The sequence below is a fragment of the Indicator indicator genome, chromosome 20, assembly GCF_027791375.1.
Source record: "Indicator indicator isolate 239-I01 chromosome 20, UM_Iind_1.1, whole genome shotgun sequence".
NCBI classification, from domain to species: domain Eukaryota; kingdom Metazoa; phylum Chordata; class Aves; order Piciformes; family Indicatoridae; genus Indicator; species Indicator indicator.
In genome coordinates this window covers 11,468,841-11,536,671 of record NC_072029.1, presented here as the reverse complement: position 1 = coordinate 11,536,671, position 67,831 = coordinate 11,468,841, and the positions used below count along the sequence as shown (strand labels likewise).

The window sequence follows — 67,831 nt, the reverse complement described above, 5'->3', positions numbered from 1 at the left end:
TTAGTGCTTCTTCCTGGGCAGGAATCCCTTCTGCAGCTCTCAGGGGCCTGATCCTGCTCTTCTGTAGCCTCCTGCAGAGGCAGAAGGAGCTGTCTCAAGAGCAGCTGGAGCATCAAGTCCCCAGGCTGCAGATCCGAGTCATGGGTTGGGACATGGAAGAGGTGGGGGCAGCTGCTTGCACACAAGTGGGCTGGAGCTGAGCAGGAGGTGGGCAGATCCAGCTGGAGCTGTGGTGGTAGGTTCCTGTATCACTTGGCTGCTGCTGTCAGTGGTTGGGTGCTCCCTGCCCACGTCCAGGGGCTGGCAGTGCTCACAGAGGGTGGTGCTAGCTGGCCATGGGGCAGCAGCTGTCAACCTGGCTGTTGTCTGGTCATTTCTTCTCCTAGTATTCCAAAGTTAGTAGCTGGATATTTTCCAGGAATTTTGTTTCTGAGCTGGGATTTGGTGTCCTTGGAGCTTCAAGAGCAAATATCCTTAGGGTGGGAGGCACATGGGGTCTCTTCTGCAGCTGAGAGCTGCAGGAAAGGACAAAGTGCTGGGCAAGCCTGATGTCTTGGTTAGGTGAGTGCACCACAGAGAGGGGAAGAGTCCAACAGTGTGTCTGACTGTTGTCCTCCTTCTGTGTCCCAGAGTGTCTCATTCTCAGCAGGATAAAGACAGTTGTGGGCATCTTTCCCCAGGGGAAGAGTCCCAGGTTGATTTCAGGGTGCAGTGAGTGCAGCAGTCTCCCTGTTCTGTCTGGAAAAGGCAAGTCAGTTGGCACTTCACGTGGAGAGCCCTTTGTCCTGGAGTCATTTGATCCTCCCAAGGATCTCCTGCTGTAGAGACCAAGCCTTCCTACCCCAGTCTGTTTCTCATGATCTCCAAGCCCTGTGGCTGCTGCTGGGATCTGGGCAGAACACTCTGTAAGATGCTCTCAGCAGCAGCAAAGGGCAGGCATCTTTCCAGTCAGATGTCACTTAATTTTAACCCCCGTGAGATGCAAGATCCTGAGCCTGCTGTGCAAGCAGCAGGACACTCCCCACCACGGCACAGGAGCAGGAGCAGGTTTTACCCTGGGGTTGCTCTGGGGTAAGCAGCCACACGTGAGGGAAGGAGCTGTGGAGAGCTGGGTGCTGTTGCTGGCACTTTTCAGTGCAGGTGCTGGTGCCTGCAGAGGAAGTGAGCTCTGGGAAGAGCACTTGCAGGAGAGGAAGGGCTCTGCCCTCCCACCACCCCCACCGGAGCTCTCTGTCTCCTCAAGGAGACTTCCCGTGGCTGCTCCCATTTTCTGAGAGTGTTTATGGACACAGCCCTGCTCTGCCTATGCTAGGAGGCCATGCAGTACCTGAGGCTGACCATGTCCTTGCTGGGACCTGGCAGGTGGCTTTTGCACCCATTTGTGAGCTCTGCTGGGGTGCTGCAGGGTGCAGGAGGTCCCTTAGGCACTGCCCTTTGGCTGTTCCCCTCCACAGCAAGCGGCTCCTCTGGCTGCAGCTTTTGGGGAGAGTCAGGCAGAGCAGAGGACCCCCTCCAGATGCCTACAGACTCCCCCTGAACCTTCCTAAATCCCATCCAGACCCCTCTAAACCCCTCCAGATCCCTCCACTCTCCTCCCCATGCCCACCTCTGCCAGCACAGACCCTGCCAAGCCCGAGGTCAGCATAGCTCTGCTTCACTGCTGGCCAGACAGGACCCCCTTGGCCTCCTGGCTGTCTCTGGAGCTGTGCAGTTGACTCCCTGCTTTTAATAGAGAGCTGGGAAGGCACATTATGGAGATGAGGGTGTTATTTGCATAACGCTAATTAGGTAATTACAAATCATTTTGCTATGAGCTGAAGCGTGTGCTGTGACATAACGTTTATTAGTCATTCCATTCAGGCCCTGCTCCCTTCAGTCATTTACTGCACTAACTACTGAAGTTGGCAATAAAAGGTGGCTCCTGGTGCTTGGGTATGAGGTTGAGGCAGGCCTTTACCCCACCTATACCTGAGGCCCCTGTGCCCACTTGCTGCAGCCCGTGGCGGGGGCTGGCAGAGCCCAGTCCTGCACTGCGTTTTAAGCCTTGGTTTTCAGCAGGATCTTGGGTGTTTTCGGGGCCATTTTGTTGGGCACAGGGTTCTGAGGTGCTTTCACATGTTTTCTCACTCTGCCCTGTGTCTCTGGTGCTGGCAGTGCCACCCAGCACAGAGGTGCCTGGGCTCTGACACCCTCCCTGGGTGCCCACCAAGCAGACTGTGTTGGTAGGGATGCCAACACTGTTGTTCGTACCCAGCCTCTAAGTGTCTGGCAGCCCGAGCAGCCCTTGGGGCTCACCAGAAATGCCCTGCCTGAAGAGGGGAAGCCTGGAACATGTGCCCATGTTTCACAGCCAGAGAGGTGCTTCACTACCAAGGCTGGGTCTTCTGGGCTTGCTGGTGGGGTGCAGATGGGGTGTGTTGCTGTGCAGAGGGATGGGTCGCTGGCCTTGCCTTCCTGGGCACTCTGTCCCACATGTGTCCCTACTGCCATCCCTGCCACTATTCCTGCTGCAGTCCACGTGCCTATGGAAACAGCTCTACTTCACTGGCTCCCAGGGACCCCTCCTGGCCACCAGCTTCCAAGGTTTGGGAGCCAGAGGCTGCCTGCCCAGTAGCAGACCACAGAGACGTGACAGTGATGAGATGGCATCACTCCTGCTGCTCCATGGCTCCTGCTGATCCATGGCTTGTGCCTCTCTGTGGGTCTTCATGGCTTAATGCTTCTCTGTGGGTGAACAGCAGCTGTGCCCTGTGACAGTGGCCCTGTGAAGTACCCAGGCACTGAGGGCTCCCTAAGCAGGGTCTCTGCCCTGCTGTGCTCCTCAGCTGGTGATGATGCCCCTTCTTGATGCCCGGGACTGAAGAGTTGCCTTTGAGCCCACCTCAAGGGTCCTCCTTGCACCTCCTGATCTGGTGTGCAGGTCCCTGTCCCTCTAAGGCCATTCAACAGCAAGCACCAAGCCCTTGGGGTGTGATGGGGTTGTTCTGGGGCACCAGCTCTGTGGAGGAGCTGATTTCACTGCTCAGGAGTTGCTGCTCTCTCCAAGGGTGGGACTCATGAAGAGCAGAGTGCAAACAGCTGCCAGGAGCCCAGTGCTGCAGCCTGGGATGGTACCAAGGCTGCAGCTCTGTTTGTGTACGGAAAGAAAGCCTGTGGCTCCCCATGGACACTGCACCTCCATTCCATCCACCTGGCACCACTGCTGCAGGGATCCTGCCTGTCTGTGGGTATGGCAGTGGCCCACAGGGATCTGCCTGTGGTTCAACCCCTGCAAGTCCAACAGGCTCTCTCCTTCCATCACCTGTGTCATGGCAGTCATGTCTCTTCCAGAGCCAGATGAGCCATTTGAGTTCATTATTGTGTCCCTGACGGGCCAGACATGGCTCTTCGAGGCCTCAACGTCAGAGGAGCGAGAGCTCTGGGTCCAGGCCATCGAGAGCCAGATCCTGGCCAGCCTGCAGGGCTGTGAGAGCAGCAAAAACAAGGTAAGAGGCCTCAGCTGAGTTCTGCTTTGCTCCCTTGTCTCTGACATCTGCTTTCTGTGTCCTTCCCTGTCCCAGGCTCCCCTCTCCATACAGGCTGGATCTGCTTCTGGTTGGGATTGAAGTCTATCTCTGGGACTGTGCTGCTCTCCACAGTCTCTGTCACCTCTCTGAGCTCCCTGTCCTCTCCATAACCTAGGTCCAGCCCCATGGAGCTCTCTGTAACTCAGTATGGCTTTATCCTGAGCTCTGCATCCCACCAGCGCTTGATCCTGAGCTCTCTGCATCCCACCAGGGCTGGATCCTGAGTTCTGCTCCCTCCTTGGGCAGCTCTACCCTTTCACTCCCTTTCCTGGCCCACCACCCCCTGCTCCTACAAATGAATGTCCCCTCTGGACCCTGTTCTCCGAGTGCTACATTGGGCACCTCTCCCTGCAGCAGAGCCTGTGGGGCGCCTACCGCAGGGAGTTGCCCGCCGCAGCAAGGTGCCAGCCGCTCCCTGCTGGGCCGTCGGTGGGCAGAGGGGAGGGCGGGGGGCAGGCAGCTGTCCCCAGTAACTGAGGCTCCTGTGTGCTGTGTTGCAGGCGCGGCTGGGCAGCCAGAGCGACGCGCAGGCCATGCAGGCCGTCCGCACCGCCCGTGGCAACAGCTTCTGCGTGGACTGCGACGCGCCAAGTGAGTGGGGCTGCATGGGCGGGGGGCTGCTCACCCGGGGAGGGGGACTCCACCTCAGCCACATCCTTCCTTACCCCAGAGCACCGTGGGGCTGTCTCATCCTGTCCTGCGGCGGGCTCGTCGTTCAGGGATGGGTTACTGACCCACCTTCCACTGACACCATCCTGACCGGCCTGGGGCCCTCTCTGTGCTGCTGGGACGCTGGGCTTGGAAGGGATCCGGTGGGCGGGGGTCTGCAGTTCTGGGTTTCCTTGGTCATAGGAGACAGGCTGGTGAGTCCATGCTGGTATTAACTCTCTTCCACTGATCTTGTTACCATCAGATCCTGACTGGGCAAGCCTGAACCTGGGCTCCCTCATGTGCATTGAGTGCTCGGGGATCCATCGCAACCTGGGCACCCACCTGTCTCGTGTGCGCTCCTTAGACCTGGATGACTGGCCCAGCGAGCTCCTCATGGTCATGACTGCCATAGGCAACGCCCTGGCCAACACTGTCTGGGAAGGAGCTGTGGAAGGCTACCCCAAGCCCACCCCTGAGAGCAGTCGGTAAGAGAGATGGGGAAATGCAGAGATGCTTCTCAGACACAGCCACATCAGGAGGCTTGAGGACGCCACAGGAGATTGGGAGCAGCCATCCAGTCAGCGAGGTGGACAGGAATCCTCAGGGTACTCCAGGGCTTGAGGTCCTGCCTGCTCTCTGGCACCAGAGGCCCTCTCCCAAACAGAGAATTGGGCAGGAATCCTTGAGGTACTCCAGCATTCGAGGTCCTGCCTGCCCCCTGGCACTAGAGTTCCTCTCTGATGGTCCTGGTGGGCCAGCAGAGCTTCCCGACTGTCCTCGGCCACACACTGACTGCCAGAGCCACGGCTGGTTGCAAAACAGAAGGGGTTAACAGAGATGGCTTGGCAGCATGGTGCGGGTCTCCAGGGTGAGTCCCTTTCAGGCCCTTGTCTGTCCCGATCGGAGCGCCTGTGCTGTCACTCATCCCAACAAGAGCCCATTCTGCAGCTTATCAGTGGAGCTGGGGGGTCAGGGGGCAGCGAGCATGCTCGGCACGGGGCATTGATGGCCGCCTGCCAGCTGCAGATGGACAGAAAGGCAGCAGATAGCGGCGGCTCGGCACACATCGATCCGCGGCCCCCAGCGGGACGGGCGCTGCCGCAGCCTTTGTTCACAACGGGCGAGACGGCAATGCCGATAAGAGGCCTCCCGTGGCACCGGGATGGCGCAGGCAGCCGCCAGCCTCCCGCCGCTGCCGGCCCTGGCCCCCGCACAGCGTGAGGCAGGCTTGGGCCCTGCAGTGCTGCAGGACAGGCAGCAGGAGGGTAGGGGCCCTGGCGTGGGTGGCAGTGCAGGGTCTGGGTGCAGCATGCTGATGTCCATGCATGGATAGAAGCACCCAGAGTCAATAGCGAGCTGCAGAGAGAAAGTGCAGCGAGAGAAGGGAAGGGTGAAGGACCAGGACAGGGATTTTCCCTTGAATGCTGGGGTCAGTTGTGGGTCCCTTACTCCAAGAAGAAAATTGAGGGGCTGGAGCAATTCTAGAGAAGGGCAGTAAAGATGGCAAAGGGTCTGATGAGGAGCAGCTGAGGGACCTGGGGTTGTGCAGCCTGGAGAAAAGGAAGCTGAGGAGAGACCTTCTGGTCCTCTCCAGCTCCGTGAAAGGAGGTTGGAGCCAGGTGGGCTCAGTAATAGGACAATAGAAAATGGCCTCAAGTTGTGCCAGGGGAGGCTCAGGTTGGACATGAAGAACAATTTCTTCCCCTTGAGGGTTGTAAAAGGCAAGGCCCAGACTGCCCAGGGCAGTGGTGGAGTTCCCATCCCTGGAGGGGTTTCACAGCCATGAAGATGTGGTGCTGAGGGACATGGTTTGGAGGTGATCTAGAAATGCTGGGGTAACGGTTGGACTTGCTGATCTTCCAACCAAAACAATTCTGCAATTCCATGAATCTTTAAGTGTGTGGGAGAGTGTGTGTCCAGAGCAGTGTGACACCGCTGGTGACAGCCATGTGCACATGGGGGGCATTCAGGGTGGCAGTGCTCTTGGCATGAATGGCCCAGGCAGGTTGGCCCACCTGTGACAGTGAGTGCCCCATCTCCCCTCCTGGAGGTGTTCAAGAAACATGTGGCTGTGGCACTTAGGGGTATGGTTTGATGGTGTCGGGTTGATGGTTGGAACTTGGATGGTCTAAGAGGGCTTCTCCCACCCAAACAGTTCTATGATTCCATGATTCTGTGATCTGGCAGGGAGGAGAAGGAACGCTGGATCCGGGCCAAGTATGAGCAGAAGCTCTTCCTGGCTCCGCTGCCCCAGTCGGACATCCCCCTGGGGCAACAGTTGCTGCGGGCAGTGGTGGAGGATGACCTGCGGCTTGTGGTGACGCTTCTGGCCCATGGCACCAAGGAGGAAGTGAATGAGACCTATGGGGATGGAGATGGGCGCACAGCACTGCATCTGTCCTGCGCTATGGCCAACGTAGTCTTCACGCAGCTGCTCATCTGGGTAAGACAGGACCCAGCAGCCTCCACTGCAGCACCTCAGGCCCTGTCCCAGAGCTTCCCTACTGCAGCATTTCCTTGCTCCCAGGTCTCGGGACACCCCTTGTCCATCCTGGTCCCACAGGTTCCCTCTCATGCCCACTGGCACTGCCCTATCCATGCTTACATCTGCCCCTTCCTGCCCACCCTAGTGCCACAGAACCCCTCTGCCAGTGCCCTTGCTGTGCCACCCCCATGCCCACTGACCACTGACCTGCTGCTTTCTCTCCTGCACAGTACGGGGTGGATGTGAAGAGCCGGGACGCTCGGGGCCTGACCCCGCTGGCCTACGCCCGGCGAGCCGGCAGCCAGGAGTGCATCGACATCCTGCTGCAGCACGGCTGCCCCAGTGACGCTGCTGTCACCACGCTGACCCCCAGCCTGCCTCGCCGCAACGCCAACGCCAACGCCAACAACAACGTCTGCTCCGGGGGGCTGCCTGACCTCCGCTCCAGCCCCAGCCCTGTCTAGCTTCTCGTGGGCCTCCACTCACCACGCAGGCCACCTTCCAGCCCTGCCAGGGAACCAGGGCCTCAGGAGCGGCTCAGAGCCAGGCCACCTGCACTGCTCGGCCACCACCAGGACTCCTGGTCCAACTGGGAGAATACTGGGAGCCAGGAGCCTGCTCCTCTGCGCTGGTTCCTGCGGACTCTCCCCATGCAGCTGGAGTGGGGCTGAGCAGACCCAGCCTGTAGAGAGGCTCCCCCATGGTCACCAGGGTGGGGTCCTGCAGGACACTCTGTTCTCCTGATCGGTACAGGGGGAGGAGAAGCAGATTCTCTGTGCCCCCACCACATAGATAATGCAGGGGGCAGAGGCAGTTCCAGCGTGTGGCCTTCCCTGCACAGCTGGTACTGGGGAGGGCAATGGCTGCACCTACTCTTCCGAACTGGGGCAGTGTTGGCACAGTGCTCCTGCCCCCACTCCCCTATTGGCCTGCCCAGTGCAGTGGAATGGCAGGGGCAGCAGTGTCCGTGTTTCTCCCCTGTGCCCCTCACTACTTCTGGCTGGTGCAGGGAGGGCCCTGCTTGCTGGCGCTGCTGCCCATGTGCTGATGCCAAGGGAGCATCTCCCCTAGGCAGCCCCTGGACAAAGGCCACTCCCACCTCCCTGGTGACCTAGAGGAGGAAGAGGATAGTCACCCCGGGCCCCCCAGCTGTGTCTGTATGTCTGTAGAGTCACTGTCCTTCCAGGTTCAAGCCCCAAAGCCATACACAGTGTCTCCATCAGTGCCTCCCTGCTGGCTGCCGCTGCTGCCCAGGCGGGGCTGGTCTCCGGCTGCGCAGGAGGAGGAGGAGGCAAGCAGCCTCCTCCCCTTGGTGTGGGGCCAGGCCTGCAGCTGATCGCTGGACCCCCGAGGCTTTGGATGCTGCTGTGGAACGTCTTTGTCACTTGTGTATAAAATGTACATTGGAAATATTTATATGGACACTCTGTATATACTGTTTCTCTGCCATGAGTTGCCCTGTGTGTGTTATCTGCAGCCAAGGAGATAAAGGCAAATAAAGCAACCCCCCTCCTGCCAGGCCAGCTTCCTGTATGCTGCCTTTTGAGCCCCTGGTGCAGCCACAGGGCTGCTGCTTGCCCACTATGTGCTGGTTTCCATCCCACGCTGGCACATGTTCCACCCTTTCTCCTCCAGCTTGAGAGCCAGTACCTGCAGTCCTGTGCTGAACTGGGCAGTTGATGGGCATGGCAGAGTGCTGGAATGGGGAGGGGAGATGTGGGATAATGCAGGGACTCAGAGGTATCCCACAGAGGTGCCCAGCTCTGGTGGCATCAGAGCTGGGCACAGCAGAGGTGTGCACTGGGCAGGGTACATACTGGATCAGAAGTGCTGGAGCCAGCTGTGCCCTGTGTGCAGTGCAGGGAGCTCAAAGCTGGAATGGGAGGCAGGGAATGGTCATTGTCCCATCAGGCAAGGAGCCTGGGTGGTTTGCTGTGACAGGAGTGATGCTGAAAGTGGAGACAGCCAGTTGCAAGGCTCAGACAGCCCCCTGGGCAAGGAGGGCAGCTATGGGGCTCTACCATCCCTGACCCCACCTTCTCCCAGCTTTTGGCAGAGCAAGGCCCCAGTGGTTCACTGCCTGCAACCAAGGCCACACAAAGTGACAGTTTGGGGTTCCAGCATCCCCTCCTGCCACACCTGGGTCCAGGCTCTGTTCTGCACTGGCCCTGGGCACAAGTTTGGGTCCCCAGGCCTGTTATGGCAGTGCTGTAAGGAAGGGATGTGCCAAGAGACTCTGCTGCCTGCCCTAGCATCCCACCTGCCACAGGTACCCCTCAGCAGCCCACTCCTGTCTCTGACCTTCCCATGGTCACAGTGGTGGCTGTAAATGGTGGCCCCACCCCTCCACCCATCCCTTATCTCGTGTACCAGTTGTATGTGCCAGCATAGTGGTCCTGGTCCCGGTGCTGGTCCTGGTCCCGGTGCTGGTCCTGGTGCCAGTCTCCCCGCCCATGCTTGTTCCTGCCCCTCGTTCCCTGGGAAGGCAGCCGGTGCCCGGCTCGGCCCCAGCCCAGCGCTGGGTTTGGTTAATTTCCTGGCGACTGCATTAGCGGGAATGGAAGCCGAGGGACGGCAGCTCCTCTGGGGCCCATTAATCATCCCCCTCAGACAAGCTGCCTTGATTACAAGTGGCAAGAAATTCATTAGGGCTGCGGCTCTGACAACTTTTATCTGCGCGGCTGGATCTGACTCATTAGGCAGCCAAATTAAAGCCATGATGGGCCCTGATGAAATTCACTGCTTGTTTATCTTGTGCGATCTGATACATCTGCCCATACATCATCCCCTTCACGGGATCCCGCCCGGCCCGGCCCTGGCACCTCCCTTCCCATCCAAGCCCAGCCCAGACCCCAGCAGTGGGATGGGGTCCGCAGTCAAGCCCCTCGCTTGTCCCCACACTCTGCCTCCAGGGCCGGGCTGGGAGCAGCAGCCATGCCTATGGGAGCTGCTTGGGGACATCCTGAGCAGCTCCTCCTGGGGTGTGCAGCCCCCTCACTCAGGGCACTTACAGCCCCGGCCAGGTTCTGCTGGAGCTGGCACTGCTGCCAGTGCACAGCCCAGTGGGACAGCGCCAGTGCCCTGCTGTTGCCCACACCTTGCAGACAGGTGCTGGGCACAAGCCCTTTCCTCCAGCTCATGAGTGGACAGGCAAGGCTGTCGTGGGCTCCTGGCACCACAGTGGCCCTGGTTTCTTTAAGGGAGGTCAGCCTGTACCAGGGTGATGCTCAGGGTAAGGGCCAGTGCTGGGCACAGGCAGCCTCAGTGCTGCAGCACCTCTCCCATCCCTGTCAGGAGGGTCTGTACTGAACAGCAGCATCCCTGCTAGGAAAGCCACATGTTCCTGGCTGGCAGCGGGGACAGGCCTCAGCAGCAGCACTCAGATCCTGCCCTGCCCAGCCTTACCCTACTGTTCCAGTGCATCTCAGCACCCTGGTGCACATCTGGCACCACCCAGCCAGTCCTGGGACAGGACAGGCTAAGGCAGGAGCTGCTGTGTCCATGTTTAGGCTGGGGCCAGGCTCACCATGAGCATGGGCCAGAGCAGCAGCCCCAGCAACAGTGATGACCACACCAGCTCTTTGGCAGCACCATGAAGCCCCTGCTATGGCTAGCCAGCCCCAGTGCCCCCCTGTGCTGCGGCAGTGGCTGCAGCAGGATGCGGGTGCTGCAGCAGGGTGCGGGTGCTGCAGCAGGGTGCGGGTGCTGCAGCAGGGTACGGGTGCTTCAGGGCACATGAACACATCCAGAGTGTGCAGCTCCAGGATGAAACCCAGCCATGCCACAGGTCTGCACCACTTCTCAGAAAGTCTGGGTACAACAATATGCTCCATGCCAGGGCAAGCCCCATGAGGCACAGCTGGCAAAGAAAGCCCTGTGGGCCCTCTCTCAGCCCTGGCTGAGCTGGCACAGCCTCTGGAGAGTTTGTGGCTGGGCAGCAGCTATGGCACAGGGCAGTGTTACCCCAGCTGGGACCATAGAGGTGCCTTTACAAGAGCAGTGACCATGCTCTTGGTCTGCACTTCGGTGTTTCCAACCAATCCTGCCTCTTTGAAAGAGCAGGCAGAGGTGTGGCACCATGTCCCAGCTCCCTTGGCTGTGCTGACCAACATATGGCACCAACACGCTCCACCACAGCCCTTGTACCCTGTGCCCAGTCATGTCTCAGTACTTGCAGTGTCTGTAGGTGCAGAAGTCCACAGCAAGGTCCTGGCAAAGTCCTCCAAAGGAGACCTCAGCTGCCAGGACACTGGCACGAGCTGGCAGGCTGTGAAAGGCCTAGCATGGGCAGGAGAGTGGGAGCCCTGTGTGGGAGCCCCTGTGTGGGAGCCCCTGCATGGGAGCAGTTTCAGCAGCCCTGCCTGGCTGGGGATCACTGAGCACTGCCAGCTGGTGAAGTGCTTCATAAACACCCAGCACCTGAGTGAGAAGCTGCATGGTGGGGCTCCAGTTGCTCTCTCCTCCCAAGCCCCAGTCCCAGTATGCCCTTGATAATTTCTTTCAGGCTTTGGGTCAATTTCCTTTAACACTGGAGATGCACCCACCAGGGGTTTGCACTCTGCTCATCATGACCACACTAGCTACCAAATCTGAACACTGTGTGCTGCTGTAGAGGATCTGAAGGTTATTAGGTCACCACCTTTCCAGGTGCCAGGCCAGTGGTACAGGAGATCATTTCTCTCATGCCCAGTCAGAGCACATTTCTCCCCAGTAGTCAGAGGTTCATCACTTTGCAGGATTCCTGCAGTGATGACACCCACATGGTACTTCTGACCAAGGCCAGGAGAACAAAGAGCTGCTCTCTTAGAGGCAACCCCACCAACATGGATTCTAACCCCCAGAGCAGCATTCCTCTGCCCTGTCTGCTCATATAAGGGCTGGAGGGCCCATCACAGCCACCAGTTCTGGAAAAAAAACCCTAGTGTGACCTCCTGGGGAACTGCACTGTGAACCTCTAGCAGGTCAGCTAAGCCTCCAAGCAAGTCCTGGAGAGGTTGCCTAAGAAATACCAGCAGCACCAGCACCACGTGGTGGCCCATCAGAATTTCATGCAAGCTCATTGTCAGAGCACTGTCAACGTTAGAGAAAAGCAGGCTGAGCTTCTGGATGTATGCAACTCCCTGAAAGGAGATTGGAGCCAAGAGGTGGTTGGTCTCTTCTCCTGAGGAACAAGTGATAGGACAAGAGGAAATGGCCTCAAGTTGTCCCAGGGGAGGTTTTGTCAGATATTAGAAGAAAATTCTAGACTGAAAGGTTCTCAAAGACTGGCACAGGCTCCCCAGGGAGGTGTTTGAATCCCCCCGTCACTGGAGGTTGTTTCAAAGTGGTAGAAATGTGGTGCTAGGAGACATGGTTTAGCACCAGCCTTGGTGGTTAGACAGTGGTTGGACTCAATGATCTTAAAGGTAATTTCTAGCCAAAATGCTTCTATGATTCTGATTCTAACCAGCCTTTTTCCACTGGAAACCTTTTCCCAAGTGGGGATTACTGAGTGAATAACATCCCACCACCCCCAGAGATGCCATCACTTCTCCATTCCTGGTTCTGTAAGAGGCATTGTCCAGGTAAATGAGCGCTCGGATCTGGGTAGGGAGAAAAAGATGAAGCTGTCTTTGTGAGGGTGAAGTTAAGTGGTGTTGGCATGTATCTGTGTACAGATGTATCAATAGCTGCATGGCCACGTATGTCTGTCTCTCTGTGTGTCCTACAGCCAAGTCTGCCCTTCACTCAGGGAGGCACGATGGGGGGCACAGGGCTGCACGCACACGTGTATGCATTTGTAAGAGTTCCTTCCTCCCCCCCAGTTCCTACTCCAGGACACAAGGCAGCAGACAAAAGGGGGTCCATGAGAAATCCCAAATAGATACAAGGAGATACCTGAAGTCAGTTGGACACATTCCTCAACCTCCTGGTCTAATGGGATCAGCTTTGAGCAGGTGTTGGACCAGAGACCTCCCAAGGTCCCTGCCCATCTGTACAGCTCTGTCATGTCAGTGTTTTTCTTTACTGCCCAATTTTTCATTGCTGCTCTCCTCCTCCCACCACAGTGTAAACGCTGCAGCACCCATAGCTCCAGCTCAGGGGACACCCTCTGCCCCAGCAGCTCTCATTTGGGGAGTGCTGCAGTCACTCTGGCACCATGGGCAGTACCATCACTCCATGCTGTGTGGGAGGCACCAAGCCTCGCTGCGCTGCGCAGGGCTCACAGGGGAGCTCTGCTCTGCTCTTCTCTGCATAGCACAGCTTGCTCGCTGCTGCTCCTCTGCAGCTCTCCCCAGCCTGCTGGTGACAGCAGCCAGTCTGCCACTTCCAGCAACTCCAGCTCGAGCTGCACCAAGCTGCAGCACTCGCAGCTGTAGTGACACGGCTGGATGTATGTTGTTTTGTGCACTGGCTCTGGGACTGAGCTAACCCAACAGCAGAGAGAGCCAAACCCAAATGGCTGCTGGGCAGCTGAACCAGGGTGCAGCCAGAGCAGGGGTGCTGACACCCAGAGATCGGGGTGAGGGGTGGGGGGCAGGCAGTGGCATGAGAAGTGAGGCCTGAAGGACACAATAACTGCTGCTGTCACTCAGGCAGGATACAACAATCCAGTGTCAGCTAGAGATGCCAAGGGAGAATAAGAGGGCATCTTGGACCTTGAATTGAATTTAACTCCTTCCAGGGTCACTGCCCCAGCTCTGAGTGCTCTGTTTAATCTCCTACAGCTGGCCCATGCTGGGCTGCAGTGGCATAGACCCCTCATGTGGACACATTTATAGTGACAGAGCACCGCTTACAGCTGCACAATGGCTTTATCCTGCTTCCTCCCACCTCCCCGAGATGTGCCTGCACCAGTCCACGTGCAGGAGTTAGTGCTGCAGGTGACACATTGTCCCCGTTCACAGCCATGTCATATAGGCAAGTTTCCATCTCTGCTCAGACCAACCCAGACCGAAGAAGGCAGAAGCAGGGAATACCTCAGCTGCAGGTCCTCAGGTTCTAACATGTCCTGAGGGGGCAGCAGCCAGAGGACGTTTACCTCCCCTGATCCAGAGTGAATGCCAGCAGACGTTGCTACCTGAGCAGGCCAAGCCCACAATGGGGATGCTGTGAGGAGATTCAGGCCAGGTAGTTCCTGAAGATGCTTTTCCCTTTCCAGATGGGTAGCACAGGAGACAGAGGTGACAGCTGTCCTACCATGGATGCAGGAAGCTGGCCATGCTCAGAAATCCTGGTGATGAAATGATCCTGCAGAATTGTCTCAGGACCTGCAGGAAAGAAGCACCCACCTGGAACATCCAGGAGCACAGCTTTTTCCTAACGGTTGCTCTGCTCTCAGCTGTGGCTGTCCCGGCACAGGATGACAAGAGGCAGCAGCCAATGGGCAGGGAGAGCACATCAGCCCTGCCAGTGCCCTGAGGCTACAGGGTTCTGCCGGTGGACTCAGCTGCATAGGCTGAGCATGGGCTTCACTCTCCAGATCAGCAGAATGCACCTGCCAAAGAGGGAAGGGTCATGGAGAGGTAGCATGGAGATGGGCCAGCCCTTGCTGTGGCATCAGGCAGGGCTATCAGTGATGTGCCCACTCTTAGAAGCTGTGTCTTCCAGGAAAAGGTGTCAACGGCTAAGGGGGCCCTGTGCGACTCCCTATCAAACCTTGAAGCAACTAGTGTTCCAGCAGCACCACATCCCACACTCTTGGAGAGAGCTTTCTCCATGCCCAGGAATCTCTGGTGGAATTGCAATGGGTATTGCTACTGCAGCACAGCTCTGTAAGCCCCCTTGCCACAAGGGCTTGGGTTGCTGACATTCTTTAAACCAGCCACAGGAGCTTTCATGGCTGGACACCCAGTTAGCAGTGGGATCTCATGGCCCTCTGTATGTATGACTCAGGATTGTGCAAGCAGCTGTGCCCTGTGTGAAACTGTATTTTCATCAGGTTTTGGGGCTCGGCTCAGTCATCTGAGCTACCCGCTAGCTTCAGAAACAGCATCTCTTGCACTCCAGAGCAGATTGTTTCATTCTGGATGGCCTAGATGTGTGAGCCTCTGCTGAGGGTGCCCGAACACCCCTCACCACCCCCCTTTCCCTGCATTAACAAGACTGGGCAGCTGTTGCAGGATGGGGCAAAGAGGACAGTGTCAGTGCCAGCAGCACCTGGCCCACCCTGGCTGTGCTTGCTGCTGTGGAGCTCAGCGGCATGGTCAGAGAGCAGCAGCTGGTACTGGTGAGACAGACTGAGGTTTCCAAAGGAGGACAAGACCCTTACCATACCCTCAGCCCAGCTGTGGGGCTGGCAGCTCTGGCAGCAGCACTGCCCCAGTGTTTAGTGGCAGTGAGGCCCCTGAGCTGTAGAAGGCTTTCTCTGCCTATTCCCTATGGGCAAATGGGGTCTTCTCGGGGCTGAAGAGGGTGAAAGGCTTCCAGGCAGGATTCTTCCAGCAGGCTCTGCATCACTGGGTCTCAGAGATGTTGGTGGCATGCAGGGCTGACTACTCATAGAATTGATACGGGGCAGCGCTGGGGACAGCAGGCAGGGGCCAGGGGGCCTGCGGGCCCAGATAGCTCCTCAGCACAAGACTAGCAGCGGCCGGGTCCTGGCATGGGTGCCATGGTATGGGCAAGGATTTGCTTTCAGGGAAGGTGCCAAGTGCATCGGGCAGAGCAAATCCCGGTGAGGATCGCACATACCCCGTGGATGCAGTACCAGCTGTCCTGGGCAGGGCAGGGGACGCAGCCGCACCGGGAGGCCGGGGGCAGCGCACCGGTCCCTCCCCTCTCGTGGAGAGGGGCAAGCACTGGGCAGGCTGTGGCGGCAGGGCCGCGGGCAGTCCTGCCCAGGTCCCGCCCCAGCTCCGGCTCCGGTCGGCGCACCAGCCGGCCGGAGGGAGGGCAGACTCGGAGGTTGCTCCCAGGCGCTTTTCACCGCCTCCCTTTCTCCGCTCCACACCGTGTCCCGACACGACACAGGACCGGCTTCGATGGAGCCCTCAAGGCTACCGCTGCTCCGTGCGCAGCCGGGGTCCCGGTACCGGCAGCAGGGCGGGCAAGCCCCAGAGCCTCCTGCTCTTGGGGTCGGTGCCGCAACCCGCGGCCCCGTCTCCGCCCCTGTCCTTGTCCCTCGCACGGCCGGGGGCCGCTGTGGCTGATGCCGCTTTCTCCATAGAAAATAATTTATTGAAATCACAGCGATGTACGCGCGGCCGCCCCCGGGCAGCGCGGCTCCAGCCCCGGCCCCGCTCCCACCCCGGCCCGGCCCGGCGCGGCTGGCGACCGGGGCCCGCGGGGGCCAGGCGGCCCGCGCTCCCCGCGGCACGGACAGACGGACACGCTGCCGTATGTACAGAGTTTACACGGAATAAATAAGGGACATGTACAGAGGAGTGCGAGCGGGCGGCCACCGCCACCCCGGGTCCCCCGCCCCTGGGTCCGAGAGCCCCGATGGCGCTCAGGGCCGGGCGCCCTGCTCGATCTGCTGGTGCTGGCTGCGCACGGCGAAGCGGTTGACGTGCACCGGGATGGGCACCACGATCTTGGGGTTGCGGACGGGCTCTCCCGAGCGGTTGCTGACGTTGCCCGCCTTGATGCGTTTCCACTTGGCGCGGCGGTTCTGGAACCAGATCTTGACCTGCACCTCGCTCAGCTTCAGGGCGTGCGCGATCTGCGAGCGCTCGGTCAGGCTCAGGTACTTCTTGCAGTGGAACTCCTTCTCTAGCTCCAGCAGCTGCTCGCTGGTGAAGGCCGTGCGGCGGCGGCGACTCTTGCCAGCTCCGGAGCCCGGCGGGGCCTGCTCAGCCGCGGGCCCGCCCTTGCCCTTCGCCTTGGAACCTGCAGCGGCGGCCGCCCCGTCCAAGAAAGGCTCCTCCTCGCTGTCGCCTGCCGAGCTCTCCTCCTCCCGCTCGCTGCACGGCGTGGCCGACGACTTCACCTCCAGCTTCTCCTCGTCCGAGCTGTACGCCTTGCCGTCTGCGGGGCACATAGCGTCAGCGCCCGCCGGCACGGCCCTCCGCCCCTTCCCTCCCTCCGAGCCCTCCCGCCGGGCCCTCCCGGAGCCCCCCCGGCGGCTCCTCCCACGCTGCCGCCCGCGGAAGAAGCCGCTTCTCCAGCCCCCCACTGCAGCCCTCGACCCCGCAACAGTTCTGCTCCGCACTGCCCGCAGCCTGGCCGGCTCCCTAGGGCAACAGCCGCGGGCACCTCGGAGTTGGGGCACTCCAGCAGCCGCCACTGCCCCCATCCCACCCCCCGGCCGTAGCAGCACCACTGCCTCATCCCAGCAGGGCACCCCGCAGTCCTGCCAGGGCTTGTCCAGACCTCCACATCCAGAAAGAAAGTCTGGGCCTTGCACCCCACTCAGCCCTCCCTGGCCCATCCCACTGCATCAGACCAGCGATGCTGTTCACCAGAAAGAAGGAGGTGAAGGACCATCCTGGAAGCAGCAACCAGGGCTGGTTCCAGACCAGCAAACTTCCAGTAACAAGGAGTGTGCTGCTGCCAACAGACCCTCCCCAACCCCAGGATACACTACAGCAGAGCTGGGAACAAAGTGCTCCAGCAGCTGATGTTCAAAGCTTTGCTCCCCTCAACAGCCTGTGCAGAGGGGCAAGCTAGAGCCTGCCAACATCACCGAACAGGAGCTGATCCCAAGCCACCCAGAGAGGAAGCAGAGCTTGTTACTGCAGACATCTCTGTAACTTTACCTGCAAGAATATCGATGAGTATAGGAATACAAATCTCCTTCTTCCAGCCTCTTGGGTCCCAAACTGCTGCCTGAACACTCAAACAGCCAGGGAGCAAGAGAGGACATGGGTGGGAGACAGCAGGGAAGAAAAATCCAGTCACTTCCTTGGCAGAAGGCCTCAAACAAAAGTCTTATAGGAAATCAAGTAAGAAGATGCTCCTTGCCATAACCAGGAATCATAGAGGGAGAGGACCCACAGCTATGCACAGACAGGTGAAAAAGTTATGCTGAGACTAGAAGAGAGCAGCAAGCTCTCCAGGCCTGACCCTGCTGGAAGGACCTGATCCTCAAGTACTGCCCCTATCAGTATAATCCCATGTGCAGAAGGAGAAGCAGTAACTGTCTAAGCTTCTAAGCAGTGTCCAGGTACTGGCAAATGAACCCTGAGACTTTGGACACCTCACCTCCGTGGGAAAGGAAGAGCCCTCAGATGCCTGAATGTGCAGGGCTGCAAATACACAAGCAGCAACTGCAAGAGACTGTTATGAGCCCAGGAGACGTTGTTAGGAGTCTGATTGCTATGGAGCTCCTACATCCCTTGCTAGTTCTGCAGCAAGTCTGTGGCTTACTGAAAGTGGGTGGATAGCTTTGGAGATCTGGACTCATGTCCCTGCTCCTCCCGCTTTGTATAGTGGGGGGGAAAACCCAACACCTTTATTTCTATTCTGATGTAGAAGAATAGACAGCAACCTCCTTCTTCAGGGACAGAGGGAGAAGTCTACCATATGCATAGGGGCTATAGGAAAGACCCTGAAAATTAATTTGTGCTTGAGAGGCTGAGGATTAGCAGCAGGTGGCATGGAGCACTTCAGCTCCAATATACAGCCTCATGCAGGCACTCGCTGAAGAAAAGGAGAGCTTTCATTTCTATGTTCCATCTCTGCCTGCTTGAGTTCAAGGCTGGACAAGGTAAGAGAGCTCTTATGAGGATGCCGGTGTCTTTACCAAGAGCACTCCTAGGTCCAGCTCCAACCTTCCCTGGTGACAGAGGACAGCATCCCAGCAACCACGCAATCAAACCATCATCATCAGGCAGTTTGCTCTTGTAGGCCCAGGCTGTGCCCAAAGAGACTGGAGAAAAGCTGAGCTACCAACCACAACATGTTATGCTGTAAAGTAGCTACTAGCTCTGGTGCACTTGTCTTAACCAGACCGTGGGTTTTAAAGGTCTCTAGCAGACTAATGTTTCTTATGAAATGAGCTTGCAGTAAGGAACTCAGAGCTATCTGATCAGAGAGCCAAAGCCAGGAGTTTTCACAGAGAAAAATCAGTCTGTTAGTCATCTACTAGGTTCCCATCAAGGAAGTGATGGAGCAGAGGAACCCGTCCCTGTGGTGGGAGGGTATATTGAGGCTATCAAGGCCTTGGAGCAGGAAGTGAAGCTATCATGAAACAAAGCATTGTGACCTGAAAAATCAACAAGGCAGTATTGGAAGGATTGACCCATTGCTTCCTTTTCACAAAGTCCCAGTTGTTCGTTGATCTTAGGAAAGACATGGACCTATCAGAAGAGGTCCAGAGGAAGCCACAAAAATGGCGAGAGGGCTGGAACACCTCTCCTATGGGGACAGGCTGAGAGAGTTGGAGTTGTTCAGTCTGGGGAAGAGAAGGTTCTGAGGAGACCTTATTGTGGCCTTTCAGTGATTAGAAGGACCAATAAGAAAGCTGGGGACAGACTTTTTAGCAGGGCCTGTTGTGACAGAACAAGGGGTGATGGTTTGGACAAAAAGAGAGAGATTCAGACTTAAGAGAAGGAAGGAATTTTTTATGCTGAGGGTGGTGAGACCCTGTCCCAGGTTGCCCAGAGAGGTGGGAGATGCCCCATGCCTGGAACCATCCCATGTTTGGGACTCTGAGCAACCTGCTCTAGTTGCAGATATCCCTGGTGACTGTAGGGCCATAGGACTGGATGACCTTTAAAAGTCCCTTCCAGCCCAAGACATTCTAGGATTATAGACATGGTAAGCATGGTGAGGAATGTTTGTTGCCACAAGTGACAAAGTTATACAAGACCAGGGGGACCTGAATCAAGAATGTGTGTTGTGACAGCCAGAAGAGCCCCGTCTTGATAGGCTCACAAGCTCTTTGTCATGTTCATAGGGAACAACACAAAACGTCACCCTGTCCCTGACCGAAAGTGCAGTTACTACCTCAAACCAAGAGAGGATCTCAGACCACTGCCTGGATATTATGGAGCCCTCCACAGCTCGGGAACAAACACACTCTCAGTAGAGGTGTGGAGAGCTGGTGGCAGTTGAGTAACTTTATCCTGAGGCCTATACTCTTTGTTGCAGTGGTAATAACAAACCAGACCCCAAGCTTTGCTGCTTACCACCAATCTCCCAACGTGCCTCTCACCTCACACCTCTCAAGAGGTGTGACCACAGGTGGAGAAATTTGGAGACAGAGTAGATGCAGAGAGAGGCCTTAAACCAGAGAATTGACTCACTTGGCTGATCCAAGAAGCAGCTGATCTTGTCTCCATAGACAACTGCAGAGTGGAGAGACTAATGAAGCCCAGGGACAGAAACAGTCACTTTAGTGTGTAAGTCACTTGATGTCAGCAGAACAGACAAAAGGAGGCATTTGTTCTTCACATGGTTCTTCTGCAGGTACGAGATCTGTGGAACACCTTGCCTCTGGATGTGGCTGATGCCACATTTCTCCCTCCTTTTTGGTGGACTCCAAGGGAGATGAAAGAAGGTCACAGAAAAGCAATAAAGCAATTGGACAAATGTTACTATACACACAGAAACAGCATCTGGCACAGGAAGCCCCTGAAGTGCAGGTGGGTGGAAGCTAGGGATGTGTCTTTAAGAAGTACTGCACAGGTTGTGTTCTTTTACTCTTCCCTGAACAATTGCTTTGGCCAGGGCCACAGACATGATGCTAGCATGAGCTGCATTATAGCTAGTTTTTGATGCCTCCTCTCTTTCTCTTCTGTATCTGTAGAAAAAGCCCATGGGAACCATCCTGGCTTTCATGTGAGATGGTTGGTAAAACAAACCTTATTGTCCATTTCTAGGGCCTTGGCTGGTACAGTCAGGAGAAATATTAGGCAAAGAAGAAGGTAGGCACATTCCCAAATCCTTTTGGATATGGACAGAGCAGCCCATGGAGTCAGCTCCACAGGGGAACACACTTGTGCAGAAGGACAGGCATCTTTCACGGCTCCGGAGCAGACACAGTGGTAAGAGAGTGTGGTGAGTGAACAGCTGTGGCAGGACCTATCTCCTGCCAGCATATGAGCGTGTTACAGCAGGGCAAGCCTTGGAGACACGGCTTCTTAGTATCAGAAATGGCCACTGTCTGGGACAGGTCATCTGAGTCCCTTGGGAGGACAGAACATGTTTGGCTTAGCTATGGAGGAGCTGTGGAGGGAGATCTGGCTTTGATCAGGGCAGTTCTGTCCCTGAGGAGACTGTCACCCCAGAGGTGAGGTTCTACTGGGCTTTTGACTCAGCAGAGCTACCTGACAACACCAAAGCCCCAGTAACCTATAAAGGCAATGGGGGAGGCAAAACACCCTGTTTGTCCTGCTGAGGTACGAGGTTCAAGAGGTACCTGAGAGAGGAAAACAGTGTTCTGAAGGAAGGACGAGGCAGGGCAAGGAAAAGCCCCGGGCTCACCTAGGAGAGACTAAAGGGAAGATGGAGAATGTGCCGTCAAGCACTGCAAGAAGCAGCCGAGACTTCTCAGCACACATCCGTGCCTGGAAACCTGCGAGACAAAGGTGGATCTCAAGGGTGACCGGGAGAGACAGCTCTCAGGACAGGCCACGCCGGAGCAAGCCAGCAGCGGGGCTGTCTCAGTCTCGCCACAGAGGGGACACCTGGAGCTGCAGGACCCGAGGTGGCCGAGAGTGAGAGCTGGATCCAGCCGAGCAACAAGTCCTGAGGCGGCACACGCGTGGAGGGGCCGCGGCTCACAAAGGCGGGAACACCACCACAGCAGCGGGAGCCGCCCCGGCCAGCACCGAGCGGGCTCTCAGGATCGGGGCTGCCGCCTGCCCGCGCCGTCGGACTCAGCCGGTGCCGAGACCACGAGCACAGCGGCGGACTCAGACCAAGAGGTGCGAGGCTCCGAGCGGGCAGCGTGGCAGCCGCCGGGGCACGGGACCTGCCGCCGCTGCGCGGGCTCGGAGAGCCAGTAGCCGCAGCAGGGCGACACCGGGAGGGCGGCGAAGTCCGGCCCGGGGTGGTCTGCAGGAAAGCGAGGGAACCCCGAGCCCCCAGCCCCGCGGTACGCCCGGGAAGCGGTATCGTGCCGGGGAAGGGGCGCAGTCCTGCGCCGCGTCTGCATCGAACGGGAGTGGGACCGGGAAAGGGACCGGGAGGGCTGAGCGCCGTGCTGCGGCCCGGGCCGCTCAGCCCTCTGCTGCTCTCAGACTCGCTCACCCCGGGCTGGATGCCAGGACCTCGGAGAGCTCCGCGCCGCCGAGCCCTCCTCGGCTCCGGGAGCCCCCGTGCCCCACCGAGGGGCCGCCCCGACCGCGGTCACACCGCGGCCTGAGCCCCGGCGAGCGGAGTTTGTCTCTGCGAAAGTTGCGGGCACTGCGGAACCGGCCCGGAACAGAGGACAGCCGGCCCGGTCCTCCCAGCTCGGCCCGACGGGACGGACCGGGAGCGACAGCCGCGAGCAGGTCTCACCGCCACAGCGCATCGTGCCTCGGTCCCCGGATCCTGTCCTGGCGAGCCCGCGACCCGTGGTGCAGCCCGCCAGCCCGCAGCCGCCGGTAAGAACCCAGACTGGGGCTGCGGGAGTCCCGGGCGAGACGAACAAACGCTCGCCGTAGGTGCTATACTGTGTACCGGGCGGGCTGGCCGGCGCCGCTCTTACCTGCCAGGCCGGGGAAGGGGTCCGGGAAGTGCAGCGGCGGCTCAGGCGGCCCCTTGTCGCGCCCCGGAGGAAGCTCCTCAGGCTCCAGCCCCTCGGTGCCCCGCCGGCAGCCGGCGTCGGGGTTCGTGCGCGGCGGGGGCAGCTCCTGCGGCGGGTAGAAGCCGTCGGGGGGCTCGGAGAAGCTGGGCAGGGCGGTGGTAAGAGCCACCATGGAGGGCACGGCCTGGCCCAGGCTGGCGCAGAAGGTGTTGGTGAGGCGGCCGGCGAAGGAGGCGAGCGGGGCCAGCGGCGGCAGCCCCGACTGCAGCGGCGCGTGGGACAGCGCCTGCGGCAGCACCAGCGGACGGTACGGCATGAACATGGGGTACCCGGTGTAAAGCAGGTGCCCGGAGCGCGGTGGCGGCGTCCCAATGAGCGAGTCGATGGAGAAGGCGGTCCCCTGGCCGCTGGGTCTCTGCATGGCGAGCGGGCGCCGCCGGCTCAGCCGGCACCAACTTTCCGGCGAGCTCGGGCCGCCGCCAACTCCCCGGGCCCCGCCGTGGCCCCGGCCCACGCCCGCCGCCTCCCGTGGGCTTCGGCGCCCAGCGAGAGCTGCCGCCCGCCCGCTCGCTGGCTCGGCGCGGCGGAGTGGAGCCGCGCTCGGAGCCGCCCGCTCGCCCGCCCCGCCGCGGGGGGGCCGGGCCGGGCCGGGCGGGGAGGGGAGGGCCGGGCGGGGAGGCGGGCGGGGGTGTCGCCCTCTGCTCTCATCCATCTTCCGCACATCACGGTCGAGTTCCTCCTTCAGCGCCCGCTCCGCCGGGGCTCGGCGCCCCGCTCCCCCCGGCGCTGCCGGCCCCTGGGAAGGCGCCTCCCCCTCCCGCCTCATCAGCTGTTATTAATGGTGATTGATGATTAGCAATTATGGGGCCAGCACAAGGGTTCTTTTGTGGGGACGGGACGGGGCCGCGCTGCTCGGCACATCCTTTCTCGGGCCATCCCTGAGCCCGGGACAACAGACGGGGCGAGCCGGGATCGTTCCGCCCCAGTCCCGCCGCCTCCCGGAGTCCGCCCGCGCTGACGCCCCTGAAGGCCGAGCCGGCCTTACCGTGCTGTCCCAGCAGACCGCCGGGCTCCGTCCCTGGAGCGGGGGTGGTGGTCCGGGAAGGGTCCGGCCTGCCCCTTTTCAGGTCCTGGAGCTTTGCGGCGGGCAGGGAGTGGGGTCGGGCTCGGACGCGGGGCAGTTCGGACGCGGGGCTGCTCGGAGACGTTCTCGGGACGGAGTGGGAATGGCGGGTTGGAGCCTGAGCGGGGAATGAGTCTCCCCCGGCCCTGCCTCTCTGCTCCCGTCGGGCAGGACCCGGCCCGCCGGTCGCAGTCCCGGCTGAGCGGGGCCGCAGCCCGGAGCCCGCCTGTTCGGGGACTGCCCACGGCGGCGGGGAGCGCCTGCTCGATAGGCTGAGCCCACCCGGACCCGTCCGCCGAGAGGTCCCCCGGCCACAGCCGGCGTCTTGCTGACCACGGCCCGGATTCACCGCCCGCCCGCCATGCGCTGCAGCCGCACAAAGCCCCGGGCTTGTCGCTCCACACCCGCCGTGTGCCAGACTCGTTCCCTGACCCGAGCCGGGCCCTGCTGCACCTCACTCGATCAACGGAGCGAGCGGGCCCGGCGCAGGCTGTGTTCCCTTCCCGCTTCGTGTCCCGGGGAGCACACTGGGGAGTCCCCATGCTAGCGCACAGCATTTCCTGCCCCAGCTCGGCACTGGCCGTGCCGCCTGTCTGCAGGGACAGGGGAGCTCCCCGGGCCTGCCATGTGCCAAACGGCGAGCAAAGGAGAGCCCTGCCTCAGGAGGGCAGCGGGATAGCCACAGAAAGCACTCAGGGGCTGAGAAATGCCAGAGATGCAGTCGTGTCTAGCTGACTGACGGTGTTTGCAGTGGTGCAGGCACACACCAGGCTTCCAGCTCTCTCCTGGAGATAGTCCTCACGACCCCCACACTTTCCTGCCAGCACTCATCCCTGGACTAGGGAAGAAGTACCTCTGGCTGCCAGCTACCCAGGCTCCCGCTGGCGTCAATGTTAATGTGAATGCACAGATTTCTCCACCCCCCTTCCTATCCTATCCCCAAAGAGGTCTGGGGCAACACTTTGCTGTAGCCTTGAACTGTGTTTTGTGTGGGACATGCTAGTCCAGCCATAGAGATGGACACGAATCCTGCATGGAGCAAGGAAATGAGGCCAAATGGGCCCAGCAGGCCAATGTTGTGTGGTACTCAGCCTTCCTCCACCAGACAGGCTCAGTCTGAATCCCCAGGGTCCAGCTGTGACACCAGCACAAGGGCCTGCACAGAGCCTCCTCTTTCTTTCTCGCCTTTTGTGCCTGTCCCTGTGGCACATCCTTGCAGTCTCAAGGAAACTTCTCCCCATGGTGAGAGCTGCCCTGCCTTACCCCTAGCCAGGAAAACAGAGGTGTGGAGACCTCATGTTAAAATAATCATCTGAACTCAAATATTGAATCATAAAATTGACTCTCAGAAAGAGAGATCCCTCCCACCACTCTGATGCAGACACCTCCTGCTAACTGATCACTAAGAAGAGATGTACACATTTGCTGGGCATGGGCCATATAGACCCTGGTCTGGGGTGAGGGCCCAGATGCCAGGCTGGGTTAGGAGGCTGGCAGTGACTAGCATCTGGATGAATCCCACCTTAGGAATCAGTTGTGACATGGTGAGGGGCAGGCTCAGGTTCTGCAGGTCAGCATCCCTGCTCTATCTCTCCTTGCCTTAGCTCTCCTGTCTCTTTTCTGTGTGGGAAAGGAGCCTTCAGGTTGGAGTAATTTTCACACACACAGCTTGGGCTTGTTCCACTGCTACCAAAGCACACCAGACTATGCAGGAAATGAAAGCATAGCCATGTGTAAGGCACTGGACCTCAAGACCTGTTCTCAGAAGGGTTCCAGTCAAGGCTACACAAGCAGCTTCCTAACTCCTGAGCAACTTGACCACCTGTTCAATGAACTTTTTCTATGTAACATTCAACCTCACACCCTCTTACAAGTTAGCAAGATATTTGAGAGCAAGGGGAAACTGTGATCTTCAGGGACCTTGCCAGGGAAACTGAGAAAGCTGGGGATGAACTACAGCTCCTGCAAGGAAGGACTGCCTGTGTCCAAAGCAGCAGGTCTTTCCCGAGGCTTCTGTTCTGACGTCTGCAAATCAGTAGCTTGCACCCTGCAAGTCCCCACATATGTCTCCAAGGTTCTGGTTGCTTGATGACACACTTGCTTTACCCACAGCCCCTGTATCTCCTCAAATCCTGAATCTCAGTTCAGTGCCAGGAGCAGCCAGGGCAGGTTGCTCCATAAGGAAAAGAGCTGCAGCAGGGCAGCAGCTTCACTGCAAGGGTGTAGTCCCACAGGACTGAGGGAAGGTGAGCAGAGCAGATCTAGTTACAGTAATTAGTCCAGTGATTACCCAGCAAGTCCCATTCTCTGAGTGGTGAGGCAAATCCAAGGCCAAGCCAAAGAGTCAAATCAGTGGGTTGGGATCAGAGAGGTACAAGATCAGAAGTACCTCCAGCTGAAGTCAAGCAGAAACTAAGAGTGACAGCCTGAGCTCAAAAGCAGCTCCTCAGGCAAAGAGGGGCAGGGTCTTGCTGAAGTCCGCCACAGACAGACAGCTGCACTATCTAATGTGGTTCTGACCTCAGAGAGCCAAAACCTCAGGAAGACTGGGCCCTGACAATTTACTCCACTCTGATTTACTTCGGCTCATGGGACTTTGATGTAAAGGTAGAAAGTCATTTACCAAACTGTAAAGCAAAGATCTGGAAAAGAAAGAGTTGAAGGACTGGGGGAAAAAAGGGGAGGATTGGGAAAGAAAGGGCAAGCAAAGCAGAGCAAACACTGTATTATTAGACTCTGTTGTATATATTGAACAAGACATGGATGGAGAGCTCCCATGTCTACATCCTTGCAGGGTGAGCCAGATTGGAAGGGTCAGGATGCAGGCTGCACATGGACTTCACCACATCTTAGGCTTCCAGGGGCTTTCCCAGTTCCTATATCCTGTATCTAATCTTCACCGTTTCTGTATCTAGTGGAAATGCAGTTTCCATGGCTTCCACTTGAGGCTCAGAACTCCACTGTTCAGTTGGCTCCCTGGGCGTTTCTGCCTCCCTGCACGCCTGCTCTGTGGGGAGTCACTTTATCCCCTTTTATTTGGCTCCATCCTCCCTTGCAAGCAGCTGCTGTGTCCCCATAACATGCCTAAAGATGCACCATCCGACACCAGGCACATGAGGAATAGTGACTGCATGTGTAATTTGTGAAGCCCCTGGTCTCTCTGTGCTCTTGGCTGTTGTCCTGAGCGACCTCTCAGGACCTTGCTGGATACATTAGCAGACATTGAGCTAAAAAAGCATTTCAGAAGGAGATCTGACTCTCTGTTCTGGTTTGGGGTTGCTGGGTCGTAGCTCCATCAGCACTTGATCTTGAGACCCGCCAGGCTCGGCCCTGAGTACTGAATGCAGGCTCTGCAAGCAGTGCCCTTAAGCAGGTATAGACCAGCCTGGCCCACCTGCCCCATCACCTCCTTCTTCAGCCTGCCTTCACTTCCCACCCTTCTTCTTGTCCATTTTACATGTTAGTACTGCTGAAACTTCTTCCTCTTCTCTGTTCTCTGCTCCAGCCATGTGAGCATGGAAGTCAATTTGCCTCCATCTCCGGAGTCAGCAGGCAAGACTGGAAGGTGTTGTGCTCGAGGCCTGACCCTTTGGACACAGTGCCCATGCTGAAGAAGTTACTTGATCTCTCTGGTCAGCACAGAGGATCTGACACAACTTCAAATTGCTCAGCGCAGATAGTGGCTTCAGCCTCTAAAAGTGTTCTTGCTTGGTGCCTGCAAAATAAGAATCTCAGAGACTGGTGCCTGTGCTCCTGAGCAGCAGAAGAACCATCCAAACCAGCTCTCCTTCCTGTACTGCAAGCTGCTTCTCCAAGGTGGGGGGTCTAGAGGGTGTTGGCTACATAGAGGCCAATTAACTTTAGCTGGAGCTGTAACGGGAAAAGCTCAGCCTGAGATGGGCACTCAGCATGGCAAACCACAATGCGAGAGCTAAGGTTTAATAACTGGCTGGCAAATGAAAGCAGCTCTGTCTAATGGAAACTGCTATGCAGCCTGAACTTTATGCCTCTACCTGCTCCACTTACCATCTCAACAGAATCTAGCACAACAGGACTACATCTAGTCACAGCCTCTAGGCATTCCTGCCTGCAATATAGCTACTAAACATATTAAAAGCAAGGAAGGGTAATGCTGCAAAATTATTTACTCAAAGTTTGGAGAGTCTAGAGAATGGATTGGCTGTGAGGTTGTGTTGACAGAAGTTGGGCTCTGCTACCAGACTTCTACCCATGAAGTCATGCAAAGGAAACAACGCTGGCCTGAGCTTTCAGGCTCTGTAGGCACGAGCTAATGTGCAAGCCCTGCCCCAGCAGGGAACCTGGACACAAGGAGCACCTGGAAACCTGGCTCCAGCTGGCCTCTGCAAACAATCTCGCAGGCTTTCACCCCACTGTCAAGTTGCCCCATATGATTCTGCCCACAGCTTTCTACTACTGTCTGCAGCAGCTGAGAAGACACCTGCTCATGGCTGGAGAACATATTTCAAACTAGCCCTGTCAGAGCCATAGCTGGCAGTAAGAACCCAGTAATAGTAGACTGAACATTCCCGGGGAAAATTTTTGCTGCAGACAAGATCTCAGAGCAGAAAAAGGCTATTTCAAAGGACCTGTCCCAAGCCACAATTTCTGAAATAGAAAGACTTAAAGAGATGAAAGCTCAAAGTGGTCCACCCTAGAACTCAAGGCTAGCTTTCTAAAGCCACAAAGGTCTCCCAGCAGGACTTATAGTGGTTCACTGGGTACACACATAGGACAGGAGCACAGCTCCTGTATGGTGCTGGCAAAGGAATACTTTCTGAGAGTTGGTGGCTGCAGGCTGGTGAGTTTGCTGAAGGCTGGTGGGTTTGCTGAGGGCACACATTCCATCTAAGACACCAACTGTTTCAGCAGCTGGGTCTGCAGCCTCAACCACTGCAGTGTGTGCCTCATGTCTCTTCCTTCATGCAAGTCTTTAATAGCTCTCAAGAGTGACAGATGCAGGACAGACCTCCAGGTAACTCCCTTGATGTGTCACCACAATTTGACTACTGGTAACTGATTCTGATGAGGGTCTGCTGACTAATTCTGCACACATGTAGTAATAGGTTACTCTATATTATCATTCCTTAATTTTATTCTGAGAACCTAAAGTGAATAACAATGAAGTTAAGACTTTTAAGACACATGACATCTGCTCCTTCTGTCCCCTTCCCATAGGCCTTTCAGCCTGATGCAGAGGGAAGGAAGATTGGTCTGAACTTTGCATGTGTACAACTTGTTTAGTTACTTGCTGTAGTGTTTTCCAGAGGTTGAAGTAAGGCTGGCCAGTCATAGGCTGCTATCAAAGATGTGCTTGTGTTCAGCCTGAGCACATGTGGCCCAGGAGCCCAAGGGACAGCCTTGCAGCTGGGAGCAGGTAGGTGGGGGGGAAGCGTGGATGTGAGCAGCATTGCTGACATCTGGTGATGAGCTGAGGAATGGAGCAGGGGCTGGGGGGCCCTTGTACCAAGGGGCTGTGCTCCCCTAGGTTCCATCTGCAGAGCAGGGATGTCAGGAGCATCAGCAGATCCTTCAGAGCACCTGGGTGGAACAGAAGTGCAGGAAGCATTTGCAGTCCTGCTCCCAGCAGTGAATACCTGAAGCACTAAAGCAGGCCCTGGAGCGAGTTCAGTGGAGGTCTGCCTGTGGCTGCTCAAAGTGGGGCTCTGTTGCTGTGTGAGGTTGGGGCAACCACTGAGGCCTCTACTACCATGATCCAAGACCTTTGGAGTGTCTCAGGTGGGATCACTGCAAGGGTCATGGAGCAATCTGTGAAGCCCTTTGTGTGTCACATCCAGCCCTGAGGTCCTTTGGCAATCCCCACACACTACCCAGTCCAAGGGTGAAACATGCTCCATGCCTCCAAACAGCTGCAGGTTCCAAACTAAAGCTTATGAGAGAAATTGAGTGAAAGCAAATATGTAAATAAAGTTATAAAGCAGCATCACCATTTATTTTGGAATGTCTATTTCAGAAGTCACCACAGGCAGCAAATTCAAAGCAAGGAAGCTGATAGAACCAGTACAAACCAGTGGTTAAAGAATGAAGGAAATCAGTGGAGAGTCAGAGACATCCATGAGGTATCAATGAAGTGAGCAGGGAAACAAAGCTGTTTGACTGCCCTGGGCCAGTCCTGGGGGTGACAGAGGCCAGAGGCAGAGCAGCATGACAGGGTGGCAGGACTGTGGATCACAGATGTGTAATTAAGCAGTCACTACTGATCACAGATCTCTGTAATTAAGCAATCTGATCTCTTTGGGACTGGGCTGAGCACCGTGCAGGATGGATTCTGGGCTGGGCTAGGGCAGATTTTCCAGAGCTACAGAGATGAGGAATGTACATCCACTGCGATAAGCTATTCTAAGATGCAATTATCTAGCAGATTAATCACCCTCGCTATTAAAAACGTGTCTAGTTTCTAATCTGTGTTTGTGCAGCTTCCCTTTCCAGCCACTGGATGCAGTTTTGCTGCTGAGTGCCCCTCAGAAGAGCTGGCATGCTGGCTGTGCCTCCACAGACAGCCTCAGGGAGCCTGGCATGGCAGAGCCTGACCAGTGCTGAGTGCCAGCAGGGTGATGGAGGCTGAGCTTAGCCCCTGCCCATAATGCTTTGTGAAAGTGCTGCCAACCTTCCTGCCCTGGCACTCTGAGACTGAAATATAACTGCCTGCAACTGCACACTGGTCCCCAAGGATCAGCCACAGGGCATCCAGCCACCACCCTCCCAATATTCCACTGCCAGGACCCACTGGCATTCCATAACCCACTTATGTCTCTCTCTGAGCTCTCTCCCATTTCTCATGTGTTTTGATGCCCCAGAAGCAGAGAATCCAAAGAATGGCAGTCACTGGGCACCTACCCCAGGTTCCTGTGTGCAAACATAAAAATCTGTGTAAAGACAAACTCCAGAACCCCAGAACCATTTCTGCTCTGGGTTTGAAACAATAGATAATAGCTGCATTTTGCAGTGGTAACAAAACACTTTCTATTCCATCAGTAATTAAGGAAGATGCTAAAGAGAAACTGTTTAAGCAACAATTTTTATCATCTGCAGGAGGATAACTCACATCCAAGAGTATTTAATTGGCTAATGAGTTCACTGAACCATTGAGTTTTTTCTCCATAACAAATCATGGCACACTGGGGAACTTAACATAACTGGGGAAGAGAAAAAAAAAAAAAACACCCTCAATCTCTTGCCAGTCTCTAAATGTGCTCATGTGAATATCCAAGAAGGCACAGGGCAGTTAGCCCAACATACATCATGAATTCTTCTGATTCGGTTCTGAAGGGGGCTTGCTTTGTTTTGTTTCTTCAGTTAAATCAGTCAGGCTGTAAAGGATGTTCCCCAGTGCTGTCCTTACACACACAGAAATCCTGCCCTTCAATGCCAGTGGGAGTACAGATGAAACCTCATCTGTGAGGATTTGTGCCCAGGGATGGCTTTGCCCCTTTCAGCCTGACCTCAGCCCTCCCACTCACACTGGGATCGTGGTAGCTCAAGGAGGAACCTTAGTGATTTCCCTGCCTGGGTCCTTCATCATGACTGGTGTCCCTCTATGCCAACATGCCTTTGTCCAAAAGGAGAATTGGCAGTGCTAGGAGCTTGATGCCCATGTGTGCAGTGGCACCACCTGCTTCTAGGTTTGCAGGAACAAAACACTGTAGGTTCACCTCTACCTACCCAAGCTGCCCTCATCATCCAAATGCGGATCTTCAGAACTAGCAAAACAATCAACCAGAGCTGAAGTGTGGTTTCAGTCTGAGGACTAAAAGAAACAGTTACAAAATAAAGTAAAACATCCAGCTCCACCCTTCCCCATCCTTAAGGACCTTAGGAGCTGAGCACACATCACTGAATTTAAGTTCCACCATCATCAGTGTGCCTGCAGTAATAGAAAACCAGTAAAGCAGTCCCACACATACTGCTCTGCAAACTGCCTTCTCACCAAACAGATCCAGCCAAGCTAAGGCAATTCCAGCCTGTGCCACCAAAAGGGACAGACCCTCCTTTCACTGTTCCTTCTCCAGTTATACACATGATCTGGCTGAAAATGAACACTCTGAAGTGGTAATCAGAATAAGACTATGGGACCTGATCCCATAAACAGATCACCCTGAGCACACAGGTTATCTCAGCCTGCAGGAAGGTGATGAGTTCAGGCCAGGTTCCTGCACTGGTTCAAGGAAGATGTGCTACTGATCCATGGTTATAGCACAGGCCTTCTTCCCAGCTGTCTTAAAAGTTTTGACTTCCCTGCTCACTTCCTCCCTGTTTTGCAGATGCTCTTGGTAGGTCACCATGACCCAGCTCCTCACCTTTCTGCCTGTGGATGTTATAAAGCACATTGCTGAACCTTTCTGAGGAAAACCACCTCCCTCTATGCTGCAGCAGCACTTAAAATGCACAGGCTGCCACAGCAGGCGTCCTGACACCTTTGGTAAGGCTGCAGCCACATTCCTTCTGTACCGTCCCAGCACTTGTTGTGGTGCATCAGTGGTGGTACCTTAGGAACAGCACTTGGAACCTCACCTTGTCCTTTCAGCCTCGCTGACTTGGAGCAGCACAGTACAGCTCCGTACGGTGGTGGGAACTGAAGGAGCAGAGCTACACCCTGTGTCCCCAGACAGAAGCACTGCATCTGTCAAACTTCTCACCCTTCAGATCTGTGCATTCCAGGGTTTGGCTGTTGATGTGGATATTAACTGAGTGCACCAGGAGGAGTGACCTGCGTTGCATCCCTTATGCACCTTCTGCCAGCCAGCAGCAGTTCAGGCACTGAATCATAAGCAGCAGAGTTAGCTTACAACAAATCTTTGAAGGATAGTTAGTGCTTGGATTTCTTTGTAACTATGCCTTGAAATCACAAGACCTAATATGTGCCTTTCCCTTGGCTAGAGTGTGGTGCCACCTAGCAGCACATGGCCCCGCACTGTGCTCTGATAGATGCTGGTTGCTTTGTGCCCAGGGGATCAGAGTTCTCAGGACGTGCTTCCTCCTAGCCACATGTCAAAGTCCTCAGTCCTGGCACAAGTATGGCTGCTCTGCCCCAACCTGCAAGGCCAGGTATTCCCCGGCACTATAGAATCATAGAATCAACCAGGTTGGAAGAGACCTCCAAGATCATCCAGTCCAACCTATCACCCAGCCCTAAGCAATCAACCAGACCATGGCACTAAGTGCCTCATCCAGTCTCCTCTTGAACGTCTCCAGTGATGGTGAATCCACCACCTCCCTGGGCAGCCCATTCCAAAGGGCAATCACTCTCTCTGTGAAGAACTTCCTCATAATATCCAGCCTATACCTCCCCTGGCACAACTTGAGACTGTACCCGCACAGGGAGTGTTTGGGAGGTCTTTGTACTACACCCAACAGACATTTCCCTGTGTCCCCCCCAAGCAGGGGATGAATGGGTAGGTCTGAGAGAGCAGACACTGCTGCATGAGGCCTGGAACATGGATAAGCTCTGTCAAGACTGGCTCCAAGGTAAGGCAGAAGCTGTACTCTGGCAGGTATAAAGAAAGACCAGGGTTTATTCCATACACCTTTGGGTACAAACTGTAAACAACTTGACTAAAGACAGGATCCCAACAATGTCAGAGCACCCTAGATGCTTGGTTCAGGTTAGAGTTTGTAGATTTGGGATGGGGAGACTTATATTCTACAACAAAGCCTGCAATCCAGGAGTGTGTTTGCTTCTTATCTCACAAAATGCCCTAACCCCCACATCATCTTGTTTTTTCTTTTGTTTTTTCTTTTGTGAGTCTGTAGTTTGGCCTGAGTGGTGTGGGTAAACCGATTGCTGCAAAATAGCTGCTGGAGGCCAAGCACAAAGTTAGCTGGGGCAGGGACATGGCGACTTGTTTGGCTAGGGGAGCTGATGTGGACTGGCAGGAGGTGTGCAAGGCAAAAGGGGGAGAAGGGGAGATGTGGACTGCAGCAGCAGAGATGAAACATCTGCACAGAAGTTCCAGCAGGACTGGAACTGCAGCCCTTAGTAGAGAATATCCTCAAAGCCGAGCAGCAGGAACTGGTGCAAGGCCTTTGGCAGGTGCAGCTGAGGAAGGACCAGAAGCAAACGGCCCTCCAGGAAGGTCCTGAGTGTGCAGCGAGCCAGGTGCTGCAGAGAGCGAGGTCTGTGCTCCAGGGAGAACAGTGACTGGTAGAAACGTGGGTATTTCTAGAAAGAGAGAGGGGAGAGGACCAGAAACAGATAAAGCTGAAGATACCACACTGGGAGCAGTAGAACTAGAATCCCTTTATCTTAATCACTATGGTGCATCCTCCCTGTCCCCTGCAGCACCATCCCTGTGCCCTGCAAATCCATCCAGCCCTGCTGTGCCCAAACCCTCCTCAGCCCCAAACCTCTGCTGGGCCCCTGCTGCAGTGTCTCAGCTGCCAGCACACATTCCCTCACCTGCACAACTTCATCTGGCACCGCTTCCACCCAGTCCTCAGAGACGCGCACATGCTCGTAGCTGTTCATCAGGGCCTCCATGACACGCGGGCAGCTATGGCAGTGCCGCAGCACCTGTGCCAGGGAGAGAGCGGCTGGGTGAGGTCCTGCAAGCCCCACTTCCACCTCCTGAAAACCTGCCTCAATAAACCTAGAGAACTAACGTCCTGGCCTCATGCTGCCCCAGGGGATCCAACCCACTGACGGTGGGAACTGCCGAAGCACAGCCCCTGCTAGGAGGGTGACTGAGCCCACATCCAGCATGGCTGTGTTCAGCACAACTAGGTCCCCACAGCCTCTCCTCAGTTGCAGAGACTAACATACATGGCTGGCATGCAGACCTCCTTCACCTACCTCACTGCTGCCAGCACTGTTTTGTGCCTGGCTCCTTTCCTGTTCCAGTTAGAGCACGAGCTGTTCTGGGGCAAGGACTGGATCTGCTTTGTGAGCAGTGACACCACAGCAAGACATGCCTCTGGAGGGCTACATGGGGATCTCAGGGCTGCAGGGTGCCCATTCAGCACTGGGCTGCAGAGACAGCCCTGTCTGTGCCTGCAATGGGTGCCCACCACACTAGCTGCTACACAGAGCCCCAGAGGACGTCACCCACGCTTTCTGCAGCACACCACTGGTGCCTTGCATGCGGGTACAGGTGCAAGCAACCCATTCGTGCTGTGCCTCCTGTACTGTCAGTGTGACTGCAGAGCACACCCCACTCACCCATCCAGTGCCATGCAGAGGCAGAGCCCCCAGCTCCTGGCTCCCATTCCCTATGGCCCAGGCCAGCAGTAGCTGTCAGAGCCTATTCCGGCTGTACTAGTGATCCTCATTATCTGGCGTTAATAGGAGATTAATTAGTGTTAATTGTTGATTTTCCTGTATTTTCCCAAAGGGGAGAGCAATCTGCTGATCTCCGGGCTGGGTAATTATTGCACTGCTCAGGAATTAAGACAGGAAATTAACCCTTTCGTTGCTGGGGTCTTGCCAAGACAGCATGAGCTGGAGGGAGGATATGTCCCAAAGGGGAAACACATCCTCAAGAGGAAAAAGCCCAACACTTTCTAGGCAAGTGATTACAGAACCCGAGCAAGTACTGTCCACACCACAGAGCAGAAGAGTCCTACAGCAGAAATTACCCCAGAAGAAAACTTCAGGGAACCCATTACTAAGCCAGTTCCCTCTCCTCAGCCCCTGGGCAGAGATGGGCAGGACAGCAAGCAGACTGGCACAAAGCAAACCCCACTGTGACAGAGGATTGCTCTGCCTGGGGCCCTGACATTCAGAGCCCCCTCTTCCCACCACACTCCTGCAGAGCTGTGATCCCCAAACCTTGAGGAGGGAGCCAGGCCAGACACGGACAGCGCCATGGTTGAGCAAGGCTTGCACCACGAGCTCTGGATGGTGCTCCAGCTTGTAGGGTGCTGTTTGCAGGACATTGTGCAGAGCCATGTTCCCGCTGTAGTTCATGACATTGACATTTGCACCCTCAGCCAGCAGTAACTCCACGACTTGAGCATTGGAGTTCTTGCAGGCCAGGTGGAGCGGGTGCTGACGGTCCTTGTCTGCAGCATTGATGCTGGCACCGCTCTCTACCAGCAGCTGGCAGACCTGGTAGTAACGGCCCATGTCCTGGGGCTGATGGGGCTGAGCACAGGCAGCGTTCAGCGGTGTCTGCCCCTCCTGGTTCTCTGCCTCCAGCTCTGCCCCGTGGCGCAGGAGCAGCCGGACGTGCTCTGTTAAGCCATGCCGGGCTGCTATATGCAGCGCTGTGTCACCTTCCTCCTCGGTGCGGCTGTTCACACAGGCACCATGCTGCAGCAGCTGCTGGACACACCTGTGGGGCAAGACAGCTCAGTGACAGGTTCTTCTCTCCAGCTCCTATCCTATTTCCCACCTTCCATGTATGTACATTCCTACGGGTTCTGCTTTTCCCAGGAGTCCAAAAGCCCAAACTCCTCATGCCCTGGAGCAGTGGTTTTAAACTAGGATGAGTGGTGAGCAGATAATTGTCACCCTAACTCCAGCTACCTTTGCAGAGATTTTCAATAAAGTACCACCGTGCCCAGTCTGCTCCCACATGCCCATGGAGCTCTGCCTGCACATCACAGGCCCTGAGCGGTGTAGTGGGCATCATCAGCTCTGCACTGCTGTCTGGACAGCAGCACCAAGTTCAGCTGCATCAGTTGAGGACTGGATTCTTGCAGCCATCAGTTGGACTTCAGAGCTGATGCTGGTCCAGGAACAGGCAGCAAGGCCACCGCACACACTAGCCTGCCCGCAGGGATCCCTGCCACGCAAGGTGAGGGTGGAGAAGGAGACAGGCCCTCATGCCCCCCGGGGCAGCACTCACTCGATGGAGTCTGGACTTTTGCAGAGGTGCAGGGGCTGGTATCCATCCTCCGAGACGGCCTGAGCGTCGGCGCCGAAACCGAGCAGCAGCTGCAGGCACTCGGCGCGGGCGGCCCTGCAGGCTTCATGTAGCGCCGTGCGGCCGCCGGGAGCGAAGTCGACGGCAGCGCCGCGGAGGAGCAGCAGCCGCAGGCAGGCGGTGTAGCCCCGGCTGGCCGTGATGTGCAGCGGCGTGGTCAGCTCCTGCTCGTAGCTCAGCGACCAGAGCCCTGCAGGAGAGAGCGCTCAGGGAGCCGGTAGAAAGAGCACCAGAGCCAGACCTGCCATTGTCCTAGGGTACCTGCTGCACGTCGTCCCACCTTCAGAAACTCAGCGTTCCTCTCGAGGCACTGCCCCTATCCTACCAGTCCCTTCCCTGCCCAAGCAAATCCCTGGGGGTGACTCTTCAGTTGCAGAGCCATGCTGGCAGGAAGGTCAGAGGAGCAGGAGCCATGGGGCAGGGGCTGTCCCCATAACGTACTCTGCACCCACAGCTCCCTCACTCAGCACAGGCCTGAGAGCAGCGCAGTGCCTAGGGAAAGCACCATGAATGCAGGGAATTAGACAGTGAAGATGTACTGGCCAGGCTGCCAGACACACAGGAGATTCAGGCAAGCCGTGAGCATGCTGTGGGCAAGCATACTTCAGCAGAGATGGGACATCTAGGGCCTAGGAGAGATCAAGAGGCTGAAACCTGCCAACTCTCAAAGATGCTGACCCAGCTGGAACTATTGCTGAGTAAGTGCAGTCTGCTGGCAAAGAACCTGCAGCAGTTATAGGCAAAGGGCTCCTTAAACTGTGGCTCTTGCTGCCCACCCAGGCTGGGCTAGAGGACCAGGACCCAGACTGCATGACATGCTCAACATCCCTCTCATCTTTTTCTCACAGAAGCAGCACATAATCAACAGTGTTTCCCAGGACCAGGTTCAAACTGAACCATCTCAAGGACCTAACACAGAGCTGTGGCGATTCCTTACCCAGAACAACTCACAGAGAATCAGGCAGGCACACAGAGCCAGGCTACAGGGACAATCACAGAAGGACAACCACCTGGAGTTCAAATCTCCTTTGCCCAGTGTAGGAACCCAAGCAGGTTCCAAGCATTTGCACTACCCCTTCTAGAAGGGCCAGGTACCCAGGCGCTCCTCATGCTCCCAGACACATGCAAAAGCAGCACAGGGGAACCCAACCACATCCCAGCGCTCTCAGTCACATCCCCACCCCTCCATAACACAGCTCCCATCTCAGCCCCAGCAGCAGCAGTGCCCTGCAGCAGGAGCAGAAGGCTCCGGGGTGCTGCTCAGCTGTGCCACTGCGTACTCAGCCCGCGGATGTTGAAGCGGTAGTTCTTCCACTCCTCCAGGTCACTGGTGTCAAACACAGCACTGGGACTCAGGTTGTTCTGAGGCTCACTGAGGATTTCATCCACAATCTCCTGATCCCCAGTCAGCAGGGCCTGCCAGTAGGCTTGGCCAGGGCCATCCACTTTCCGTGTGCAGATGGGCTCCTGACTCTTGTCTCTTCCACCTTTCATGCTGCCCATGATGCAGGGCCCAAACCCTCCACAGAAACCAGTGCAGAACCTGCTGCTGCCTTCCCCAGCCAGGCTCTGAGCTGTGGGTGCAAGCACACCAGTGCCCTGTGCTCTGGCTGGTGACAGGCTGCCTACTCTAGGGAGGCTCACAGGGAGGGGAGATGTCATGCCACTGCTTGGCCCAGCTTGGGGACAGCTCAGATCTCAGCTCTCTATTCTGGGAAACCTTGTGACCAAATGTTAGGGCCAAGAGGCTGCTAAGGACACTCCTCTCAAGCAGCAGTATCTCTGCAGCCCCTGGCTATGAAGGGAGAGCGCCAAAGCAGAGCAGGACAACAGAGCAGGGTAGAAATGGAGACAGGACACCACTAAGAAAACAGAAAGGGAAGTGGTCTCATGTCCAGCTATCCTGATGTCACCCAGCTGCTGCCCAGACCACACAACACTGCTTCCCCCAAACCCCCACTGCACGCCTTTGCCCAGCTGCTGCCTCCTTGCACATCTCCAGCACCACACACATGCTAGATCCACCTGAGCCCTTGGCACCAGTTGCGTTTTCAAACAAGCCACAGGAGAGCTTCTAATCAAAACTTAAAGCCAAAGGACAGGTAGAAACAGGTACAAGGATGGGAAACAGACACAGAAGGTAATTATCCTTCATACCCCTTCCTGCTTTTCTTTGACATTCACCCTTACAGAGAAATCCTGGGTTTAGCACTCCCTTTCCCACCACAGTCCTCTCACTGGGAGTTCCTCACTGCAGTCCTTTCATCTGAAGTGGTATTTCACCTGTCCCCTCTTGGTGGTATAAGCCACCTCTGCCCCTGCTTTGGTTACAGAACCCTTTGCTCACAGGTCATCAGCTTTGTGTGCATTTTGTTCAGACCACATGTTCTAAAGAACATATCAAGCTGCACAGAAGACTAGTGGTGTTTAGTAGCTTAATTTTGTATCTTGGAATTGTTCAGATCAAGCTACAATTAGCTGGGGGACCAGAGAAGAGCATAAGGCAAGGAACTTCATCCTTCTCAGTAATGAAAATAAGCGTCCAGGTTCCCTACCCAGAATCTCCAGCATGCTGTCTGAGCAGACTTCACCACCCTGTCTAGCTAGAATGTCATGTGTGAAAGGATGAAAAGAGAGAAGCACCCAGCAGACTTCCTCACCTGACAGGACCCTCCATTTACCCAAAGACACATACAGGTACCCAAACACAAAGGCATTGCCAGGGAGGCAAAGGCTGCGTGAGCCAAGTGTCAGTAACACCGTACCACTTACGCTTCCTCTGGGCTTCTTAAAATATCAGTAGGGATGACCTGGGAATGACTGGGTCACCAGAAGCTACTTCTAAGGTCACCAGCTGGATAAATGTTAAGAAACCATTCCTGCAGGCTAGTGAAAGGCATAACCAACACTTCAGGTAGTGTGAAGGCTTGCTTTGGGTTTCGTTCTGTACCCTCATGAGTTTGGCAGCGTATTTCTTTGCCTTTATTCCTAAGTAGACTGTAAGAACTGAAAACCTGGGCTGTACAAGTTGCAGAACTCAGTAAATCTTCCCCACCCACAACCCTACCCTGTCCATTTGTCTCTTGCTGGAGTGGACCCCCACAAAACATTATCATGGCCAAGCTTTATCCATGTGGTAAACAGTTCCGTGCCAGGAAACTTGGAAACAACCCACATCTCTGGAAAAGTGGCCTTCAACACTTCACTAGCTCCTCCATTCTGGCAGACAGTTGCTTTTGCCACCCATCTTCTGTGGAAGAGCAGTGGGATTATGGCCCCCCCACACCTGACACTCCTCATCTTCAGTTCTGGGAGCCTTCACCATATTAACAGACAAGGGCACTTCCCAGCCTCTGAGCACACCTCTCCCTGGAACACATTAGCTGTGATGCGACTGAAAAGCTGAGAGATGACACTGATGAGAAGGGAAGCAAAAAAGCCCAGAGTGGAAGCACATGAGTACCCACAGGATGGGACAAGGTACAGCAAGGCATACAGATGGGAGTACAGCTTGCTTCCACCATCTCTCTGGTAAACTATATCCTTGCTTCCCTTGCCCAATCCATCTCACAGAAGAGCTTACAGGGCACAAACACTGTAGAGCAAAGGCCCCTCTCTAGCTGATCACTGTTAGCCCTTCCACATCAACTGCCCTGAAGCTTCTCAAAGCTGGTATTTAGAGTAAGGATTGCAATGGCTGAGTCACACCTGGATTTCACCACAGCAGCAGGTAGGTATGGAGCAACTGTGGCTTGGTCCCCAAGCATCTGCTTACAAGACTGAGGCACAACCATGCCTCTTCCTCAGAGCATGGGTTATGGTCTGCCCAAAGGACACAGCTGAGACCTCTCTGCTGTTCCCAAAGGATGTCACAGCCTTTAGTTTCTAATGACCTAGAGTAACAGACACAACTTAAGACATGGGCAGAATGTCTTACACCACCTGATGCCTTCTCAGCCAAGCACTCCCTCTATCTCACACATTTCACATCTATTCCAGCAACCTCCTACACGATAGTCCTGATGTTGCTCTCCAGTAGCCCTTCCAAGGGCCCTGTTATCACCACACTTTCAAGTAGATCTGCCTCTGACCACCTTCAATGAGCCTGATACCATTTGTTCTACATCACTGGAAAATGCTTGCCTCATCCAAAAGCCTTTCTTCCCAAACCCCTCTTCCATTACCCTGGGGGTTCCTCTCAACACTTCTCAGATGCTCTTTCTCTGGTCCCCATCTTGGGCACTTTCTGCCCCTCCATGTCCCAGCACTGCACACGTACCGAGCTTCCTGCAAGTCCAGCGCAGCTCCTCGCCCCTGGCCTCAATGACGAGGTTGATGGCTGCATTCTTGGGGAAGAACTTCTGCACCATCTCCAGGTCCCCAGTGAAGAGTGCATTCTGGACCAGCAGGTCCCGACACTCCAGTGGCTCCAAGCGGCTGTCCTGGCATCCCTGGCCCACACTGCTCAAGCTGTGCCCACCACGGTGGCACCAGGGCCTCACACGCTGAGAGCGCTTCCAGTGATCCCCCTGCTCCTCGTCCAGCTGCAGTGAGCGCCGTGTGGCAGGACTGAAGGGGAAGGAGCAGTCCATCACAAGGGACAACCAGGACAAGGCTGATCCTTGCAGTAAACAAGCTGCTGCAGGCCAGAGCCTCCTATCCAAGGGTATGTCCTTTGCTAGCTGCTCCTGGGTTCCAGCTCCCCAGTGCCTGGCTCAGACACAGTCCTGACTCACCCAGTATAAATAGTCCTGCTTGGAAGCTCCCCTCCACCACCTCCTCTCCTCCCAAGAGCTCATTTGCAGCTGCTGGTTGCAATCACTAGCACAGATTAGATACAGGAGAGGGAGAGCAGGCAACCAAGCTTGGAACACTCTCCATGTGCTTGCTTGTTTGTTTGCTATGCAAAGCCTCTGTTCTGCACTGTGCTCCCACATGGAAAGAAACAGATGGGTTTGTCAGGGGCAGTCACAGGCTGGCCTGCAGCAGAAGTGGTGTCAGAAATTGCAAGGGACTGAGAGCAGAGGCCCTCGCACCATGTTTCCCAAACACTGCAGATTGAGTCACCTGCAGTGAGATGGGGAGAATTCTGCAACCTGAGAATGTTTGTTGCCTCAGCCACAGACAGGCCTCGTGTTTTATATCCTGCCTTTCCTCCTCTGATTGGACAGCCTTTGCTCCTACTCCAGCTTTGCTCCTGCCTCCAGACCTGCTCAGCAGTGTTTTCTGAGTGAAGCATGCTAGAGCCACATATTTCCTGCCTAGGAGAGCAGCCAGCGAGGTCACTGTGGAAGGGACAGAGATGTCAGTGTGCAATTAACCTGGGGGCTTGATCCTCACCTCACTAACTGGTCACAAGATGGCAACAAGCAAAACCACAGCTAGGAGGCTGAACATGATCAGAAGGGAAAAAGGACAAGGGCATAAGACTGAATACTGCTCATGCCACCAAGGCCGACATGACAAGGACAAAGTGGTACCAGGAGCCTTGTGCTATCACATAGGATTTCTATTTTGTATAAGCTGGGAGGACAGTAGAGGGTGGCCATGCAGCAGTCAGAGGAATGGGCACAGAGGGATGACAACAACAAGGCCACCCTCCCATTCAGCCATTGACCAGCACTCAAGGATCCACTGCTGAAGCTGCTCCATCTGCTTTTTCATGCCTGCTCCTTTCAGCTTAAGCAGTTTCCTGCGACCATTCAAGAGCCCATGCTAGCACTCAGCGTCACCTGGCACTAATGCTGCAGCTCTTCTCTCAGCTGTGCATGGAGCATGGCAGCTGAAAGTCTTGGGGCTGCAGGGGCTGGAGCCTGCAACGGGGCAAGTGCAATGGCTTGCAGAAAGTGAGCACTGCTCTAACTGAACATGGAGAACAAGTGAAGGACAGGACACCAGAGACAGTCTCATCACCAAGAATGCCCCATGCCAAGGCCAGCACCCAGCCCTTGTGACTGTGGTCCCTGCTCCTCTTGCTGCAGATGACACTAGGCCTGCTTTATCAAGTAGATTTCTCCCTAGTGCCAAGCAGAAGCAGCCATGGTGGGGAAGAAACATTAGGAGCATCAGAGAGAGGTTGTGTGGGGAGTGAGCAGCGTGCGTGTAAACGAGCCTGTAACGAGTTTGTAATATGCATGTGTGGCGCGGCCCGCGCAGCGTCATCACAATGGCACAGGCACTTTCCCGCCTCATTGCCTCCCAAATGGATTTTAAATATCATTCCGAGGACACAATTATTTAAAACGCTGAACTAAACACTCGCTAATGGGAAAACGGCGTGTGGCCTGCAGCAGCCATTGCTCATGGGGACACTCTGCCCGTGTCAGCCTCTGTCCCAGCCCCACACCCTGCAGGGGCCACCCGCAAGCATCCTCTTCCCACCTGGAAGCCATGCAGGGCAGCACCAGGTAACTGCCCTGAGCCCCGCCCTGCAGACTTTACTTCTGTGAGAACACACTTTTTGTCCTGTCCCACTCCTGTCCTCAGGACTGCTAAAAGCCACTCTGCCCTCTCCCAAGCTTCTCAGAACCAGAAGCATCACAAGTCAGTCCCTGGGGCTCTGACAGTCCCACGCTGCAGCTCAATAATATCAAGCACCTCATCAGGTCTTCCAGTCTCCCTCTGTGCCAGGCAGCAGGAAAGCACATTAGAAAAAGGATGCCTTCTACTCCCTGGAAATTATGGATATCAAATAAAATTTAGTTTTTCATACAATTAACTTCTGAATACATGCCCAGTCCTGAGCAGGGGAGATGAATGAAGCAGCTTTATTGTTGACTATATCCAAGACTCCAAAGTGAACAGAGTACAAAGAAAGAGAGCAAACAAGAAAACAAAGTATTTGCAGCAGTCCTTACTGGGGAGAACATAGATGCAGACACAGCTCCAAGGATTCCACAGACCCTCAGTCCCACTACAGTGCTGGCAGCATCAGGGATAAGAGACCCTCACACAACAGCATGTGCTCATGAGGAAACATCTGTCTGACCGTTGATCATCACTCATCTCCCCTTCTCCAGGCAGAGATTCCAGCCCACCACAAGTTATCATGGGACTCAGTTACCATTACGCAGACAGTAGCCTACCTCAGACCACACCAGGCACAGGAAGTGACATTAGACCAGCACTATCCCCTCACACCATCAGCTGAGCACAGAAGCTTGAGAGTCCTTTGCTGGAACCCTGGCTGCACTTCAGACGTTCATATTTTAACAGCTTTGGCATCACCAGAACTATCCATCACCAGCTCATTTTCCTCTGAGTGCTGAACCATTCCTGTATGTGCCATTTGGAACAGTGTCTAATGATGCACCAGAGCAGCCACCTGGCAGCACTGCTGCCAAGGGACAACACCACAGGAGGAGAAATGCATACAGGTGTACACACTGTACACACTGTCCAGAAACCTCCCTCCCCTCCAACCTGGCCCACTCCCCACACACCAGAAAGATGCTCTGCCTCATGGCCCCTCACCCTGTGAGAGAAGAGAGCACATTCTCAAGTCACTGTTCTCTTACAAAAGGGAGAACAGAACACAGCACTACTAATATTTTTATGAACACCTTGGTTTGGTTTGGCACACCATAGTGTTCTTTTTGAGGAATATGGAGAGTTGACCAAGGCTAAAAAACCAACCAACCAAAAACCCAAAAAAGGTTGGTAAGAACACATCGGGCAGACAGACATGGTGCTGGGGACATGCAATAGGTCCAAGAACTTGCTGGAGACTTGCAAGGATGCAGACAAACCTGGCCAAAGGCAAACTCTCACAGACCAAGGCAGTCCCAAGACACTGACAATGCCTACACAGGCCCGGAGCTAAAGTCTGCTTTCTACTGTAACCTGAGAACTTCTGGGTTATTCTTGCAGTGCAGTTTCTTGCGACAACTCCACCTCCTCAGGTGACAGTCTTCCTCAACCTCCTATAGGCAACTTTATCTGCATCTCCCCTCATCCACTAGGGCATTCCAGTACAAGCAGGACATGGAGTCACAAGTTCAGCCTAGCAGAAGCTGAGCTGTGAAGCATGCTTACAAAAGCTGATCTTTGCTAAGCGTGCAGAGTGACCCTGTGTGACATTCTGCACAGGTGTCAGGGCAGCTTCACAGGAATGGAATCTGGGGAAACAAGCAGTATGACCCCTGCACAGTGAAAAAATGAACCAATGCTCATGTGGGAAACAAGAAAACCTGGGCAGGTTCAGTGCAGAACTCACCACTCCAAGAGCAACCAGATCCTCCTGCCTCTCCCACCTGGCACATCTGTGCTGCAGGCTGCCCTTCCAGGTCTGAGGAAATGCATGGATCCAGTGAGAGGGATATGGGGGCAATCACCAGCTCCCGCCATCCAGCCTTTAGAGAGGGAAAAGAGAAGGGTGGGGAGGAAGAGACACAAAGCAGGATGCACAAATTGCAGTATTGGAGAGCCAAGCACCTGCACCACTAAAGCCTTACTCCTTGGGTTCACCCAGTGCCAGATGCTCGACCAGACACCTCCAGGAGATAGGTTCTCGTCTCACCACACATCAGCACCTTACCCACACAGCCAGTCAGTTGCCTGCTAAGAGAGCCCAGGTGGCACAGAGGCAAGCTGCAGGTCCGCAAGCAGCCTGCTCGGAGCTTGGCAGCAGCGGGCTCCTGCCCATGCAGCACGAACATGTGCATCATCGGGTAGTTGGAGAGAACCACCTCCAGGGCAGCAGCAGAACTGCAGTTCCAAGCTATCTAGCAGCACTCTGTCCCGCTAAAAGCACGACCGCAGGGCAACGGGAGTGCTGCTGAAAAGGGAAGCGCACACAGACGCTGGCCTGGCGAGCAACAGAACAGACCGTGCAAGGAGATGGGCTGCTCACCTTCCAGACACCAACGGCAGCCCGCACACGATCCTGCTCTTTGGCTGGACGTTCCCGGAGTTGCCCTCGTTTTCCACAAGCATGCCCCACAGTCTCTGGTCCTAGTTGTATCTGGTTGTTTTCCCACAGCAGCTGTTTCTCCAGTCACAACACAGGCAGCAGTGGCTCAAACTACCTCACAATTTACAATGCAGAGACTGAGGACATGATCTGTGGTTTTATACATTTATTTGCAAGCAGCTAACAGAAGGCTTTGCTTCTTCAGTTGCCTAAGACTGAACACCAGCTCCTGCAGGACTCCACAAGATGGAAACTCTCAATTTTGTGATGCATTAATAACTTGCTGAGAACTAGATAGCTCAGAAAAACCAACCTGCCATTAGGTGCTCCACAGCTGACATTCAGCAATTAAAGCCAAGAGGAATCTTTCTAAAACTTATGTGACAAATCTGTGCCATTATCAATCAAGCCTGTGATTTCATAAAGTGAGATATGCTCTACCTAAATCACTTCAATTACTCATACTCCAACCCTTTAATTTATTATAAAGCAAGTCTTGGGGCAGTCTCCTTTATCTGGCCTGCAATTAATTCTAGGCTAACTGACCCACACTAACAATGATGCCCTTCTTTCCCAGAGTGAAACATTTCCTCCCTGATCCTTTATTCACCACCACTACTAGCCCATTTTTTCAAACCCCAGGTAAAAGTTATGGCCATACCAGCCTGGAAGCAGCTGTCCCATCTAGCTGCTATTCACCAGATTTTTTCCCCACCTACAAATGAACAAGAAAGTAGTTTATTTCTGTTTTAAACTTTAATCAAACAGGAAAAAGTTCATCAGAAACAGATGGTATTTTTATGCTTCTTGCATACTTTGTCATTCCAAGAACTTCTCTTGTTCTTTTTATGTAGAACCTTGTAATAATTTCTCTGCTACCTACAGATGCTTTTAACCTGCTTCATGCCTAGAGTCAGCGTTTTCCCAGTTACTCTGTCAGCTACACTTTTGTTACTCTAGCCTCCAACACACCAGGCGCAGCTTTCTCTGAACCAGACTCGAGTTTCACTTCAACTTTGAGCTCCTTTCATCAGCAGGTCATAATTCCATAAACATCTGAAAAGTTTTTAAACCACTTTTTCTCTTGATCCTGCCTTCTTGATACTCATTTGACAGAAAACTTTACTTACACTTTTTCTCCTCTGAAGTGTGACATTATTAACACAAAAGTTTTCCATCTGCTTATGCTTATTCTGAGGACAAGACCTTATTAGCAGCCAGCTTCCAAGTCCAGTGGCTCATCCACCTTTACTCACTGTGAAGGAGCAAGACTATGGACATCTCAGAGCTGCAGAGGTCATACTGGAAAAGTGCAGGATGTAGAGGAGCCACAGCAACCTCCCCAGGTTGTGCCCAGCTTGTGCTCCCCACAACCTCCTCAGGAGAGCACCTAAAAGGCAATGCAGCCACAGCTCGGTGACAAGCTGGGGCAGCCTCACGCTCAGCGCTCTCTCTTTCTCGGTTATGGCATCCAGCACACCCCTGGTGGGGGCAGACTCTGGGCTGCAGTTCTGGAGGCAGTGGGCAGCATGCCCGGAGCACGCCTCGGTTCCTGGAACCTCGAGTCCGGACCCCTCGCTTTTCCCCCAGGAGCACCCAGCCTTGCAAGCCAAGCTTCCTCCCAGTGACGGAAGCTCCCCACCCGGCCGGGCCCCTGCACACACCGCCGGCATTCCCGAGCCTTTCCCCGGGCAGCAGCGGCGGCCGCTCCGGCTGAACGAGCGGGAGAGAACTGGCAGCACCGGGGCGGGACCCTCCTCTCACTTCCTGCCCCGGCTCTCCAACGTAGGCTGGAGGCGGCCACTCGGGGCAGGGCGGGGAGGAGGTGTCGGCTCGGCGCGCTGTGCCCAGCCCACCAGAGCGGGGCTCGATTGAGGGGCGCTCCCCGGCGCCCACTGGGACAAACCTGAGTCCTGGACTCAGCAGCAGCCGCCGGCTGGCCGCTCCGGGCCGGCACCCTCAAGCCCCCCCAGCGGGCCCCGGTCTCGGACACAGGACCCCGGCGCTGCGGGCAGGACTCGGTCCCGCGCCGGTCGCCAGGGCAACCGCGCCCCGCCCCATCCCGCGGCGCCATGACAAGCCGGGCCCGGTCGGTGCACTGGGGCTTTATTAGAACCTAGTCGGTACAGACAGCAGGGTGTTAGTGAGGCCCGGCCGGCGCAGGCTGGTCACTTGCTGCTGGTATACTTGGTGACGGCCTTGGTGCCCTCGGACACAGCGTGCTTGGCCAGCGCGCCAGGCAGCAGCAGCCTCACTGCCGTCTGCACCTCCCGGCTGGAGATGGTGGAGCGCTGGTTGTAGTGGGCCAGGCGAGAGGCCTCCGAGGCCAGGCGCTCGAAGATGTCATTGACAAAGGAGTTCATGATGCTCATGGCCTTAGAGGAGATGCCGATGTCCGGGTGGACCTGCCAGGTGGTAACCAAGCACCATCTCAGACACTCATCATCCTGGGGAGATCAGTACCCCTTCCCACCCCGGGCAGGGACTCTAACCCCAAAGGGACACACAGTGGCCATCCTGAGGGTCTCAAGCTTCTTGCCACTGAAGAGAGGCACCACGATGCTGCAGTAGCTTTGTGATTACGCTGGCAGGAACCTGGGCACGGTCCCCTATGGAGAATAAAGCCCATAAAGGGTGGAAACACTCATGTGCTCCAAGCCCTGCCTACAGGCTCATGCAGACAGCTGAGGCCTGCACAACTCATGGACACCTCTCAAAACTTTTTCTCATCTCCCCGACAGAAGTTACCAGAAGGATTTTAATACACACAGGGCCAAGAGCAGCTGCTCTTGCCATGCTAACTTCTACTCAATTTAGGCAGAACCATGCACTGGACCTTGTTCTCTTAACAATACTGTCTAAGATCTGGATACATCTCTCACTTCCTGCCCCAAATACACACACACGTTTTCAAGACTCAGCTGAGTCTCTCCCACCCCCACTCTTCTTTTTTCATCTCCCTGAAGAGCAAATTTTCCTATCTCTTTACAAGGTTAACATGCAGTGGGCTGAAATAACTTTACACATGAAGCAGTTTCTATCAGAAAAGAAACATGCACTTACCTGCTTCAGTACTTTGTAGATGTAGACTGAATACGTTTCATTTCTCTTAGGCTTCCTCTTAGCCTTCTTGTCCTCAGAAGTGGGAGAATGACTATGCATCTTCCCAGCTCCTGCACTCATCTCAACCTCCAACAGAGCAGCTACTTGGTACCATGCTTATATAGCACCTGCAGCAGTACCTCACCTGCTTCAGATGCAGCCCCAAGAAGCAGGACAGACACACATCTGTGACTGACGATTGCACTTTGCACTATGTGAAGGGCAGGTGGTCTGAGAGGAACTTGAAAGAGACTGGTTCAAGTAAACTTTCAGACCTGAGAAAATGCTTGAGGGTAACATGGGCAGAAAGGTGAGCAGGAGCAGTAGAGTCTCATTCCCATGGGGCAGAAGTGCCAGGGAAGAGCTGTTCCCAGGTCCAGCCAGGGTTTTGATAAAAGGAGGGTTGTGGCTTTGGGGGAAGGGTGTAAATCAGAGTACTCAAAGTGTTGCTTCCAGAATCAAGTGAGTGGCACCATTTCTGTGCTATGGAACATAATGCAGTCAGCAGAAACCCAGCAGAGAGAACATTGGTCTACTGACTGACCAGCAGCTCTGCGAACATCCCAAGAGCCAGCATTCTTCCTGCCATCTCAGCCAGTCTGCTCTGGGAATCCTGCCTGCTACACAGAGGGCAGTGGAGGGAAGGCTAACACCCTGAGCATGCATTTGATCTGCCTTGGAAACCAGTGACCACACTAGTGATGGGCGTTATGATCCATGAATTAAACCAAGCCAGAGAAAAAATGTGCAGCACCACAGGAGAGAAGTGAACAAAAGTGAGGAAATTTTCTGTCCTTCAGCTAGAAAAGGAAGCCCCTCTCTGAGAAAGCACCGTGACAGGTATCTGCTGAAACACTAGGGTCTCCTTTTGGGGAGGGAACGCTGGTGTCTCTGTGCTGCCTTCACACTGTCCCCACTCAGGGACACACCTTAAACAGGCATGTCCTCAGCAAATGACATCTTCCCAGGACTGAGTTTGGAGACCTGCTCAGCAGTCACTGCAGTGCTTGTACAGCCAAGAGCAGTTCATTGAACTTATCTTGTTCTAGGTGTGTCCTCATCGTGAGGCCACCTGACCACTCACCCTTCGTGCAAATAAATGGCAGTGACAAACAGTCTAAGTTTCACAGAAATGCTTTTTGCTCCCAAGAACTAAGACAGTAGTGATCAGATGTGACCGTCTGGAATGGTCACATCAGCACATCTGTGAAGGGGCATTAAAGATATGAGATGGTGGGATCCCTGTGGGAACAGGATTGGAATATTCTCTGGTTTCTGACATCGAGGAATGTTGGTGGATGACTCACACTGGGAGTAAAGAGCAGGCAACATCATACTTCTGGTTTGTAAGAGGTCATGAATCAACAAGGAAGAGCACAGCTCTTCCCCGTCTGGTGTACATTCCACACACCCTCTGATTTACAGAGCTGTATACAGCTGAAATCTCCATGTTGGGGGAGGCTCTTCACTGCCACTGGAACCAGTTTCCCTTTGCCACAAGTCATGACATACAAGGTCTCTCCCACGCCAAAGGAGCCCTTAGCTGTTTTATCTACCCACAGCTGCAGCCCTGTCTGGCAGCAGCATTTATGCATAGTTACTTTTTCTAACTAAATGCTTAGCTGCCCTTTGGTGGACCTTTTAATTGTTTTTAAAATACATCAAAAATTTATTTTATTCAAGCTCCCGTGGCACAAGGTGAGGTTTAAACACCAACTTTTCTAAAGGTTTGTTATTAAGAACAAATATAAATGTTAAACTAACTCTGGTCGCTTTAGTCTTGTTAAACCTGCAAGGAACAAACTGAGTCTCGTTCCTAGAGCCATACAACCTGGGGTGAGGGGAGAAGCACATACCCTAGCTGTGCTGCTGTAGGTGACAGTGATGTGCACTGTTTCTTGCTTCCCATCTTGAGAAACAGCTCAAGTTATCTGTCACCCACAAAAAAGCCCTGTGTGTTCATGCTCCCTCTTCTGTCACCAACTGGAAAGCTTGGACTCCCTGTGGCTGAGCAGAGGTCTTCTACTCACTGCTCTGTACCCCAGAGCTCAGGATTCAGCACTTCATGTATTCCACAAGTTCTGGTCATAACTTTCATTGTATTGAGGAACTGAACCTTCACCCCACTGGAATGGTTCTGCATCCTTACCCAGAGCTCAGCACTAAACCCAAAGCTGGTTTGCCCCAGTGTGCCCAAGTTAAGTACCACGGCTCACAAAACCAGACAGGAGTGTTCTTCCCTCTTTATTGACTGATGAATTCTCAGGCAGATCTGTTAATTACACTGTTAAATAATAGTTAAAAACAAACCAAGGCCAGAGGAGTTTGAAGTGAAGTATCTAAACTGAAGCAGAAATTGGGAAGGAAGAGGCAGGAGAAGCTGGGCTGGGGGCTCCACTTCTGTACCATTGCAGCTTGGACACCCTAACTGCCACTGCCATGACCTCGAGGCATTAGATTCCAAGGTCTGGCTCAGATGGGACATAATCTAAATACAGAAATGGTTGCCCAGACATAGCCAGATCAGGAAAGAAGAGCTCTGTCCAGATACAGAGGTGCAAGGCAAGTCAAGGGGAAGCAGTATTGCAGCATCCTAGAACACAGCCAGAGATAGCAGCAGTCCTGTTCCAGCTGGCAGACGGGTGAGTCACATTGGCCACAGGCAGTCTCCACCTGAGCCACTGCTCCAGAGCTCACACGTTGTGGGTCTTCTTGGTGAGCTGTGGATCCTCATCCACCAGCTTTGACTTGAGATGCTCCTTGTAGGCGAGGATGTCACCCTGCCACTTGGTGATTGTCTGCTTCTCACAGACCCAGATCTCCTGTGCAACCTGGAAGCAAGCACAGATTTACATCATCTTGTAAGTGTAGCAAAATTATAAAATTAACCAAAACCTACTCTCTTCACACTTCAACTCCTGAAGAAAAAGATCTGCAATGAAATCATAGAATGGCTTGAGTTGGAAGGGACCTTAAAGATCACCCAGTTTCAACCCCTCTGCCACGGGCAGGGACACCTCCCACTAGACCAGGTTGCTCAAGGCCCCATCCAACCTAGCCCTGAACATCTCCAGGGAGGGGGCATCCATAACTTCTCTAGGCAATCCACTAAATACCTTACCTGCTGTTTTCTACACAATTTATAAAAGATTTTAGAACTAAATAACCATCAACATTTTTTTTGTGTTCATGAGCTGTAAGAAGGAAAGCCTTTCCTACTAAGCTGGGAACTGGGGGATAAAAAAAAAAAAAAAAAAAGGTAGGTCTTGACCTGAACTACTTGGCTGTAAAATACTGAAAAATAAAATTATACCTGAACTTGCAGCTGAAGCTATAGCTTGTAAATCATCACTTGACATTTGTGTGTATGTAGTGCAATTTCCTTCACATGCGCAGACTGAGTGATAAAAAAATGTCAGAATGACTCCAGTGCAATTAAAAAAAAAATCTGCTTAAGGTTCCACAGTGTTTCATGATTTCCATTTAACTTATTCACTTCTAGAGTTTAGGGATATTTTTTCTTCCTTTCAAGTACCTCATGTTTTCCTAGGCTAGCTCAGTGATTTTTTTCATGTGGCAAAGGAATGGTGTGCAGTGATTTTTTTCACTCACTCATCCCAAAAAGATGTGTAAGAGACAGTCAGTTGAACACACCTCATGTTATAGCATTAGAAAGGTTCTCTGGCACAAGCCACTACTGTTCTTACCTGTTGGATGAGTCTGAAGTCATGGCTGACCAGCATCATTCCTCCTTCAAATTCATTGATAGCATCTGCCAGAGCATCTATTGTTTCTATGTCCAGGTGATTGGTGGGTTCATCCAGGAACAGCATGTGGGGGTTCTGCCAGGCCAGCCACGCGAAGCACACACGGCACTTCTGCCCGTCAGAGAGATTCCTGATGGGGCTCACCTGGCAAACACAGACACTGCTGGCAGCTCTGCAGGGAGCTGCAGGCTGCCCCTCCAACCACCTCACACTGCTTGCAGCAGCTGCATGACACAAGAGGACAATGTTTGGCCGGTCTTATACCTAGACTAAGCCTCCCTCCCCCACAGAGCAAGGGAATTCCAGGGGCTTCTGAAGAAGGAGTGTCCATAGCAAGAGCCAGCTTGTATTAAGAGGCTCCAAAGGATAGTTAACTGCCTGTGTTCACTGCATCCTGACATGACCACAAAACCACTCTCAACTTCTGGAGTGACAGAAGAGTGTTCTTCTGGGAAGAACAATGTAAAAGTCAATGTTGAATTGCAGTGGTGAGGACAACTCCTGCCACACATGTGACATATGTCATAGAGGAGCATGTCATGTTAGGACTTGAAGCACCCACTGCTGATCCTAACCCTGTGTTTGAATCAAGTGGTCCCCACTGCCAGCTGAGAATGTTTTTAAAATATGCTTGAGTGCAGCACTATGCCACAATTTGTCATCTCTTCACCTGGACTCTGAGGTCACCCATTCCAACCTACACGGTGCTCCAATGCAAGGAAAGTTCCTATGAACCATGAGTTATTTTTATCTCAAATTTTTCAAAGGCAGAGATGCATTTTGTTGCTGTGGTATGCCATGCTGCGTAGTGCCTCACACTGGCAGACATCAGCAGAGCAATAAAAAATGAAGCAGCTCCACTTCCCTAATGAGCAAAAAAGAAACCTCAACAGCTCATACTCACCTGTTGCTTCCCTGTCAGACCGTATCTGCCAATGATTTTTCTCATCTCCTCCTTCTCCTTGATCTCTGGGTAGCATTTCAGCATGTACTCCAGGGGTGAGAGGTCTAAGTCCAACTGTTCTTGCAAGTGCTGACAGAGAAGAAAAATCAGCTTCAGGCTGTGCAGGCCACCCACTTCATGGCCAAAAGTACTTCCCCCTTATATTCTTCTGGTGAATAGCTGAGAAGCAGAAGACAAAGCCAAGAGCCCCATTCACACTATAGCCCCTGTGCTGAACTATTATGGAAGGAGGCTGCATTTCAGGAGCAGGAGTGTTGCTGCAGAAGAGCAGGCTTGTGCACCACCAAGCACAGGCAACCACCTCTCCCATAAAAGGAGGGAGGCTGAAAAGAAAGGATCACAGGAAGCCTCTTTTCAGGGTAAGAACATTTGCTAAAGCCCATTCACCAACAGAACAGTTCCTTCCCCCATCTCCAAACACAGAAGGCCAGCAGTGGGAGAGGCCTTAGAATCAGAAATAGAGGGGCAACGTTCCTGACAGCTTTTTCCTCAGCATTTGATGTTCCCCATGGCTGTTGTGGGGAGTACCTGGTGGTATCTACCAATCTTCACATGAGAGTGCTTGCGAATCATCCCATCTGTAGGCAGCAGCTAGAAAGGGAAGACAAAAGCATTTCACCAGGAAATCCTTCTATTTGCTGTATGCCAGAAATGCAGAATCCAACCATGTCTGCTCTGGCACATAGGAGGCAGCCTGAACAGATACTATCAGAGGCAAAGAAAACCCCACTGTGCTGCCGCAGGACCTTGGGATTTCTAAGGCCTGATTGGGGTCCTGCAGCAAATCAGAGCAATTTTGTTGCAGACTACCCCAAGAATAAAGGTCCAGAACAGGGCAGACAATATAGGGAGCATACCTCTCCTGTGAGCAGTTTCAGCAGTGTTGACTTTCCAGCTCCATTGGGTCCAACAAGAGCTACACGAGTATCCAGATCAATGCCAAACTCCAGGTTATTATAGATCCATGGCTACAAACAATAAAAATCATAACACATATTATGTCTTTCCACTACTACCTAGAACCTCCACGCTGCATCTGCAATGCTGTCCTCAGAAGACTTGGGATTAGCACTGCCAAGAAGCTTGATCCACTGGTCACATGCTGCAGCCTGCCCAGAAAGTTTGGCCAAAAGCCTCATGCTCCCAAACAAGGCAGGACACGAGTGACCTCCATGCACACTCCCCACACTCACCCCATCCTTGGTGTATTTGAAGCTGACATTCTGCACCATGATGACAGGAGGGGGGATTTTCCCACATGGCGGGAAATAGAATGACAGAGTCTGTTAACACAGAAACAAAATCCACCTGTCAGATACCCTGGAGCACAGGACAACCCAGTCCTTCTGCTGTAACCATGCCTCCTTACAAACACTATCTGTAGACTGAGGTACCAGACTGTACATTTTTATGAGCCCCTCTGGCAACTCATTCACAGATTTATTCTGATTAGTGACTTGCAAATTCATCTGCTGGCTAATGAATCCTTACTTCTTTCCCCAAATGTGGGTTTATAACTCTCAAGCAGCTAGCAGTTGCTCTGACCATCCTCCCTCATCTTCTCCAATCCTCAGACATTAATTTTTGATTTCTGTGCCTGCAGAATAGCCTGACTGATATGACAAGTGCCCTTCTCTCCCCTAGAAAATTACTACTTGTCTTTCCACTCTTCAGCACTAGCTTATCTTCAGTACAGCCATACGTTGCATCAGGAAGGTTTGTGGCCTTTTTGTTCCCAGCTGTGTCAGCCACTCCTGCTGCCAGCTAAAGACCATTTTATTTATGTAGCCCGTGTTTCCAACACTGATCTCTAGATGCAATCCCATGCCTGATCCTACCTTATCATTCACAACTCTCTCTGTCAAGCCAGAAGCCATCATTTTTTGAAGGGTCTTCTCCTTGCTTTGAGCTTGCCTGGCCAGCTTTGCACTACCATGACCAAATCGTGCAATATAATTCTGCAACAGAACACAGAGTGAGCCAACAGCCACAACAGCAAGGTTGAGGAGGTGCAGGGATGCCCACCTGCATGGGAAGAAAGATGTTCATGCAGCTAAGCAGATACCTTCATATGGGCAATCTGATCTTGTTCCCAGTGGAATCGCTTCATTTGGTTTTCCTCTAGTTCCAAGCGAGTCTTTACATACTGGTCATAATTTCCCTGGAAAGAGAGCAGAGAGCATCAGCCAGGCCCCAGAAAACAGCTCCCACCTCCGCTGGTTGTGCACTACTCACTGTGTAGTACTTGAGTTTACGGTTGTGCATGTGGATGATGTTGGTGCAGACACCATTCAAGAAGTCCTGGGAGTGGGATATCAGCACAAGGATCCGCCTGAACCTGTGGCCCCACAGAAGTTATCAGAGACTAAGTTAGGAAAAGGATTCACACTCCTTGGCCCAGATAGCAACAGAGGATTTGCATGCACCAAGTCTCTCTTGCCTACTGGCAGATTAAAAACAAAAAGATAACAGCCCTGGAGATGCTTTGGGAACTCTGGAGTAAAGCAGCTACAACCAGCTGCAGCAAATACTGCAAACACCTTTCACTGTCTTAAAACACTCTTCACTGTAAGAGTGTCTGCCCATCTCCACAAAAATACCAGAGCTGGCCACCCATATGTGGTCCATGATCAGAGCTCCTGGTGCAACTGACTCTACTGCATCACACTTTGGAGAATTTTCATCCTTTTCTGCTTACTTTGACCCTAGCACAGACTACTACCTGTCAGGCCCACTATGCCTGGCTCCACTTCAGATCTGTACAATCGCCAGTTAAAGCCCCTCAAAAAGAGAGGTTCAAATTGCTCTCCTAAAGCATCTGATTTCTGCTTTTCAGGGAAGTAGCTTCAGCCAGGGAGTACAGGCCAGCACTTCCCATTTCTCCAGTGAGGGAAGAGGCTTGTCTTGAGTTCATTACCCTTGCAAAAAGAACCCTTCTGCAAACACACACAGCAGCAAGCGCAAGGAGGCGTCACTGTTACTGAACATAGTCATGTAGCCACAACAACCTCAGACAGTTATTCCTGCAGCACTTCCTCACAAGATTTTCAGCAGAAAAACACAACCCATAGAAGCAGCAGATGCCTTCATGCTTACGTTTTCAGCTCTTCCTCTAGCCACACACAGGCATCCAGGTCAAGGTGGTTTGTGGGCTCATCTAGCAGCAGCATGAAAGGCCGAATGAAGAGGGCTCTGAAAAGAGAGGGGAGACAACAGCATAGACTAAATGCAGGTAACCCAAAGTCTCTCAGCTCTGCTCTGAGTTCTCAGAGCTGTGTGTGTGGCTCTGCAGGGTCAGAAGCAGGCAGGCATTCTTCCAGGAGGCAGCAGACAGTACAACACTCACCTGGCGAGAGCCACCCTCATTCGCCAGCCACCACTGAAGTCCTTCAGCTTCTTCCTCTGCATGGCTGGTGTGAATCCCAAGCCATGAAGGATCCGTGAGGCCCTCGCTTCTGCCTTGTCAGCATCCAGCTCCTCCAGACGTTCGTATAACTCCAACAGCTTCTCACACTCCGCTGAAAGAGAGCCTTCCTGTCAGCACTCTACCAGCAATGGGCTCTCAGCTGCACCTCTGTACAGCAGGAAAGCTCTTAGTCCATCTGCTTTACCACTATGCAGCCCTCTCCATTCCCAAGCCTGAGAGGCTTCCTAAGAAGCTGCAGAGAATAATTTCATCCAACGGACTGTGATCCCACAAGACTTTTCAGCTAGTACAGGGCAGGTTGGGGAAATGGGTATAGTGACGTAAAAGCTCTGCCAAGAAACCCAAGTAAAATCTTTGGTGGGAAGGGCAATGGAGGAGATGTCCCTTGTCCACAGGGACTCAGAGAAGCTTTACCATCTTCGTGAGCCAGACGTTCTGCCTCTCGTTCCAACATGGCCCGCTCTGTATCCACCTCCATCACGCACTGCAGAGGAGTCTTGTCACTGGGAGGCATCTCTCGGGTCAGGTGGTAGATGTCAATATGCTCTGGGATGGGCACTTCGCGTTTCCCAATAGCTGACAAAAGCATGGATTTCCCTGCGTGCAGAGAGACACTCCACAATTAATTGTTGGATTCAATGAGATACATCACAGAGAAATGGACGAGATGCAGTCAGATCCCATTAATTCCCTCCTACAGGAAGAATTAGGGATAGAACAGAGCCTACTGCCTCACTGCCACAGGCTGCCCTCCCAGCCAAAGCTCACCACCTCAAGGACAGGGGAGCAACATGAAGAAGCTCTCTGGAAATCACTGCAGTTCAGCCCTTGCCTGCATTTAGGGAATTTTCTCTCTGCTTTACACTTCCTGCTGACTAACCAGGTCTGACATCAGTTACCAGGACACCAGACTCTAAAGGCTCCTAACACAGAAGGAAGTAACACACCATCACTAGACAGCTCAAGCGTTTAACCAGCTGGTCACTCTGAGCAGCTCTTCTTCAGTTACACCCCCATTCTGCACCACTCCATGCAGGGTGTCACCTTCTCCAGGGGTTGTACAGCTCTTTTCCCATTCAATCCACATACCTCCTGCTCCTTCATACTCTGCAAGTTCTTTGACCAATAGCATCAGGACTGAGTTTATTGACACTGCTAAACACATTCTGCAAACAGGAATCAAAAGTAACAGATTCCAGACACCTCTCCCAGCCCTCCAAAGCCAGAATGCAACCTCATACTTCCACCAGCAATCCTAACAATTCTTCTTCCTGGGTGGGGAGATGGACAACGGGAACTGCTTTGTCCCAGCCATGTCTAGCAGCCTTCTTTCTAGTTTCCAGCATTTACTACCTGCATCTGCCCAACTGCTCAGCAGCACAGCATCTCTGCCAAGCCCCAGCAAGCCCATGCCTCTGCCCCACAGCTCACCGATCCCATTCAGTCCTATCAGGCCATAGCGTCTCCCGGAGTTCAGCTCGAGTTTTGTGTCACTCAGCAGCTCCTGGCCGTGGAAAGTCAGTGAGAGGTTGATGATATGCACATCAGTGCTATTGGGATGGGAGGCCAGCACTCCTGTCACAGCACGGGCGGCAGCTTTCTTTAATTCAAAGTCCTCCAGTTCCTTGGTAAGAGCATCCACCTCTGCAAGCAGAGACAGAAGTGTCAGTGGCTTACAAATACAAAGGAAGCCATAAGCCTCTGTACCAAAAGGCCCAGGACCAGAATAACAATTCTCATGTCCTCATTTCTACAGAAATGTTGAAGAGCTGTAAAGCAACTCAACTTTTTGACTTAGGAGATGAATATTTATGATCTAACAGGAGCTTCCACCTGCTCTCTAAATAAAATCTGACCGCTAGAACTAAGTGAGCAGCCAAGACAGCTGGCCTGGTATTCAGGTATGATGGAACTAACTCTCAATGCAAGAAGCACTAGAGTAGGAAGAGAACTTGAAAAGTCTTGCTTGCAGGCTTAAGGAAAGAGTTGGCCAAACAAAATCTGGCTAGAAAATAAAGGGAAAGTTGAAAGGAAAAAAGAGGCACTGGAACATGCCCTACCAATTTTTCGAGAAGCTAACATGTCCACATGCACAACTCCTTTTCTTCCTATGGTATAACAAACCTTCCCCGTCATGCTGATCTTCTGTTGTGGCCCTGAGTGACAGCCCAATTTTCATTCCTTGGTGAGACACTGCCATCTGAATAAGAAAATGGCATTGAGGGTCTCAGCAGTGCCCCAGCTGCTCAGAACAGAGACCAAGGTGTTCAGTGTTCAAGACAGTGAGGAACAGCCTGGCTGTCCACAATCAGCACTCCTGGCAGAACCACTCACTTGGCAAAAGCACTGTTAAGAGAATCATGGAATTGTTTAGGTTGGAAAAGACCTTTAAGACCATGGAGTCTAACAGTTAAGCCAGCATGATCAGATCACCACTAAACCACGTCCCTCCACACCACATCTCGTCCCTCCGCACCACATCTCGACAGCTTTGAAACCCCTCCAGGGATGGGGACTCCAACTCTTTCAAGGAAGAAACTGTTCCTCGTGTCCAGCCTAACATGCCCCTGGCACAACTTGAGGCTGTTTCCTCTTGCCTTTTATTACTTGTTCCTTGGGAGAAGAGACCAACCCCCACCTGGCTCCAACTTCCTTTCAGGGAGTTGTAGAGAGCAATAAGGTCTCCGCTCAGCCTCCTTTTCTCCAGGCTCAACAACCCCAGGTCCCTCAGCTGCTCCTCACCAGACCTGTTCTCCAGACCCTTCACCAACTTTATTGCCCTTGTCTGAACCAATGCCCCCACTACAGAGGGATGATGCCAGCAAGTGGGGCCACACCACTGCTGATCCATGCCAGGGGGCCTTCTTGGGCACCTGGGTCACTGCTGTCCCATAGCCATTATTATCGAGGCAAACGCCCCTTACCCACAGGGGCCCCGCTGGCAGCACAGGCAGCGCACGCAGATCAGCGAAGGGCCAACAGAACCAGGCAACTCCCCACTGGCCACTGCCTGCTTCCCAGGCAGCCGCCGGTGCGACCCGCACGCGTGGGAGGCCTCCTCCGTGCGCCCCTGCCCGCGGCTCGGCCCCGCCGCGCTCCGCCAATAGCAAAGCTAAATGCAAATAACCCGCGAAAGCGGCCGGCGATTGGCCGGCTCGGTCCGAGCGGCGCCGGGCCCGCGGTCCGCCTGCAGTTCGAGCCGCCGGCCTCGCGCCAGCGCCCAGGAACGTCCCCGGAGGCCAGCCCCCGTCTGGCCTCCGGCTGCCCGGAATCAGTGCCACGCACCGAGAGCGACGCAATGTAGGCTGAGCCCGGGAGAGCTCGGGTGGCCAGCGGCTGCGGCCACGGGTGGGCAGGAGGAAGGAAAAAACTCAGCCCTGTGTCTGTTAGCAGCTCCTGGCCTGCTTCCTTCAGAGGGCTCAGCAGCTCTTTGTTGCTAAAACCACTCTCATTAACGCAGCGGGGCTCATGGTGTCCCAGAGAGGCAGATAAACAGGGTTCAACAGCAATGTCAGTAAGAGCATTAAGAATTTGGGCGCTGCCATAGCTCCTGCGGCAGATTAAAAGGAAACAACCTAAAACGCCCACTCCGGTGTGGACATCAAGTACCAGAAGATGCGGACCGTACTTGTCTGAGAGAGACAGCGGCAGCGCGGTCCCCTGCAGAGCACACGGACTAAAGCCGGACACCCGCCGGCACGGTGGGGCTTGTACTACGGTAGGGCCACATCTCACCTGGCAGCAACGTTCCGTTGGCCTCTGGGGGCCGGACCTCCTGCGGCTCGGACCCGGCATCGCCGTTCTCCTCCGCGGCCCGCCGCGGCCGCTGCCGGGCCTTGGCCGCCTCCTTCTTCTTAGCCGCCTTCTTCTTGGCCAGGTCCGAGGGCATGGCGCGGCGGAGGGGCTGCGGCGGAGATGTAAGAGGCGCCGTTAGGCCGCGCCGATCCGGGTCGCCCCAGTTCCCCGCCTTGGCGGCCCGGCGAGCCGCCCGGCCCGGAGCACGCGGCGCCGTCGGGCCGGGCCCTGCCAAGATCTCCTTGCCCGCCCGGCCGCCCGCGAGGCTACCCGCGCACGCACTACCCTACCCGACCCGGTCCGACCCACTAGTCCTAGTCCTACGCCGCCGCCGCGCCGCGCGCCCCGGCCTGCACCGCCCGCTCGGACCGCACCGGCCGATCCGCGCTTTCCTTCTGTCGCAACAGGACAGCTGCTACCGCGTGCGCACGCCCCGCCCCTCCGGAGTCACGGCCAATCGGAGGGCTTAGCGTCACCCGCGCCGGGCGGCCGTGCAGCTCTAGAAGGCGGAGTCCGCACCCCCTCTGCCGGCTTCTGGGTACTGTGTTCCCGGCGTGCACCGCGCCGCTGGCGCCAGTCCCGGCTTCAGGTTCCGCCTTCGGCGCGCAGTGCGCGCGCGCCACACGGTATCATAGAGGCTGACTTTGCCTGGCAGAGCGTCTGCTGCGCACGATAGAGCGGAAAGCGGAAGCGGAAGCGCGCGAGGGTCGCGATGGGGCGGCTGAGGTGGCAGCGGCGGGATCGCGGCCGGTTGGGAGCCGCTGTTACCGCTTCTGCGGCTCCGGCCCGGAACTCTGGGCTGCCTCGGCCCCTGCCACCGGCCTGCGGGCAGAAGGGCCACGCTTGCCTGCGGGTGAGCGAGCACCGGGGCTGGTGACCTCTTTACGTCGGCGGAGGGGGCTGCTGCGTGGCCCCAAGGGGACTACCGTGTTCTCGCCCGCCGTAGTCTGTCCCCGGGCGCCCTGCGCCGGCCATGTCCCGTGGCTGCTGGCTCTCCGAGCGTCGGAGCTGCCCCGCGAGCCCGCACCGGGCGTAGCGGGTCTGCAGCAGTCTCCACCCGGCCAAACGGGACCGCGCTGCCCCGCGGCTGGACGCCGGCCCCAGCGCCGCTATGCGCCTGGCTGCGCTGCTGGCTGCGCTGCGGCCCGTGCTGCCGCTTGTCCTGGGCCTCTCTCTCGGCTGCAGCCTGAGCCTGCTGCGAGCCTCCTGGAGCCAGAGCGGAGGCGAGGAGCAGTGCTCGGGGCCGCCGGGCCGGGCCGAGCCTCTCGCCGGCGGAGCGCGTCCGGAGGAGGCGGATGGAGGGCCGGGCCCAGGCCATGAGGACTTCAGGCCTCGTATTGTGCCGTATTACAGAGACCCCAACAAGCCTTACAAAAAAGTGCTCAGGTAGGACCTGTTCTTTTGGCCAGGCTTTTCTCTGGGAAATAATCACTTAGGGGAGGGTGTTTGAGGCTCTAAATCTTCGTATGAGGTAACAGACTCACGGTGGAGTGTGCCATATGAAATACTTACGTACCAATAACATGGTGCAAGAAGGCAAAGGCTACAATTGACATCTTAAGGGGCTGCAAAACAAGTGTCGGTTATTTTTTTAATTAAAAAAGGCAACAGATGTGCTCAAGAAGTTTGAAAATGCTTCTTACTTTACTACTTAAGACATGTTAAATTATTCCTCCAAACTCTTTCAACCATTCTATTAATGAAAAAACTTTTGAGCCATTAATAATGTATAACACTTGCAAGGGGTTAGCTCTGTTTTGTTCTCACTTAGAGTAGCACAGTTTCCTAAGTTAAATGTACAATGTGGGATTGTTGTTTCCTTGAGGAAAAGGAGTGCTTTTACAGCATTGTGTTTTGACTAGTGAGTTTTCTCTTAAAGTTCTACTTTCAGGCTTAACAGTTTCACTATTGGTAGGTTCCAGCAGATAAAGGCTATATGTAAAAGATGTGGGTAGACTGGAAAGGATCTAGAGAAGGGCCATAAAGATGATCCAGGGACCGGGAAGCTGCTGAATGAGAAAAGGCTGAGAGAACTGGAGTTGTTCAGCCTGGGAAAAAGAAGACATATGATAGACTTTCTCACCATGTTCCAGTATGCAAAGGGTGGGTATAAAGAAGATTGGAAACTCCATTTTTATAAGGGGTCCTATGGAAAAGGTGAGGGTGATGGACAAAAGTTATTCCTGGGGAGATTCCCATTGCATGCAGGAGGAATTTTTTTCGTGATGAGAACAATCAGCCATTGGAATAATCTTCCCAGGGATGTCAGGGAGTCTCCAACACTGGGCATGTTTGAGATTTAGCTGAACAGGAGCTGGGGCAGCTTGTTTAGACCATGTTTGTCTGAAGAAAGGTTGGACCAGATGATCCTTTATGTCCCTTCCAACCTGGCATTCAGTGATCATCCTTTGATTGTTGTCATTCATCTGTTTGTCACATAGCTATGTCCTTCCTTTACAGAACCCGCTACATCCAGACAGAACTGGGCTTCCATGAGAGACTGTTTGTGGCTGTGTTGACCTCCAAGGCTACCCTGAACACACTGGCAGTAGCTGTGAACAAAACCGTGGCCCATCACTTCCCACGCCTGCTGTACTTCACTGGACTGCGCAGTGCCAAGGTGCCTCACGGCATGGTGCTGGTGGCCCATGGGGATGAGCGTCCCATTTGGCTCATGTATGAGACCATGCACTACATCCATCAGCATTTTGGATCGGACTATGATTGGTTCTACATCATGCAGGATGACACCTATGCCCAGGCTGAACAGGTCAAGGCTCTGGTGACACACCTGAGTATTAACCAAGATGTCTACTTGGGACGAGCGGAGGAGTTCATTGGTGGGGATGAGCAGGCGCGGTACTGTCACGGTGGCTTTGGCTACCTGATCTCCCGCAGCCTGCTGCTGAAGCTCCATCCACACCTGGACAGCTGTCGCAATGAGATCCTCAGTGTGCGGCCAGATGAGTGGCTAGGGCGGTGTATCATCGATTTCCTTGGCATCGCTTGTGTTTCCCAGCTCCAGGTACTACCTGCCTTCTCTGGCCTGGGTGGTAGCTAAGCCTCACAAAACCTGTGTTCTTGCTTGTCCACTGCATGGCAGCAAAAGGGCTTTTCTGTGAACTTCTGCTCTGAGCTTGAGGAACGAGGGACTGTGGTGTGGCAGTATTGGTGAAAGGCCAAGCTGAGACACGAGGGGTCAGAGCGCATGCAGTATTTGGATTTCAGCCTAGGAGCAGCTGCTGATCCACAGGTTTTTAGAGGTTGGATAAAGTGCACTGTGGTACCAGGGAGCAAGTGGGCATATAGTATGGAGGGTAGAGTTAGGGGAGGCAGCTGTTATGTTTTCATCTTTGGGCACTGCAGTCAGCATGGCAAGAGGAACCAATGCATGCGTGGAGTGAAGGAAGGCTTCCCTGTGAGCTTGGCTTCCATGCCAGTCTTTCTGACTTTTGTCTACTTCAGGGCCAGCATTATCACACTTATGAATTAGCCAAAAATACTGAGCCAGAGAAGGAGGAGGAAGAGGAATTCCAGGCAGCTCTAGCTGTGCACCCTGTGTCCGACATGACCTTGATGTACCGGCTGCACAAGCGCTTCAGCAGGATCCAGCTGGACAGGGCCTACCAGGAGATCCAGGACCTCCAGGTATGTGGTGAGGGATATCTGCAAAAGTTTCTCCACCAAACAGCTTTTCTTTTCTTTCAAGGTATCAGAAGAAGATTATTGCTTCTGTTTGTAGGTGACTGCCAGACAGATGCAGGATGTAGTCCTGCCTCTGAGAAATAGTACTTCTGAGGCTATGTCACCCAAAACTGATGGTGTGATGCTAGTACAGTACAGTTCTAGGTGGTTGTCTTTGTTTAGCCTCTATTTGGGATAAACTGCAGCAGTTGCTCTGTCACCCAGTGACCTCTCCCCAGCCAAAAAGGGGGATCAGGAAAAGAGAAGAGATCTGTAGGTGCAGATATGAAAATAACCAAACTATACCAGTGCCTATATAAAGCTATATTCAGCCCCCTGAATGTATGGCAGTCACAGCAAACAAGAAGGCAGTCCTCGGGAGCAGAACGGTATGTAAGCCCCTCCAGAGATGTGGAGAAGCAAGAGAAGGAAGGAAAGCAGGAGCAGCCCCCATCCTCAGCAGACTTCCCAGGCTGTCTCCAAACTGCTGATGACCTGCACTTCCTTCCTTCACCAGCCAAGGCTGGTGGAACTGGGTGGGAGATGGGCTCCAAGAAGCCATAGGGATCAGCGAGCCTTCTCTCTTTGCACAGATGCAGATCAGGAACTTGACTTCACTGACCCCTGCAGGCGAGGCAGGCTTGACCTGGCCAGTGGGCATTAATGCCCCATTTCTTCCAAAGTCACGTTTTGAGGTAATCAGCTGGGACTACTTCACTGAGCAGCACCTCTTCTCCTGCCCAGACGGGTCCCCAAAGTGCGAGCTCTCTGGAGCCAGCAAAGCAGATGTCAGTGAGATCATTGACTCTGCACTGGAGCAGCTGAACCGTCGCTACCAGCCGCTGCTCCGCTTCAGCAAGCGGCAGCTGCTGAACGGCTACCGGCGCTTCGACCCCACGCGGGGCATGGAGTACACACTGGACCTGCTGCTGGAGGCAGTCACCCAGAAGGGCCACAGCCACGTTCTGGCCAAGCGAGTCAGCTTGGTGCGGCCCCTAAGTAAGGTGGAAATTATTCCCATGCCGTATGTGACCGAGGCCACACGGGTACAACTGGTGCTTCCCCTGACAGTGCAGGACCTGGATTTTGTGGCAAACTTCCTGGATGTGTTTGCTATGAACACATTGGACACACATGATAATGCCTTGCTGACTTTGCTTTTCATCTACCACCCCTACGATGCCCAGCGAGTCAGTCAGGTGGATGTTTTTGCTGGAGTCAAAGCCATGGTAGGGGAGCTAGAGAAACGCTATGCAGAAGTTAAAATCCCCTGGATTAGTGTTAAAACAGAGGTGCCGTCGCAAGTGAAGCTCATGGACATAGTCTCAAAGAAGCACCCTGTGGACACACTCTTCTTCCTGGCCAGCGTCTGGACGGAGATCAACATGGAGTTCCTGAACCGCTGCCGCATGAACACCATCAGCAACTGGCAGGTGTTTTTCCCAGTGCACTTCCAAGAGTTCAACCCCGCACTGGTGTACCGCAGCGAGCAGGCCGCGTCCTCTGGCACAGACTTCCTGCGGGACGGGCACTTCGACAGGCACTCCTTCGCTGAGGCCTGCTTCTACAACTCAGACTACATGACAGCACGGACCAAGCTAGCAGCTGACATCCTAGACCAAGATGAGGTACTGGAGAGCATGGAGGTGTTTGATGTCTTCCTCCACTATTCTGGTCTGCACCTGTTCAGGGCTGTGGAGCCAGGGTTGGTGCAGAAATATGCTCTGAGGAGCTGTAACCCCCGGCTTAGTGAGGAGCTGTACCACCGCTGCGTGCTCAGTAACCTGGAAGGACTCGCGTCCCGCTCGCATTTAGCCATGGCCCTCTTTGAGCAGGAACAGGCCAACAGCACTTGAGAAACTAGAAACATGGCGAGCTTCTCAGCACCTTAACACTTGGCACTTTCCATCCCCTTCCCAGCCTTGCCATGGGTGGATGGCATGTGAGGTGAAGGGAGGAGTTAGACTTTTCCAGCCCTGCTCACAGGCATAGGCTACCGAGGGAGGCTGTTTCTGTGGGGAGGTTTTGGGGTTTGTTTTTCCTTTTTTTTTTTTTTTTTTAATAAAGAAAAGTTTCTTTCCAGGCAGATTGTGTGCTTACTTGCAAACTCTATATAGTATCTGGGGTGATGTAAAACAAGCTCTAGAGTCAACCTTGTTGAGCCACTGTGCAGTGCAAAGGTACAGTAAATGTGAGCTGGGTGATGCAACAAAGCTACCTCAACTGTGCTGCACTCAGTGGAGCACTGCCTGCAACCTCCTGGCAGCACCCTCATGCAGCCCAGGATGCTGCTGGCTGCCTGCCTTCATTCCAGGGGGCTGCCCCTGGCCTGTGTTTAACTTCTTACCCACCAGAACCCCACTAAGGTTTTTATTGCAAAGCTTTCAGCTTTCCAGGCAGTAGCCAGGGACTCTAAGGCCAAAGCCTTGATGTGAACTTGGGTGCTGAGCCAGAAAGGGTGACTGACCCCATTTGTGGCTGCATAAGTTCTGCTTAAGGAAAGGGGTTGTTTGCTGTGCTTACAAGGAGTGAGTTGGAAACCTGATGTCAGCATCTAAAGAGATGCTGAAAAAGTCTTCAAAGGAAGTGTTCAAAGTCTGAACCACTGCTTCAAGTTGGATAGAAATCTGAAGATTTGTTTAAAGAGAGATGCCTTGATGACATTTACAGGGGAAGAAGTCAAATCTTTGTCTTACTGGGCTGCATGTGTGTTGCTAAGCAAACCTTCAGAGAGAGAGAACAAGAGGAGCTAATTGGGAAGCTGTTTGTTATATGAGGGATGGTTTTGTATGAGGAGGTGCTGATCTATTATGAGCCCAGTAGAACAGGCACTCAAACTGTAAGCTGTCATAAAATATGTTCTGTTAGAGATGATGCTACAAAGCATAGCTGATTTTACATCCTTTAGGTCTGGGAAACCCTGAGTGCTGGAGTATTGAATGGGCCTCTGATTTACACATGACACATCCTGCAGACCTCACCTGTTTTGGTTGTAGGAGGATTACAAGAAAGAGGAGAAAAGGCGTTTGCTTGAGAATTTCTTGCCTGCCTTTTGGCCAGAGGCAGGCACTCAGAGGTGACACAATGGCTGGGCTGAGCTGACAGCTGCCTGTAGGTCCTTCCATGACGTTGAGCTGGTTGAGGCTGCACTGTGTGTGAGGGGCTCGAGCAGCAGAGCACAGGCCTGCTTGGGTTGGCTGCTGTGGACCACCTGCTGCCTGCCCTGGGGAGTGGGTGTTTGTTTTCTTCAAGGAAAAGTAAAACACAGCCTTGTGGTGCCTGAGAGGAAGCATAGATTGTAAACGTAGGTTTTGATGTGGTAATATCCAAGGGGAATTTCCTGAATCATTCGGGATCGTACCTTTGGGAGGCCTGGCAGTGGGCAGTAGATGCTGTAGGAAGCTAGGTGAGCAATGCAAGTGGTCTGCCAGGATGTGTGAGGTAAAATAGCGTCCTGTTGAAAATAAACACGTTGAAGATGTGGTAAGTTAACTGCCAGGAAATCTGTCTTTGGTAACGATACTGAAAGCTGAAGGGGATGTGGCAGTTGAGGATATCCATTATGTAAAATGAGCTACTACAAAGGTAATCTTAAAATGACATGGGGCAAGCTAGAATTATCAGCGAGGATTAGAGGAGGAGAATCATGGGAAACAGGACAGTGAGATTTGCTGGACTGTCATTTAAACAAAAAGGTATAAACCAAAAAATCAGAATAGGTCATCATTTTATAAGTCAGTGCAGGTGGCAGCGCATGTAAGACAATGATGCAATACTGTTCTTGAGAGTATCTTGTGTCTTGGGAGAAAAATGAAAGACAAAGCTTTTTGTTAATCCAGCTCTGGGAAAGGAAAGG

General features: G+C 54.2%; 6 protein-coding genes across 7 annotated transcripts in view; 2 read left to right on the top strand and 4 right to left on the bottom strand.

The window, feature by feature from the left end:
• AGAP3 (ArfGAP with GTPase domain, ankyrin repeat and PH domain 3) overlaps positions 1-7,166 on the top strand; it is a 62,154-nt gene extending 54,988 nt beyond the window's left edge. The window contains exons 10-14 of the mRNA XM_054389966.1: positions 3,331-3,485; positions 4,067-4,157; positions 4,480-4,702; positions 6,405-6,660; positions 6,933-7,166. Of these exons, the coding sequence (XP_054245941.1) occupies positions 3,331-3,485; positions 4,067-4,157; positions 4,480-4,702; positions 6,405-6,660; positions 6,933-7,166 (959 nt within the window). The remainder of the gene's footprint in view (positions 1-3,330; positions 3,486-4,066; positions 4,158-4,479; positions 4,703-6,404; positions 6,661-6,932) is intronic.
• An 8,966-nt stretch (positions 7,167-16,132) lies between these two features.
• GBX1 (gastrulation brain homeobox 1) lies at positions 16,133-23,012 on the bottom strand. The gene is given in 4 exon segments (XM_054390169.1): positions 16,133-16,650; positions 22,262-22,785; positions 22,787-22,862; positions 22,865-23,012. Coding segments are annotated over 4 exon segments (1,266 nt in total).
• Positions 23,013-33,435: 10,423 nt separating this feature from the next.
• On the bottom strand, positions 33,436-40,917 carry ASB10 (ankyrin repeat and SOCS box containing 10). The gene is made up of 5 exons (XM_054390189.1): positions 40,605-40,917; positions 36,248-36,515; positions 35,227-35,731; positions 33,859-33,972; positions 33,436-33,621 (listed from the first exon to the last, which is right to left on the bottom strand). Exons 1-5 carry the CDS (start codon positions 40,915-40,917, stop codon positions 33,436-33,438), a joined length of 1,386 nt encoding a protein of 461 aa, XP_054246164.1.
• A 6,487-nt stretch (positions 40,918-47,404) lies between these two features.
• LOC128973624 (histone H2B) lies at positions 47,405-48,398 on the bottom strand. Its single transcript, XM_054389965.1, has 2 exons — positions 48,300-48,398; positions 47,405-47,641 (listed from the first exon to the last, which is right to left on the bottom strand). The coding sequence occupies exons 1-2, from the start codon at positions 48,396-48,398 to the stop codon at positions 47,405-47,407; spliced, it is 336 nt and encodes a 111-aa protein (XP_054245940.1).
• A 2,181-nt stretch (positions 48,399-50,579) lies between these two features.
• Positions 50,580-60,385, bottom strand: ABCF2 (ATP binding cassette subfamily F member 2). Its single transcript, XM_054390167.1, has 14 exons — positions 60,232-60,385; positions 57,928-58,140; positions 56,911-57,093; positions 56,416-56,587; positions 56,166-56,261; positions 55,305-55,407; positions 55,135-55,230; positions 54,908-55,027; positions 54,263-54,352; positions 53,927-54,037; positions 53,598-53,660; positions 53,010-53,138; positions 52,046-52,249; positions 50,580-51,169 (listed from the first exon to the last, which is right to left on the bottom strand). The coding sequence occupies exons 1-14, from the start codon at positions 60,383-60,385 to the stop codon at positions 51,032-51,034; spliced, it is 1,872 nt and encodes a 623-aa protein (XP_054246142.1). The 3' UTR covers positions 50,580-51,031.
• Positions 60,386-61,390: 1,005 nt separating this feature from the next.
• Positions 61,391-65,998, top strand: CHPF2 (chondroitin polymerizing factor 2). Of its 2 annotated transcripts, XM_054390038.1 has the most exons (4): positions 61,391-61,677; positions 62,752-63,316; positions 63,757-63,939; positions 64,569-65,998. In XM_054390038.1, the coding sequence occupies exons 1-4, from the start codon at positions 61,403-61,405 to the stop codon at positions 65,829-65,831; spliced, it is 2,286 nt and encodes a 761-aa protein (XP_054246013.1). In that variant the 5' UTR covers positions 61,391-61,402; the 3' UTR covers positions 65,832-65,998. The 2 variants fall into 2 exon arrangements, with proteins under 2 accessions (XP_054246013.1, XP_054246012.1); XM_054390037.1 differs by lacking the exon at positions 63,757-63,939 and having other exon boundaries at positions 61,403-61,677.
• Positions 65,999-67,831: the final 1,833 nt, after the last annotated feature.

What these genes read in the sequence shown, in the direction of transcription:
- ASB10 (XM_054390189.1), bottom strand. Translation starts at nt 40,917, where the DNA reads ATGGACTGCTCCTTCCCCTTCAGTCCTGCCACACGGCGCTCACTGCAG. An exon ending in AAAAGTCCAGACTCCATCGA is followed by an intron (nt 35,732 to 36,247) that starts GTGAGTGCTGCC and finishes CTTGCCCCACAG; the next exon opens with GTGTGTCCAGCAGCTGCTGC. An exon ending in GGCCTGGCTCCCTCCTCAAG is followed by an intron (nt 33,973 to 35,226) that starts GTTTGGGGATCA and finishes TCCCTGGCACAG; the next exon opens with GTGCTGCGGCACTGCCATAG.
- LOC128973624 (XM_054389965.1), bottom strand. Translation starts at nt 48,398, where the DNA reads ATGCATAGTCATTCTCCCACTTCTGAGGACAAGAAGGCTAAGAGGAAG. An exon ending in TCTACAAAGTACTGAAGCAG is followed by an intron (nt 47,642 to 48,299) that starts GTAAGTGCATGT and finishes ACCACCTGGCAG; the next exon opens with GTCCACCCGGACATCGGCAT.
- ABCF2 (XM_054390167.1), bottom strand. Translation starts at nt 60,385, where the DNA reads ATGCCCTCGGACCTGGCCAAGAAGAAGGCGGCTAAGAAGAAGGAGGCG. An exon ending in TCAAATACACCAAGGATGGG is followed by an intron (nt 54,038 to 54,262) that starts GTGAGTGTGGGG and finishes TATTGTTTGTAG; the next exon opens with CCATGGATCTATAATAACCT. An exon ending in ACTTCAGACTCATCCAACAG is followed by an intron (nt 51,170 to 52,045) that starts GTAAGAACAGTA and finishes GCTTGCTTCCAG; the next exon opens with GTTGCACAGGAGATCTGGGT.
- CHPF2 (XM_054390038.1), top strand. Translation starts at nt 61,403, where the DNA reads ATGCGCCTGGCTGCGCTGCTGGCTGCGCTGCGGCCCGTGCTGCCGCTT. An exon ending in CCTTACAAAAAAGTGCTCAG is followed by an intron (nt 61,678 to 62,751) that starts GTAGGACCTGTT and finishes CTTCCTTTACAG; the next exon opens with AACCCGCTACATCCAGACAG. An exon ending in AGGAGATCCAGGACCTCCAG is followed by an intron (nt 63,940 to 64,568) that starts GTATGTGGTGAG and finishes CTCTTTGCACAG; the next exon opens with ATGCAGATCAGGAACTTGAC.